Source organism: Pseudopodoces humilis, chromosome 10, assembly GCF_049639895.1.
Source record: "Pseudopodoces humilis isolate 2021_Gansu_Grassland_sample_001 chromosome 10, ASM4963989v1, whole genome shotgun sequence".
Taxonomy (NCBI): Eukaryota; Metazoa; Chordata; class Aves; order Passeriformes; family Paridae; genus Pseudopodoces; species Pseudopodoces humilis.
In genome coordinates this window covers 19,901,034-19,973,122 of record NC_142209.1, presented here as the reverse complement: position 1 = coordinate 19,973,122, position 72,089 = coordinate 19,901,034, and the positions used below count along the sequence as shown (strand labels likewise).

General features: G+C 38.2%; 1 protein-coding gene and 1 long non-coding RNA gene across 4 annotated transcripts; both read left to right on the top strand.

Moving 5' to 3' along the window:
* Positions 1-15,584: 15,584 nt before the first annotated feature.
* On the top strand, positions 15,585-39,570 carry PTGFR (prostaglandin F receptor). Of its 3 annotated transcripts, none has more exons than XM_088060677.1 (3): positions 15,585-15,629; positions 20,827-21,674; positions 37,369-39,570. In XM_088060677.1, the coding sequence occupies exons 2-3, from the start codon at positions 20,886-20,888 to the stop codon at positions 37,672-37,674; spliced, it is 1,095 nt and encodes a 364-aa protein (XP_087916803.1). In that variant the 5' UTR covers positions 15,585-15,629; positions 20,827-20,885; the 3' UTR covers positions 37,675-39,570. The 3 variants fall into 3 exon arrangements, with proteins under 3 accessions (XP_087916803.1, XP_014106438.1, XP_005521086.1); XM_014250963.2 differs by lacking the exon at positions 15,585-15,629 and adding an exon at positions 19,277-19,385 and having other exon boundaries at positions 20,827-21,353; XM_005521029.3 differs by lacking the exon at positions 15,585-15,629 and adding an exon at positions 19,277-19,385.
* Positions 39,571-58,347: 18,777 nt separating this feature from the next.
* On the top strand, positions 58,348-62,494 carry LOC148183692 (uncharacterized). The gene is made up of 4 exons (XR_015773393.1): positions 58,348-58,431; positions 61,246-61,380; positions 61,835-61,988; positions 62,351-62,494. It is a non-coding gene; the product is annotated as an uncharacterized LOC148183692 (long non-coding RNA).
* The last annotated feature ends 9,595 nt before the right edge of the window (positions 62,495-72,089 follow it).

The window sequence follows — 72,089 nt, the reverse complement described above, 5'->3', positions numbered from 1 at the left end:
GGAAATAATGTTATTAGAAACTGCCCAACACAAACAGGGTTTAGAGAGATGAACAAGAGCTTTGGCTGTATCTTGCTGCAGAAAGGAGTTTGAGGTGGAATTGAAGACTCATGCTGCCTCTACTGCAGAGCCAAGCACAGGCTGTGGTTTCTGCTGCATCTACGTCAGTAGCTTTTGACTCTCAGATGGAAAATTAGAATTAAAAAAATTCCATTCTTGTTTGTCCAAGTACAAATTAAATAACTGTAATTTTCTTTGTGTGCTGTGGCATTGGGGAAATGGGAATAGCTCACTTAGGTGCTGGCTATAAAGGCACTCTCCCTCTCTTCTTTCCCGTCCTCTTTCAAGTATATTGTTATTTCAAGCTGTCATCTGATACTTTGACCGCCAAATTAAACACGTACAACTACTGTTATTTTGCATTGTTGTCACAGGAACAATGTTAAAGCTGTTATCCAGTAAACACAGCTTTGATTAGGTGAAACAGCTGCCAAGAGTAGCTCATAAGAAGAATGTGAAGTAAACTTAGAAGATGATGTTTTGGGTACGATAGTTATGTAATTAGGGTCAATCCAGGTGTCACTTTTGGTAAATTAGCAATATTTTATTTATTTATTTATTTATTTATTTATTTATTTATTTATTTATTTTACTTGCTGCATATCTTTGAAAAGGCTAAACTGAAAAACTTAGTGGTCTCAATTATACTTTGGAAGAATTCCTGCCAGATCTCACTTATGTCTGTCTTCAAGTTCAGAGTGTCAGATCACACTGAGGTTTTATTAACAGCAATCAGGGCTTGGAATGTCACTGAAAGAAAACAAAAGCAAATTCTGTGGAAAATAGTGAATAAGTGAGTAGCTGCACTTTCTGGGAAAGCTTTCATAAATAAAAGAAGGAGAAACTAGACAGCTAAAAGAATCTTATGCTGTGAGGAAATGAAATTTCTCTAAGCAGGTGTGATGCTGATGATCAAATAGAAATGTTTGCAGGCACTGTTTGTGTCTGATGTGGCCCCAGCCCATGGGCACAGCACTGCCTGTGCTGATGGGTTTGCTAATCTGGGTGCAGAGCTAAGCTCTGGCAAGCCTTGGTTTCACAGCTCTAACTCTGGGTAGAGTTGCTTGGCTTGTAAGATAAGAGGTCCTGATGCAGCATTTTCCACTGTCCATCTGCCTTCCTATTCCCATAGTTTTGCTACAAAGTGGTGCTGTGACATTTACAGTGGAGGTGTGGCGAGAGGGAACTACAATTTTTTTCCTCCAAAACTGCCTGCAAAGTCGCCCACTTAATCTTTATATTATGAGCTACTTATTACAGAGAAAAGGTTGTCTTAGGAGCTTGAGTTGATAACTTTTCTCCAAGTTTTACTGTTATTGTTGCCTATAAACCCAGGTATACTAGAGAAAAAAAGAAAGCCTGGCTTACCAAATGTCACATTACCTCACTTTACATGTATTGTATATATTACTTTCTCTAACTCTGTGTAGATGAGATATCACTGTGTAAAAAGAATCAAGGAAAAGAAATGATGAGGAAGAAGTTGGGTCAGTTATTTGGTGAAGTTGTGATGTTTTCTCCCTCCTGTCAATAAATTGATCTTATAATGACAATGCCAACAAAATCTGGGATATAAGTGCAGCATAATGGCCTCCATTTGATTATTGCTCTCTGGTCATCAGTTGCCAATAATCTTCACTAGCATTAGTTTTACCTACACCTTTATTGTTCTTTTTACAGAAGATAGCAAGGATTGGACTGAGCTCCCTTCTCTATAGGTGATAAGATTAGGATTAGTATACATCAGCAAGGCAATGTAGTAACACCAATTTATTACCTCTTAGTTATGATTTCCTCAGTCCTACTTCTCAAACTTTCTATCCTCAAAGTAAACTACACAATTAGTTTATTTATTTTTTCCTAGAGTTATGCTTCTGTAACTCAATGAAGTCTATCAGTCTCTGCTTTATTTCCTATTTTCAGTGTTAGACAGAAGTGAAATCCTGATTTGGAGGCCAAACATGATACAGGAGGAATAAACATATGATATTTTTTCCAATGTATTTCCAGTGTCTTTTCTTTAACTGGTCCAATATTATTTTTCACAAAATGTCAAGAGAATAATGTAACTATTCTATCATAACTATTCTCTTGTAAGTAGATTTTTTCTCAGTGCATTTAATAGGAAAGAGTACAGATTTCTATCTTTCTATTTTGTCTAATTACCTGTTATCTAAACAAGGTAACAGCTTAAAGGGTAAGCAATATAAATAATTACCTAGGACTTTTAATTAAATTTGGATAGTTTATGATTTAACAGGACAGGGTGCTAGGCTATCTTGTCTACACTGTGTTTTTGCTACAAAAGGTTGGACCAGATGCTTCTTAAAATCCCTTCCAGCCTGGATTGGTCTGAGTCATCACTTTCCACTCTAATTGTGAAGTGACCCTATGTGCAGCCTTTGGTACATGGCTAACAGATTTAACAGACACAAAGACTTTGAAGCTGGGATTAGATATGTTAAAAACATCCCCAAAAACTCGTCATACATGGACATGGACCAACGTCTAGAATGGAATAAAATATGTGTCTCTCAAGATTGGGTTTCCATTATGGAGCAAATACACAAACTGGGCTGATAGACAGTGAGCTCTTTTCAGCTGTGTTTAATTGTCCTTCATCTGTTAACCAGGAAACAGGTATTATTATTATTTCATTTTATACAGGGGGATCAGAAGTAGAGAGAAATATATTTAAGGTCATTCAGGAAGTCTACAGCAGAACAGAGGAAATCAGGAATTTCTGAGCTCCAGACCAGGATGCTAAGCATGGGACAGCTCATTTCCTCTCTGTAGGAGACTCTGCTGCCAAATTGCATTAGATGACAACAAGTCCCTCTTGTTTACATTTCTTTAAAACAAACCTTCATTAGGACTGAATTCAATACATCACAAATACATTATCAAGGTTACCATGAACTGTTTATAAATCTCTAAATCCTAAGGATAGGATTGGGTCATGTAAATGAAAACGAGATCACAAGACTCAGGACAAAGGCAAATAAATTTTCTGAGAAGAGTAAGGTTATTTGCTGATGTAAGGCAAATGAGTTGAAAAAACTCAGAGAAGTTTTTCTGAATGGGGAAAACTTGTTTGTGTGATTGAATATGTCAGAATAATTTAAAACCTCATTTATTATGAAACCGAATCTGCTTGTTTGAATATTGCATCTAATCCCCCAAGGCTGTTTACATAAAAGCAAACAATCTGTTAATGTTAAAAAATATACTCACTTCCCTCATTTCCCAGTTCTTTCTTAAGAAAAAAGAAAAAAAAAAAGAAAAGAAAGAAACCCAGTTTTGTGCAACATTCTTAAACTTAGAGATTGTCCTTTTGCAAGAGCCAAGTGTCGCTGAGCTGCCATCATCTGCAAAAGACATTGCTCAAGTAAGTAATGGAAAAAAACCCTCTGCTTTAAAATCAAATCAAATTAAACTGTTTATGATTAGTGTTATCCTTACTGGATTATAAGTATTTAACACCTTGAATACACTATAGTGATACTCTTAATTTTTACAGTGACAGAGCATTCCACTTTGGCTCCTGGACATAAGTCAGGATATGTTTTCGGTACAGTCACTGTACAGACAAAATTTTTCTTCAATCTTCTTTTTTTTTTCCGATGTGCTTATATACTTCAGTTACCATCAGATTAATTCCACAATGAATTCTGTGTTTTTCCTCACTTTTCAATGAAAGTTTTCTAAGCTGCACTAAATTTGGGCCTACATCTTGCTGGCATTATTCCTTCCATGGCTCTGCTGTAGTGACAGACGTACAGACTGCTCTGTGTTTTGCCTGTGAGTGAACAGCCATTCATTTATTTGGCTGAGTGCAATCCTGCTGAAGTCAATGGAGGTTCTGTCTTTGATTTCCATGAGTCTTGACTTTCAGCCTGTGTCTGAAATGAGGGTCAGAAAGTTCCGAGGGACAGGAGCTAAAGCGATGGATTTGATTAAATCTGTCTGCAAAGCTGGTAACTCGACCAGCTCTGCTTATGGGATGAGACAGATAAATGTGTATTCTGGTGTCCAGTGGCAGCCACAGCCACATGTTCAACACAGGACTGCCCAAGAATTGACTGCAATGGAATAATCTTCATATAAACAATTTATATTTTTTTGTGTGTGTTTTTTTTTTGTGTTTTTTTTTTGGTTTTTTTTGTTTGTTTTGTTTTTGTTTTTTGGGTTATTCAACAGCTAAAATCTAGGCATAAATGAACAGTTTAAAGTACTTCACCTGGGCCCTTTTAGCTATTTCATAATCATGTAAACATGTGTCTTTAGAAATGTGTCTTAATAAAATGTCTGAATTTCTCTTGCTTACCAAAAGAACATTAAATGCTTGCTTAATGTCTGTCAGGTAAATACAGATATAAGACTTTTAGACTTGCATGCATTCCTTTCTATTCAACACTGGAGCATAGGGAAGAGTGAAGCTGGAGTAGGGCTCCCATAACAGCCTTCTTTATTGTCACCCACATCCCCCCCTTCCCAAACCTCTGTAACCTTCCTGATCTCTGTCACTCTTCAGTTAAACACCACCTTGCATCCCTCCTATCCTATTAATGTGGCCAGTTGTCCCTCACTCCCTCTTCTCTTTTCTTTGGGAATGATTTTCTTTTCTTTTTCAGGCTTATCACTTCATATAATTATTTTTTAAAAATATATTTCAACATAATACATCACAGGGGAAGAGCTTTATCCTGAAGTTATTCTCACAATTCCTTTAGGAAAGGTAGGATGATGTATTTGGCCAAGGGATATACTGTTTTGTCTTCTGGCAGGTGAGTGGTGATTATCCTAGGCTGGCTCTTTACCTTATTTCCTTATCAACAGTTTTGGTATCTACACAATTTATCTCTCCCAGCTCTTCAACAAAGCATAAGAATTCTTGGCATGCATCATTTATCTCCAAGACTAATATAGGCTCCAATACCAGAATATTATTTCTCATTTTTACCTACCATCTTGATTTATATGAATCTTGCAATAATTTATGGTGCTACTGCATCTGTCAAGATGAGTCTTCTGCTGCATTTAAAGGTGATATTTCTAATAATGCTTGAAAATGGTGTGCCTTTTTTGTTGGAAAAATATAATCCCCAAAGTTATGTCCGGTCTCCATAATTTTCTTTGATCAGATTTTTCTCTGTATTGTTGATATAGTAAAAACAGGAGCTCTTTGTAAAGATTAATTATCAACCAAGACACAGATGTTGTAATGCACGGTCTGTTTTCAGTTGTGGTAGGAAACCACAGCTCATACAAGGGCTCTGCTCTATGGAACCTGTAAAGCAACACTGGCTGGCTCCAAACAGGTTGGGCTGGAATCTGAAAGCTGCAATTTTTGTTGGCTAACAAAATCTTCCCACCAGTGACCTCCCTTGTGCTCCTCAGCCCGGTGAGCTCCCACACAGTGTACAGTGTCCTGACTTCTCAGAATTGGGAAAAGGCATAATGGGGCACAAGTTGCAAGATCTGTTTTGATAAATAAATAGGAATTTTCTCCCTAGAATAGGGTTATAAATTACTAGCTTTTTTTCCAAGTGTTTTAATGATTTCACTGTTTTATTGCTATCAACAATGATGAAATCCAGGTCCTTGGTTTACCTGACCCCTTTTGAAAATTTGACTACTTTCACTTTTTCTGGTAAGACTGCTTTGGAGATTTTGTATTTTTGCTTGGTCTTCTGGTGCTGATGGAGAACTGGAGATTCTGCTCAGGTATAGTAAAAGTAAGGTTGAGCTCATGCCTAATCTTTCAGAATATTGTGGTGTAATTTCAGTTAGATAGTCAATATATATAGTCAATAAATAGTCAGTTTAGATTATTTCCTTCTCAAAAAACTACATCAATAAATTAGGAATCTATAATAAGTGATTGCCACAGAAACTCACAATAAATCCACACCACAATATAGGCAGTTTGAAGATGATGTCTCAATAGCTGTGTATTCTTTTGGGCTCTAAAGAACCTTTGTGGGAAAAAAGGCTTCACTGAGGCTGTTATTAAGGATTTTATTCTCTCCTCCTTAAAGAAAATAAATTTCTTGGTCAGAAATAATTTCACAGAAGACAAAGTTCTCATCAGCTCTTAGCAGAATTAAGTATCACTTCTGGAGGCAGAAGAGTTAATGGAAGAATGAACTACATTCTAAGAAAGGCTGCTGTAGCTCTTACACGTGCCATTTCTCTCATCATCCAAGAAATTATGTAGATTTCATTAGAAAGAAGCTTTCATTTTTAGCTTTAGATAGGCAAACAATAAGAGACACACATCATTTTAGAGCAATAATTTAATTTCCAAAAGACTCAACCAGCTAGTCTAGAGTCAGTGGTGACACTGACGACTTCAGTAGGGAGGTGATGATCACAACCATTTAATATCCATTGAAATAAATACTGAGGTAGATTCAGGAGCACTTTCATGCCTCAACATTGATTGTTACTGTTATCCAGGGGAGAAAATTATAAAGAAAAAAAATCAGGTAAAGATGGATAGTGTGTCTACTACTGAACTATAACAAAGAAATGGAAAGGAATTTGTTAAGGAAGTGTTTGTTCTGAGGCTGTCTCAATGGCTGTGTCTGCAGGGATCACAAGGAGGCAATCTGGACATTTAAACAAAATAAAAATGGCTGAGTCAGATGATCCATGGGAACTGTTCGCTCTCTTATTAGTCTGTGGCCAAGGCAAATCATTGGATGTAACTTTTTTTTCCCTGCAGAAAGGACGAAACCAGACAAGTGTCTGATCCAGATGACCTGCATTTCCTTTGGCAGAAGCTCCAGAAGCAGGAGGTGAGCACTGTTTACATTTATTGATGAAGGGTCCCTGGTTTTCATGTGTCATGATAAAGTGTTTGAGACAGCAAAACCTCAGCCTGCTGAGCTGTGAACCCTCGTGGAGGCTGATTTTGTGGCCAACACAGGACACCAGTGAGAAGCACTCTGATATTTAATCAGAATTTCAGGGAAAAGGATGAGATGTAGACTACAGCTGCTCAAACCTGTTGGAATTACTCTTTTCCAAATGCAATCAGGCTCTCTGCTGTGGGTCTGATTCACAACATCTTCAATGTGATTCAAGTGTTTAGGGCCCTTGCTTTCTAAGGAGATTTTGTGCGAAGTACAAGAAAAGGAGCATGAAATATAAATGTCAGCTGTAACAGTGTCTGCTTGTAGAAAAATTAATGCTGTGTTAGAATTTTAATTCCTTCCTGAGTGAATTACTCAGTGAAATTCAGGCCCACTGGAAAAAAGAAGGCAGAAATTTAATTTCTGATGCAGATATGCTCCTGTCAACATTATACACATGGGAAAAATATGTAGTAGTATGAATTTGAGCTTTAATTAACTCTATTTCAGCATAATTGCAAATATGAACTGATTTAGGTATAATATTTCACAAAGAAATGCCCCTTAAAGTTTACTAAAGCAGGTAATATATTTCCAATCTCTATCTTTAGATCAGTTTTCTGAACAGGAGAGGGGTTGTGGTGTATTGCTTGGTATAAGTGATTTTTGGTGCTTTTGTTTTTGTTTTTTTTCCTAAATGTTCAAGCCTGAATTCCCATACAAAACAAAACCCGAATTGTTTCTGAATACCACAGTTTTCCCCACATTTGGTAACTTTTCTTTCTGCTGTGTCTAACTGGTCACCAGGAGAACTTGAGCACAGTCCTAGGTGGCTAAAAGTGCTTGACTTTAACACCCAGAGGAATGGATCTAGAGGCAGTTCTGGTTTATAGCTGAATGTAACCTCGCTGATCTGTGTGCTGAGCCTGCACAGAGCCCTGTTGCACTCCAGGCATTCAAATAAAGCAGCAAGGTGCAGTTCCCACACTTGTACCACTCCTGATTTTCTATTCCTGCACTCCTGACCCATTGCTAAGTATTATGCTGCAAAGCAGGTAATGGTTTTCTTTTTTTCTGATGCTAGAAGATTTCATCAACAAAAATTCTCTCAGTAAAAAATGAGAGTAAGACCTGGTGCTGGAAATGGTGGTGTTGAATGAGCACCATCAGAACTGGTGAGTGAAACCCACCCAGCACTGGGAGATGGATGTCAGCCCAGGGAAGAGGCAACTGAACTGCACAGCTGGAACACTTGGGAAAATCCTGGTCCTAAATCTAGCCAAAAAATGATATACTTCAGTCCTGTAGTTTAGTCACTAGTTCATAGCCACCTCATTGTGACTATGTATGAAAACATGAAAAAATGTAATGAAATACCCTGCTACAGAATTATCATTAGCCCACACCCATTAGCTTGGAATAGGATTTTTCTAGAGAATAGCTGATTAAGTTCTTGAACCATGTACAGAAATATGTAAAGCAGTTTTTTTTTCCTTTCAAAAATAAAATGAAATGGAGATCCTACGTGCCCATAATTTCTCATTTAAATTAATATGACCCATAAGCTTTAATATTTTTATTACTGATTCACTGCCTAAATTATCTGCTGTTAAAAAGATGTTGTTGATGTCCTGTTATTTCTGTAGGCCCCATTTTATTATCTATATCCACACCTGAAATTCAGCAGCATGGCTGACTTTGTGAGTATTTCAATGAAGCAAGTTTTAATTAGAGCTTCTCTCTTTTGCCTTCTGCACCAGCTTGGCTCTTGGGTACAGCTTGCCCCCAGAAACGTTCTAGGGAAATGCGACATGATTTTCCTCTGTTTTAGTGAGGGCTTAATTGTGCAATGGTAAATAACTTAATTGCTCGCTTAGCAAAGCCTAAATCAATGGTGGTGCTGCTGCATAGTTATATTCTGTGTTCCAATCTGTAACTCATTTTCCCTCTGACTCAGAAAACCACTAATTCTAAGGAAAATAGTTCTTCAATAGAATTTAGTATTTTTAATAGATTTTTTTTTTTATTAGGATGTCTAAAAGTGCAATGGCTAACCTGAAAACCTGACTCAGCTGTGTGACAGTGTGGCAGTTTGTGACAAGAGGGCTCTGCCAGATTGTCACCACGTGGTCCTGGCACAAATTCTGTGTGCAGTTAGGGGTTCTCTTTATGGAGAGTGCAGAATAATTTGCTGTTTGCTCAAGATGATGAGGCAGTGGCAGGACTATTTGTTTGGATCATTATGTTTTGGGTCATTACTGAATTTTTGAAAAGAAGATTGTCCCACAACCTATTACTATTAGGGTTTTGTTGTTTTAGGGTTTGGTTTTAGTTAGGTTTTTTGGGTCTTTTTTTGGTAATGTTGGCTCAGTTAGGAAAACTTTTCTCTCTTCGTGGGTTCAGCTACAATTTATCTGCTCCCAAAAATGATAACATACATTTTATGAAGGTATTAACAACTCACGGATATTGGTGGACTCCATTCACATGTGACGCTGAATATGGCTAAACTGCTACACAATGAATCAGGGCCTCAGCAGCTTACCTCCAGATTTTATTCTATTATCACTATGCCTCACCAAACGTAAGAACAGAGAACTTAAGCAAAACACTAAATATTACTTGCTGTAAAGAGCTGACAATGAATTTAATCAAAAGAGTAGGTTCTGGCAAACAAAGGACGCTGTACTCTGTGATCTGACCAACCTCTGAGTCACTTTGGCCTATTCTTTTTTAATACTGTATGTTGCTTATGGTGTGTGTTCCTCTCCCTGTGACATTCACTGTACTTGGCTTGCTGGAATATTCTGTTTTCACATTCAAATAATGAAAAAATCATTTTCAGAGTAAGACATGGAAACATGAGATTTGAAAACAGTAACTGGCCTTTGGTCATTGAAGATATCATGAAAGAGTCAGTAGTTTCATTCAGCCACAATTTCTCCATTTCTATTTATTTCATTCAAGTATGGAATTTTTAAAACAATTATTACTCATTGATCTGTATAAAGTATGATGTTTTCATGGGATGTGCAGTCCCAGATTAACTTGCGACTTAATAGTTCAGTAAAGTTAAAACCCCATAATTTCATTCATTATTATCAATCAATCAATCCATATGAAAAATACAGCTGCCAAGGAAATATATTTCACATAATATACTCAATGAACAACAAATAGCCAATTTTAAATTGATATGTTCTTAGAAAAAACAGAAGTTCTATAATCAGTCTAGAAGTGTAATATTGTTATGGGTGATTTCATATTCCTAATTTAGGATGTAGCTGTTACTATTTAAGAAGTAGATTTAAAAAAAATGATAGTGTTTATTTTCAGAAAGTGGGAAACATTAAATAAAAATATTTTCTCTTTTCAAGCATTGAAATTTCTTTTCTTGTTTTCATAGCTTGCTAGTATCTTCCCCAAAATGCCAGTGGCCTGTGTTACCACTATGAACTACGATGTCTTTCTATAAATGTTACCTTTACATTCTCATATGAAAACCAAATCTACTCATACGAATCTAGTCTGCCATGACTCATTAATTTTTCTTTTCCCTGGCCTTTAAGATGCAAAAAAAAGCAAAATAAAAAACCCCAACCGAACAACAAACCGCCTGTTCCAATGTAAAAAAAAATAAAAAAATTAATTAAATAAACTGAAAAAACGCTGAAATGACATTTGTGTGTTTGAACTGAGCTGTCAGGTTTGTCTCTCCTGCTCAGCATTGCATCAGCACCCTACCAGAGCATATCACAGCTGCCCACCTCTCATTTTACTACATTCTTCTGATATTTTTTATTGCTCAATCTAGTCCAGTTAGAACTTGTTTTTTCTCCTTGGGCTTCACCCTTAACATTTTCTTTCTTGTTTTTGGCATTTATGCTCATGTAGCATATAATTTCATTTCCCACTTAATTTCTGCTTAGTCAGGTTTGATAAATTTACAGCATTCCCTCAAAATTCACATTTTTCATTCCAAGCCCTTAATTCTTATCTATATTTAATTCTTTCCAAACTCTTGGTCATCTGTGCTAGCAAGGCAGAGCTATCTAAATTTTTCTAGATGTTAGGAAACAGTAACGTATTTTCCTAAATAATTCCTTTTTTATCAGAGATAATGGAAGATCTTCAGAAGACCTCAGAAGAGATCACATATTTAGCTGTGGAAGCTAAGAAAAAATATAGAAAAAACTGATCTTCTTGAAAAATAAATCAAAGTCTGGGAGCCATCCAAAGTGAAACATGGAGATTCACTGTCAGTTTTTACCCCCTGAGTACAGCTCAGGTGCACCAGGACCCAAAGCAGTAAGGGCTCAATGTTTACCCTTCATCCTAAGGGCTGAGTAACTGCCAGAAGGAAATAACTCTGATCTCATACTGGCAAATGAAAGTTAAAAAGGAAAGTAGAAGAAACAAAGCTATTACTCAGGATGGGATGAAATGTCCTCTTATAAAGGTCTTGATAGTTGATTACTTAGGCAAATTTCAGCAGAAATAGTACTTGTCCAGCAGCCTTACAGACTCATCCATTTTTCTGATCCAAATCAGGCTACTCAATGGCTGTCTTGTTTCCACTGCAGTGCTACACAGTGCTAGCATTATGGATTAATTTTGTCTCATTTTTCTTTTTACTTCTGGAAGAAAAATGTTTTTTACTGTTTTACTTCTACTAAGTAAACAGCCCTGCCTAGTCCACTTTCCCAAGCTAGAAAGTAGAAGTCTGATGCATAACTTCTTGGTTTACTATTAACTAGCTATGACCCCAGGCAATTAGAATGTCAAAATTCTATTAATTGTTTTGTTACTAATTAGAGATTAAAAAAAAAAAGCCTTTCTCATGTTTTTACAACCTGTAGTGTTATTCATGGACTCACAAACTGCTGAAGAAGGCCCAGTTACTAATTCTTTAAAAGTCAGAAGTCAGACTCTTTCTGTGCTTGCTGTCACTTATAACTATGTACAAGTACGTGTTGCTGGCCTCTAAGAACCTTTAGGACATTTTTTGTTCTGAGTACGTGAAGCTGGAGAGTGTGGTTGCAAATCTGTGACTCACAGATGTTTGTCTCTCTCCCTGCACCTTCAGAGGCACATGGGCCCTCCTGATTACTAAATCCTTGCATCTGAAATTTGCTTGGTCAATCTGGTCCTGTAGAGGTTCCTTACTGAACCTGAACACTTCCTTTGACCTAGAAATTCAGTCCTCTGCCCTTCAGAAAACAAAGCCAAAGAAAATCAGTGGGTTGACTGCATGTGAATTCCCCTTTGCTCTCTTCCTTCACAATAAGCTCTCAGGCTTTGACACTCTGGATCGTCTCCAAACACCTTCTTGTTCTCTCTTCTCCCCAGTTAAACTCCACTAATGCAATTACTGAAAATATCATTATCTTTCATTAGCGCTCTGCTTATCAAATCCTACTGTTTATCAAGAGTAACTGGCTTACTGAGATTTCATAGGTAATTTTTCTGCTTGGCTTAAGGCTGTATCTATGCAGATTGTATTAATTTAGTAAGAGCTGAATGGTTACATGACTGCCTATCACATTAATATATTCTAATTAAGGATATAAACTTGTTTACCAGCTTTCTTTAGCACAGATATTACTTGAGGTAAGCCAACACTGTGAGAACTACTTATACAAAAATTAGATCATTCTTAATTAAATCTTTCCACAGAGATACCTCTTCACATCATAAATAAGTGTTCTTTCTTTTCATTAATGTGAATTTATTTCTTCTTCAAAAAATTATTTTATGCCAGGAAATTCAAACACTTCCACTTAGTTGAAAGCCTTGAGGCTGAGTTCCTGCTTCTGGTTGTGGATTGTTGTTGAGTCTAAAGTTCCTACTATGCTTTAAGATAAGTATGAATCTAGGGAAAAAATAGTGTTCTGAAAACATGAAGCTTTTCCTAAAATTAGACTTGCTTGCCTAAGCTGTTGTTTTACTCTGATTTAATTTAGTTTACTTTGGTATATCACAAAAATTTATTTCTCCTCGCTTTTAGATGATAAGACATTCAGATAACTTTTTATTATTTATTTGGAGCAATCACATATTTTTGTGTCACTATCAACCTCTAGCTGTGGTGGCATAGCTCAGGGTGAGAACTGTTTATTTGAAATGTAATAATTGACTATTCTGGGGCTGCTTTTTCTCCTAATCAGATGGCATTTACTTTGTAGGCCAAAACCTCATGATGTTACTTAACATCTTCCTACTGCTTTTTAATGGACTTTGGATTTGTATTTTATGATACACTTAAAGAATAACACTGAAGTAGTTTTACTTTGAAATATGAAAAGTGATAAGAGGAGAATCAGAGGAAAAAAACACCAGAAAACCAAATGAACCGTCCTCCTTAGCAGGATATATCAGAATAGGATAGGATAGAATAGAATATTTCAATAGAATAGAACAGAATGGAACAGAAGGTGGAAGGGGCATAAAGTGATCATCTAGTCCAACTGCCTAATCACTTCAGGACTGACCAAGTTCAAGCATTTTTTAAGGATGTTTCCAAATGACTTAATTATTGACAAGCTTGGGGTATCAAGCATCAGTTGAAGAATAAATAAATAGAATAGGCTAGGATAATTTGAAGGAAATTATTTCTTTATTTAATTTGACTTAAGCAGACTGATAAAAAAAAAAATACTTGATGAAAGACTTCTTCTGGCTTGTTTCTGCATTGTCTCCATCCTGGAGAATGGAAGAAGAGAAAAGGAGCTACTATGAAGTTAAAAGGAGTTAATTTAATATAATTTTGTTAGGATGTTTGTTCTTATGTCTCCAAATACTAAAGAGGTGAGTCATAAAAGAGAACATTTTGTCCCATATATTTAAAATGAATGAAAATTACATTGATATTTTTATGTGCAGAACTGTATTTCCACTTCTGATTAAGTCCACTTACTACAAATTACCCCAGCCTGAACAGGAAAGATTCAGTCAGTAGTGGCAATATGTGTCTCCTCTGACCTTTTTAAAAATTGAGTCTACAGCAGCACAAAAAATGGATACAGTACATAATCATAAAGGAGGCAACCCTCGGTTCTGAAACGTCAAATGTAACTTAAAAAAATATGCTAAAAAAATGTTTAATCTGCTATTCATTAGTCAGATAAATGGGTACAGAACTGCTACATGAAGCATCCTATAAATTCTTGAAGGGAATGCTTTCAAACTCATAGGTTTATAGGAAGAACATCCTCAGTGATACACCTGCTCTATAATCACATTGCTTTTATTCTGTTCACCTTCCCTCATTTCTAAAGGCTGTACTTTACAAAGTAACACATAAAACTGCCCATAAAAAAGAATCAAACCACACTCAGAAGGATGCTGATCCTTTCCCATGTATGCCTTGTAGTGTCATACCAGAACAAAAAGGGTTCAAGAAAGTACCAAATACAAGGTTTACAAATGAGGAAGAAGGAGGATTATTGTCCTTCTTTTCTTTCTGATACAGCCAAATTAGTCACTATTTGTAGCAATCAGATAATTTTAGAGTAACAGTATGTGATTAAGATGAAAGTGTATCTCTAAGCAGGAATAAATGCAAATCAATACACTGATGTAATGAAAGGTTTCAGTAGCCACTTCTAATATTTAGCATTGCTTGTCATGATCCATTAGGGAATCATTTGACCAATATGAGGCATCTTAATTTTTATGCTTATGTAAACATTGCTCAGAACAAATGTGAATAAGGCAGTATAGAATAATTTGTTGTTATTGTTGTATTGAATATCCTGGCATATTGAAAATATTCTGACTTTGACTGGAAACGTCTGGGTAATTTTTTTCCATTTGGAAGTTTTGTCTGTTTCTTTGATAGCTGGATGATGGATACTTGAGCTCTCTCCTCCTCTGCTAACACAGTTTGGTAATGATGACTCAGTCAAATTCAGCTGTTTCAGAAGTTTAGCACTTTAGTTTTGGGTTTGCTTATCAAGGAATTGCTTTGCAGGTATCCCAGGAACAAAGTTTGCTTGGTACCAATAGTACCATCAATAGTACCATCAGCCATTTGATGATCAGTTCCTTGGCTAAAGGATTGCCTCTGAATGGACTTCTTGGACTCCTTTTGTGAGATCACACTAAACCAGAAAATCTGTCTTTGCTCTTTCTAGTGAAAAGAACTGCAATGCAAGGATGTATGTCACAAATGATAGCAAACCTCAGTAACCCCTCTCCCTCCTCCAAACCTCACCTGGGAAATTGAGAATATTTCCTGTTTTTTCTGTCTACAACTTTTACCTCATTTGCCAGGAGCTGTGTCTCATTATCAAGAAGCAAAGAATTTAGCTTCCTTGCTGATAGGGATATTTAGAAAATAAAGCACCATTATTCACAGCTGTACTTCCAGTAAGAGCAAACAGTCCCTTTTCAGATATCAGCAGGTGGAAATCTCAACAGAAAGATGCATGTTTGTTGTTATGATTCCTGATGACCTTTCTTGGTTTTATTTCACTCTGATACTGAATGCTCACTGGTGTGTTGGTGGTTTCAACCTCCTGAACTGATCTGGGGCTTGTTGCAAAACACCATTCATTTATATTTAACTACCTAGGAATTTCCTCCTTTAGCTGCATTGGCCAGTGTCCCAATTCAGGCAGTACTTAAGCCACAATTTGTGACTGTTTTACTGCTTCATGGTAAGGAATGAAGGTCAGAGTGGTGGTTATTGGAATGACAAAGCCATGGGTGAGTTGTCTGCATTCTGCTGAACCACACTTCTTTAAACTTGGTGAATTGTCTTAACATATTTTAAAATGCGTATTTAGAATATGACAGGATACAGCAAGTATTTTATCCTCCCTCCTCAAGAATCAAGCAAACCCAGGATCCTGAGACAGATCTTTAAGAAGACATATTCTGACTTCCATTACTTGCTTCAGATACCTGCATGGTCTAACTGCACACCAGTATGACCGTGCATGAGTTCTTACAAAATCTATTCCTAGCTTGGGCAGAAGCTTACTGTTTTGTCTTTACACTATCAAGCCAGGATCCTGAGGATACACAGCAGTCACACAGCACTTAGGAACAGTCACACAACCCTAAGGAAGCTTTATTTGCTAAATTTATGTGTCTTTGAAAGCCTACGAATTTGTAGGCTTTATTATTTTCCTTTATTTTGCACTTACTGCCATTTTATATGTACATGATCACCTTCCACATTACTGACCTAATTTTCTGATTGCATTTTCCAGACAGGAGGTATAATTAATTTCTCAAGCAAAATTAGCCTGTATTAGTCTTAACTGTTTAATGAAATGAGATTGCAAATTGTCCTTCACTACTATACAATTTAAAACCAGTCTCTTTGAAAACCTGCTGTAAAATCAAGTTAACAGCCTTAAAAAAACATGGAAATAATTCTTCATTTCATAAGGAGAATACTAAAAAACACCACTAAAAATCCAAGAAGAATTAGTAATGCTGGTGTTCTTAACAAGTGACTCAGATTTTCCAAGACTATAATTTTTTTATCTCTGTGTTTCTGCTGTCTGGCTATTGCTAACTTCAGAACAGAGCAAACCTCTGCCCAACCTCTCAGCATTTGTTATTGACCCTTCGAAACTCATCATTTGCATTAATCTTTTTTCTCAGCCATATAATCCTTAGAATGGTATATATGCCTCAAAATATGTACAATCTTTCTGATATAAGTTCCTCCTCGTCTAGAACTCCTTTTGTACCTTCATATGGATATCAGCTTTTTCATTTGAATAGTTGGACCTTTGATAGAAGCTGTTCTTTGGGGGTGGCAGGGCACTAATTCCAGAGGAGAAGGAAGTCCTGAAGGATTGCTAATTTTGAAGAAATGGAAGGCAGTAACTCTAACCTTCTGTGGGGATGGGTACTGTAGGACTCATTGTCAGTGTCTGTGGCCTCATAAATCTCTTTTGTCTCAAACAATTATGGGTTGAACAAGGTGGCATTTAACTGAAGGATTATTGCTGACAGCTTTATTTGACTGAGGTGCCCCAAATTTGGTCCTATATTCACAATTTCCCTCTATAGTTATTTTGATTTACAACTTTTGTCACTGAAATATAAAGGCTTTTATATCACTGCTATTTTACTAAATGGGAAGATGGCACTTACTGTTGTTGTGTATAAAATGGAAAAGGTTTCCAAAGTTTTGCAGCAAGAACTGTGAATATAATAAAAGTATATAGTAATTATCATTGAAGGCTGCACAAGAAATATATGAGTGGATGAAAAAGGAGGAAGAGATATTGTTTTTATTTGCATTCCTCTCCTTTCCCACAGCTCTCACCTAGGCTTTGACCTGTGAAAAGATTGCTGCCCTCTAAGAAAGCAATGGCTGCTCATTCAGAACCCACAGCAGAGGCTGTGATGGGACAGTTTTGGTCACTCCTGTTTTCATTAGCAGTAGGAGATTAAAGGAGCTGACCATTGCTCACTGTGAGAATCTCAGTTCTGCTGCTGTCACTGCCAGTTTTCACCCCTCCAACACCTTCTGAAATCTCCATCCTATTTAGCCATAATCCAACTAACCCACCCCATTCCAGAGAAGTCATTATTTAAGTTATTCCTGTATCAGGAGCTCACAGACATGTAGAGGGCTGAGCCCCAGACATATCTGTCCTGCCTATGCCAATGCTTTAACAGGCTGCTGTCTTGTTCACAGCACAAAGCTGGAATGTGGCACTTTGTGCTCTTAAAGCTGTGCAGATGCAGGAGCACTCTTCAATGCCTCCTGTCTGAAAAGCGAGATGGAAGCTTATATTTACTTTCCTAACACTATTTCTTGCTTTTTTGCTCCATCTCTGCCGCAACTGAAGCGCCACTCTCCCTCCTTCTGGCAGGCTGCTCTACAAGCTTTCATTTCCCTTGCTACACTTTTACAGCCACACTGAAACAGTTGTCTTGAGGTTTTTCTGTTCTTCCCTTGGTCTTGATCTACCTGATAAAGCTGTTTCAACTTCTACCACCCAGACTGCAGTCTTGAAGTATTAACTTCATTGCTTCTTTTCAAGCAAAATTGCCTGGGGGCAATTTCAGAATCTTTGGGTGAAGAAATCTGGGGGAGAAGGGCATGGAGCAAGCTGTTTGTAGTTTGAGATCTCCATCTCCATTTATCCCTGGGCAGGGGAACATAAAATAAACTCTTCTCCTCTGAACTTTAACAGGCAAAAATGTATTTTGAGATATTTTTATGTTTTACTGTTGTCTTAAAAAAGAACTTATGGGAATTTATAGGTCCCAATCAGACCAAATTTAATATTTCTGCTCATTATATGATAAAATGCCAAAATCTGACAAGCATTTTGAAGAAGGCCATTCATGTGGTGATTTTAACTGTTTATGGAAGTGACTTTAAATACTGTTTGAAGAAATAGATTTAGCTAGCTTGTATTTTCTCACTGGTGGATTACAGAAAGGCAACTTGTACTGTATTATTCAAGATATTAAGGTAAGCAAAAACTAGTGCATTTGAGAATTTAAATTTTTAAGTAATTGTCTTGTGGTGCCAGGAACAGTACCACTCAAGACTGTGTATCCATGAAAACGAATTTAGGTTGTTCATCATTGCAGCCTGTGATAAACTCTGCAATATTTTGTAGTTGTATTTCATAATTTGACATTGATTTTATATTTTGGCTTATTTCTATAGTAAGAGTTCTTAATAAAGTTCCCATTGAGGCCATTGATGGATTAAAGAACTTGAAAGTCATCTATAACTTCAGGTTGTAACAGTTTGAGTGCATGACGGGAAACAACCTTTGAATTTCCAGCCTTATCGTTCATATCATTAATGCCTCATCTAGATGTGCTCTCATCGTATTTCTCCAGTGGAGAAATGGTCCAAGGAGCGCTGTTAGTTCTCTTAGCTGACTCGGGAGGTGTCATGTGTCCAGGGATGTGCCCAGCCGCATCCCTGACGGTATTCCTGGGGGTACCCCTTCCCGAGCTCCCTGCGCGCTGCTGAAGTGCGCAGTTGGGAAGAAGCACGTGGAAAGTGAAGAAGAGGTGGCTGAGGACAGATGTGGCCCCTTGGCCGCCCCATAGCAGAGTTGCCACTGCTGTGGCTGCAGCCTGGCAGGCAGGAGCTCGCCCTGCCTGGCTGGGGTGGCCCTGTGGCCGTGATGTGACACGGCAGCCCGGCTCTCCTTGCTGGAGACACCGCCGCGGCACGGCCGGCCCCGCGCTGCCGCCGCGCTCCTGCCCAGGGCTGCGCCGAGCCCCGGGACACAGCCGGAGCCGGAGCCAGAGCCGGAGCCGGAGCGCGTCCCGGGGGCTGCGGGCGGGGAGGGCGGACGGGAGGCCGGGTGGGAAGGCGGAGGGAGGGCGGGAGCGGGCGGCGCGGGCAGGAGGGGGCTCGGCAGCGGCGGCGGCCGGCGGAGCTCCGCGCTGCGCTTCTCTCCGGCCCCGCGGGACGGAGCGAACGTGAGCGGCGGCGGGGCCGGGACCGACACCGAGACCGGGGTAGGGAAGGAGCGGCGGCGCGGCGGGGCTGGCCCGGTCGGCCGGGTCAGTGGTACTTGTGGTACTCGTACTTGTGCCCGGCCGGGTCCGTGGTACTTGTGGTACTCGTACTTGTGCCCGGCCGGGTCCGTGGTACTTGTGCCCGGCCGATCGGGCTCGCTCCGCCCCCGGCGGCGGCAGCGCTTAAGGGAGAACGGGGGGCGGGCGGGGGCGCCGCTCCTCCGGAACCGGGGCTGCCCACCTGTCCGTGCCCGTCTGTGTGTGTCAGTCTGTCCGTGCCCGTCTGTCCGTACCCACCTGTCCGTGCCCTTCTGTGTGTGCTCGGCTGTCCATGTCCACCTGTCCGTGCCCGCCTGTCCGTGCCCGCCTGTGTGTGCTCGTCTGTCCGTGCCCGTCTGTCCGTGTCCGTCTGTCCGTTCTTATCTGTCCGTACCCACCTGTCCGTGCCCGTCTGTCCGTGTCCGTCTGTCCGTGTCTGTCTGTCCGTGTCCGTCTGTCCGTGCCCGCGGAGCGCAGGGCTGGCGGGGGGAGCCGCTCCGGGACGCTGCTGTGCGCTGCTCCCTCTGAGGAGCTCCCCGGCCGCGCTCCTTTGAGCTCTGCCGAGCGGCAGCGTCTCCTCGGTGCGGCGTGCCCCGTTCCCGATGTAGCTCAGGAACCGAGAAGCTTCAGCTGCAGTTTGTAATACGGGCTATTACCGCCTGCTTCTTTCTTTTTTCCTTTTTTTTTTTTTTTTTTTTTTAAAAATATTTTTCCTCCCCTGCCTGGGAAAGTTTTGCCATTAGGAATGGCCTTGGAGTAGAGATGGGAGATAAAGTGTAAAGTAACTTGCAGAATTGGTTTCTGAGTTACGGTGCGTCTAAAAACCGCCTTTGTGCTCCAACAAGGGCACTGGGAACTTGAAGGCTTCAGGGCTGGCTAGGTTAAAGCTTTGAAACATGAATTTGTGGGAGCAGAATTGTTTAGAAGACGCTAAGACATTGTTTTGGAAATAAATGTTGATAAATGGAATGTGCTTATGATCTCAAAATGTTCTAGTTTCAGTATTTTTCTTTGACTGTGGCTGGGCTAGTTAAATTCTGTCATTCTTGGAGTTTTTTGCAAAAACGTTTGTTTAGCATAGCTTAACCACCAGAATTTTTTGTATTGTTTATCTTACTATATGTACACAACCATGATATATTTTATACATTATTTTGTATGTATTATGCATGCAGAGACTCTAAATTTCCTGTAGTCTATATTTGCATTGTGTAATGCATGTGGATAATTGTTTTACCCGGTGAGTGGTGAACTTAAAATGTGATGCCATATCATATCACTCAGAAAACTGGAAAATTAGATTTGTACCACAGACTAATATTAGGGAATTTCTGCTTCAAATGCCATTTGAACAGTGGTATGCCTTTTACAGCATTGTGTATATTTGTTTTTAATATTGCAGATGCTTTTTGACTGCAAGACTTCTGAAATGCTTTGAGGGCTGTGTCTCCTTTCCTAACCATGAACAGTACAAAATCATCAGGGCTGGCTGGATTTGGAGCCTTGAAAAACACAACGTGCCACACGGAGAAAAAGATTTCAGTTTTCTTTTCAATAATCTTCATGACGGCGGGAATTTTGTCCAACAGTCTTGCAATAGTAATTCTCATGAAGGCATACCAGAGATTCAGACAGAAATCAAAAGCCTCCTTTCTGCTTCTTGCCAGTGGTTTGGTTGTCACAGATCTCTTTGGTCACCTCATCAATGGAGCCATTGCAGTGTTTGTGTATGCATCAGATAAAGACTGGATTCGATTTAACCAGTCCAACATTCTGTGCAGTGTTTTTGGAATCTGCATGGTTTTCTTTGGTTTGTGCCCACTCTTCCTGGGCAGTGTGATGGCTGTTGAACGTTGCATTGGAGTCACTAAGCCAATATTTCACTCTACAAAAATGACTTCTAGACATGTGAAAATGATGTTGACTATGGTATGTCTGTTTGCTGTTCTTATAGCTTTGCTGCCTATTCTTAGGTTTAGAGCCTACCAAATTCAAGCATCGAGGACCTGGTGCTTCTATAAAACAGAACATGTTGAGGACTGGGAAGACAGATTTTATCTCTTACTTTTTTCTTGCCTTGGGTTCCTGGCTCTTGCTATTTCATTCCTGTGCAATGCTGTCACAGGAATTACCCTCTTAAGGGTCAAATTTAAAAGTCAACAAAGACAAGGCAGATCTCATCATTTTGAAATGATCATTCAGCTCTTGGCTATAATGTGTGTTTCTTGCATTTGCTGGAGCCCATTCCTGGTAAGAGCCTAATGTATTTGCCAATGTTTAATGCACATCACTGTATAAAAGTTGTACTTTTTTTGTCTCCAGGTTTTAAAGCACTTAAGTTGTGATAGCAGCTCCACCCACTCAGTGATATTAATTTTATAGCATATTGCCCATAATGTATATACCTATACATCTATAAAACGCTGGTAGTTATTCTCCACTTCTGATGAATAATACACTAAGTTAAATATAGTGATTGTGAAGACTATATTTCCAGTGCTGTGAAGCAGACAGTGGTAGAAGAACCATGGCTAGAATAATTCAGAGCAAATACTGAGCTCTTCCAAAAATTCAGTGAAATCTAGGATGAGGAAGTCCTTTTGCTCTGTGCAGTGTAAATAATTTTTTTTATTTATGGTGGTCTGTTTGCTGTTATTTCAACAGTTTGCTGCTACTTGTGAGCTTTGTTAGGGCAGATAACAGTTGGGAAGCAAAAAACTCTCCCCTCCATTATCAGGGTGTTAAGGGCTTTGCTTTAGGATGATATTGAAAAACAGTGGTTGGCAGTGGGTTGAAATCAACATTTGTTTAGACCTAAGCAAGCTGGGTTTGTAATGTGGACAGATGAGCAGCAGAGCTGCTGTGGGCAGGTGGTGTGGCACTGTCCCTGCTGTGGCTCCCAGAGGGTCAGTGCTGCTCTGTCAGTGAGCAGGCTCAAAGGAAGTGAGATTGTGACACGGGAATTTGACAGCTCCTGTTGTATCATGGCATTATAAAGTTGGTGTTAACTTTGTTTCCTTTTAGTGTAGCAAACTTGTCTGAGGAAACTTAGCCTTTTCTCGGGTCAGAGTCACAAATCACAAGTCATATGGAATCTTAATTTCTCCCCTAGAAACAGGGTCCTGTAGTTTTCCGGTGATAAAAATGAGGAGCAATTTTGGTCTGAGCTAACAAATACTGACTTAAGTCTGAGATCTGTATCAGATCCAGCTATATTTCATCTGCTCACTGCCTATGGTAGAGTCTGAAGTTACCTGAGTTAGTTAAAAATTAGATACTGACACTAGCCTACTTGCAGCAGTTTGGTTTATCTGGCAGGTAGCATTTAATTAATCCAGTATCACAGGATTCAAGGTGAAAGTCTAGGTATGAATGTCTGCAATCACTGAAATACACAAAACCTCTTTCACTTTTGTTCAAATCACAGAGAATTTTCTAGTCTTGCTCTGCAGCATAGTTTAAATTCATGCTGGCTTCTGTCAGTGCCATGGCTGTAGTGTGGAGCGTAAGCAAACTTGTCAGAGCAGCAGAGCAAGTTTTGTAGGGAACTACTTTATGGTTCCTTCAGACTCCATCTGAAGTTTGGGGCAAGCCACAGAATGGTTTTCAAAAAAAGCATTCCATATGATGACTTTACTTTCCATGAAAAAGCAGCATTATTATCCTGTGGTAACATTTATTTTAATTTAAAATAATTGTTCTTAAAAGCAGGGATTAATTTAGTTTTGAAAACCACTTGGGTGTTAGAAGAACTATCAACTTTCTTCATTGAAAAGAGATACTTCATTTATTCAACACATCAAGGAACACTAAACTGCAATTACTATGGTTGATTTTGTTATGCCATTCAATTTTAATTATGATATATATCAAATATATATAAAATTATAATTTTAGAATTTGTGGCAATCTAATGAAATCACAGCATTACTTTTGTTAAAATATTTAACTTCATCTAAGTTGTCATTGAAGATGGGTTATTGGTCTAGCAGGATTTTTTTTTCAGACCCTTTTTGGTGTTGGTCATTGCATCAGTTTATGATGCAGGCTAGTGAATGACTTCTTGCTTAATTTTGGGCTTGGTATTTTTCAGGATTGTGTTGCAGAGGAGAAATCCAGAAGGAATTCTGGTTCATTGGGTGGTAAAACTGCTGGTGCTTTCTGTGTGTGCTGGGCTTTTGATGCTTTGCCTCTCAACCTCTTTGAAAATGAGATGAGCCAAACTTAGGCCATAACCAGCCTGGCATTATGGAAAATAGTTCTGCAATGTGGACAAATTTAGGTTAGAAAGGAAGAGTTAAAAAAAAATAAAAAAATTAGGTATAGTGTGGGATTCTTGAAACAAAGTTTCAAGCAACTGAACAATGAGTGTTTTAGCCAGAGAGTTTCAGTGGGAAATGCAATGGGACAGGTTCCTTTGTGGGTATTTCCTTTCTTAGCTGTTAGGATCATAGTGTTTATATCAGTTAATTTGCTAATTTATTTACCCATTCCTGGTTTTGATAGCAGCAGAATACAAACAGAATTACAAGTGTGGTGTTAATTTAGCAAGATTTTTTGGCCTGCAGTTGAATAAAGTTGTGTCAGGAATGTACTGCTCAAGTGCTACATTAAAGTGATCCAGGGTTTATCAAGTTGTACGCTTTATGATTAATTGCTGACTCAAACCTACTTGTCTGATACATCTGAAAGGTCTTAGGGCTTTTAATTTGTGAAAAGAATGGTTTACATTCTCTAATATAATCAGCATATACCAAAATAAGTATTTCTTGACAGAAATAAGAGCAGGTGTTCATCGGTGAAATTATCTGGAAAAGGATGTTAATACATGCTCGTTCTGTGATCATTTACTTCTTTAGTTTTTCTTCTCCAAGCTAAATCTAAAAGTCAGAATTTGAAGTCTAGTCTTTGAATTGTGTATTCTACCTATGTACTCTGTCCCAAAGAGAATACAGAACAAAATGTTTCATGAGAACCAATTACCTCAAAGTAAACCAAAGTTATTAGAAACCAAATAAACTTCTGGGAGAGAAAGTGGAGGAAGGCAATGCACTGTATACCACATGTGGTTTGCAGATACAAGAGTTTGGATTAATTTGGTGTTATTCCCCATCTGATGGTGGGGGTGTGTGTGTTTAATTTATTTATTTCCCTTCTGTTTTCAATCTAGTCTGGTGTGTCCATTGACATATGTGTATGGCTAACAAGTCTGTCCTATACTGTAATCCAACTGCAGATTTACTTCACTATTAGATTTTAAATTATTTTTTTTTCCAAGTTGAGTTAATATTCAGGCATTGTCACTGTCCTGTGATAAAATAATTTTCAGATGTCATTAGAGTCACAAGACCCTGGATTGTTCTTTATGGTGTCTGGTGTGGAACTGAACTTCTGCATCTGCTCAGTGATAGTGAAGTTGTTTTGATGCCTATTTATGTATGTGTGTAAGTGCATATATAGCTAACATGTAATATTATAAATAAGAATATATAGTATTGTAATTAATCACGTCCTTAAGATTCCTGAAGATATGGATGGAGCATTTTTCAAAAGCAGAGCCCATGGCATGGCTCTTGTGGAGCTCTCCTGTGGTTCTTGGACAGGGACCTCCTTATGATTTCCTTTTTCTTCCTTTAGATTTCTTTCCCAGAGCTGCATCTCATCTGTTTTTCAAAAATAAGCAGCTTTTTGAAGTTTTCTGCCACTGCGAGAGAATCTTCTGTTAATGAAGTATGAGAATGAGAGGTGATTCCTGCTTCTTCCCCTATGGGCGAGCATTGATGCCCTTTGAGGAGATGAGAGCAGGAGAAAATTACCCAAAACAACCAAACAAGTGAAATTTATAATAATATATGTAGTCAGTGATTTGCAGAGGCACAGTCCAAATAATTTTGCTTTGTGACGGGTAATTCCAGGTAAATATGTTCTGAAGATAGTAACTCCAACTTCTGTGTTTAGTGTCAGCTTTCCTCACACTTGTAAGAGCCTTAGCCCTTTGCTAACACTATGCCAATTTTGCTGGATGAATTTGGTCCCTAGGGATTGGATTCCAAATGATTCCAAATAGTTGGGCAGGAGCATTTTGTGACAAGCGTCTCTGATGAAATACATTGTTACATAAAGCTGTTTTTTGGCTGTGATTTGACATCTGGCGTGTCATGAAACAGCTTGGTTTGGAGCTGTGTTTGTATGAGCAAATTCTGACATTGGTATGTCGTATTCTGTAGGGCTCAAGGGATAAACTTATTATAAAATTTGTTTTTTTGGAGCAGCAAAGAGAACTGCCTGTAACTATGGACAGGAGAGATTTATTTCAGAGTGAATTTATTTACAGGACCGAATTATGATATGGAGAAATTTCTAATCTTTTTCATGTGTGAAACACAGTCTGAGAAAAATACTTCTACATTCAAATTATTCCTGTTAAGATCTTTTTCCATGCAGTTAACTGATTAATTTCATTCCAGTTTTACCTCCCCTCTACTGCAGAAAATAGCTGTTCCTGTTTTTTTTTGGAAAGAGCTCAGTTTATTTCATATGAATAAATCAGCTGTCATTCAGTTGCTTTTTTAACTGCTTAGATTAATTTTTATCAGTCCCTTCTCATGTAATCTCTTCTCGTTCCAATTTGTTATGCTAATCATGTCTCCCTGAACTCTGATTTTTTCTTGTCCTCAGACTGTCTCATGCAGTGAGGTTTGATGACTGCTTTTCGTGCACTTAGGGCTGTGTTCAGCTTGTGATTTACTGAATCACTTCAACTCAGAAGCTGCTGGTGCTGCTCTGAGTGGTCCTTTCAGAGAATGTGTTCTGGAGCTGGAGAGAAGCTGATGTGCTAACAGGGAGGCTTTTGTTGGAATGCCCATACCCCATCCCACCCTGCTGGCTCCACTGCTGCTTTGGGTGCAGAGGCTGGTTGGTTGGTGTGTGCCGAAGGAGGTCAGTTTCCTGCAGGTTTTACACTAAGTAACTTCAGGGCCACGTCCTTGTGCACAGTATGAGGTAGTTGGATGTACAAGGCAATCCTGTACACCTTGTCTGAGTGTTTTTTCATGTGTAGCCATGTGACACTTTGTCAGGTGTTCGTACCTGTGTCGCTCTTGAAGTCTCTACCCCCATTCTTGTTTTCTGCCTTCTTTATTATGGTGGAAGTTTTACATTTCCGTTGCAATGCCTTATGCTTACATGGGCATGCTTATGCAATGGGCATCATATATATGAGCTTGTTGCTTTATTAATGCTGTTTGTAGGCCTTCACTGCCAGTTGTACTGTCCCTACAGCTAAAGAGTTACTAAAAAAATTTATCCCTTGTGCTTTTGTGACTGGTGATTTCTCATAATCATAAAGTGCAGCTGAGGAGAAGCAGGGAGATGCCCCAAGATGCAGGTCCATGCTCTGCCAGTGAGGACTCAGATCTCATGTGGGGCTGCTCTGCAGAAGCATGTTATTATCTTTGTGTTTATTAGTCAAAGCTGGAGCCACCGTTGTGCCTGCACAGGTGCTGTCAACAGGGAGAGTGCTCTTTTCTTTTGAAAAAGAATAAATTAAGCTTTCAATTTCCACAGGTGTGTTTCTGGTGAGTGAAGAAGGAGATACTCAAATATGTTCAGCTAACCTTGTAGCTTTGAATGCTGCTGTAAACTTTCAGAAGGGAAAATGACATTTACCTGTCCTTTTCAGGGCTCAGATTTTAAAGAAGATAGTCAGTGATAATTAGTATGTTTGTGCTGGCTTTTGTCACTGAGTTCTTGCTAGAACGTTTGTGTGCTGACACCACACAAGGACAGGGTGCACTGTCAGGTCAGCAGGAGTGGTTTATGTTTGGTCTGGGAACCCTTCACACCCTGCCCGCGGGAGGGAAGGTGACCCTGCAGGTCTCCCCTGGGAGAGCTCCTTGGACACTGTCAGAACATCTCTGAGGCAGGGTGCAAGCCCATGTTAGGAGCCCGCTGCTGTTACAATGGTTTTAATAAATGAGCCAGTTTCATGGGGAAGGGAAAAAGAGCTTCTTGCCAGCAGCAGACCTGCTAGATTACACCTCTATATCTCTAGTCAGCAGCATCGATGCAGTGATAGTCATGGTTGACTGCAGGTAGTTATTTCTCTTCCAGACCTTGCTGTGTCAGATGAGATCAGGAGTGTCAGTTTCAATGAATAAAATGCTCCCTAAGTTCCTCTGAAAAAAAAATTCTCGGGTTAGATTGTCTTTTTGAGCTACATTAGAGAAAGGGCTCTCACTCCTATCATGGTCATTTGATTGCTTGCTGAGTTCCTCAATACATCCATTAGCTCTGTGCAAATTAAATTACTGTTCTTGCTTGAGTTTCTTCTAGCATCTGATAACTCAAGGTTAAATTGCTGAAAGATTACTGTCTTTGCTAATATTATGTCCCAAAAGGTATTTTGAAATACATAAGTCATTTTACGGGTTAAGAAGAAAGAGAACACTTAGTTTGACTGAAGTTTTTGTTAGTCTCAAGACAGAATTTTCTTTCCAGGTTTGTTTCCCATGGAATAAGGTTTATTCAGCATCTCTGACAATTTGAGTGTGCTTTTGTTTGTTCCCATGAAAATACTTCTGAAAAGAATTTGCATATGTTGGCAGAGAGAGTAACAAAGTTTAATACAATGAGTTTAAAAGTCCAATTCACCTATTCAGATGTGTTTCTATGACGCTAGAAACGTTTGGATAAGATGTTCATACCTTTCTTAGTATTGGTTGCAGAGAACCTTCTTTAATTTTGTATTCTTAAGTGGCACAGCTGCCTAATTCCACCAGATTAGATGAGAACTGGAATGACATTAATTTTAGACTATACCTACCTAAAATTATACTGAATTTTACAGGTACAGTTTTGGTGTTAAGAATTGGACTGTTCCTATTTTCATCTTTTACAGTACATAGAGATCTTACAGGCCTTATCCTTACTGAGAAACATGAATGATTTTAATAAAAATGTTTATAAGCATGGGCCTGGGCACAGTTTATCATAGAGTGCTTAGAAACCCTATGGTAATTGTGGCTATATTTGTAATTCAAGTGTTTACCTCCCCCTCACAGAAGTTGGGGACCTGAAATATTCTCAGCAGGAAAGGCTGGAGAAGAAATGGGCAGTGGTAATGATATGAACCAGGGAAGGAAGGAGGGCTGAGATTGACATATTGCCCTTTACCAGAGTCTTCTGGGGAAGCATAAATATAGTTTTTGTTATCTATGTTTACTTGTGCTGTTTGGAAAAATTTGCGTAAAGCCTTTTCTAATGCAGTGCCATCAGAAAACAAAAACATTGTTTGTTTTAGAGAGAAAAAGTAGGGAAGGCAGGTTTCCTGTCATGTGAGAACATGGCACTTCAGAATAATGTGCTTCTGGTTTTCTTTCATAATTGTTCACTTCTTGATTTTTAAATTTAGATGTTATATACAGGATTAAACTATGAAACACAGTATTTTGTTTCAAATAGATGTCAGTGACTTTCACAGAAAATGTGTTTTTTTGTTTTTTTTTTTTTAATTTTGAGGTTGCCATCTCAAGAAATCAAATTCAGAAAACTTCAGCAAAATAAATTTGCCATTCATAACCTTTCCTTGTTTATTTCACTTGGTTAAGTTTTTGGAGTTTGTGTTTGATATTAAAAGGAAGTCAGTTTGACATTAGTTCCATTACTTGATATAAGAGAATTCTTCCTATTTCCTAGATATTACACTTATTCAGGCATTTCTAACTTGAAAATGTCATACACTGCATAACCATCTTTGGAAGATGTCATACATGGCATAACCATTTTTGGATGGTTATTTTAGGAAAGCTGTCTTTCCTGACTATCTAAACACTTTAAATGGTAAAGTTGCTGCTGAAAAATCTCAGGGAGTAACACACTCACATGGAAATACTCCAGAAAGTCCTTCATCCTCACCAGTTTTAATGACAGACATCAGGGTGTAATATACATTCATGTATTCTGTGAGAGAATATTTATTATTGTAATTATTATGGTGTTAATTCACAATCTGAAGTGTGGCATGGTGCTTTCCAGTACAAGTTACTTGTGTTTCTGGTGCTGTAGAATTGGTTAATGTTTGAGAGGAGTTGCTGAGCTGCAGTTTGGGTTGCAGGTTCCCCACGTGCCCAGCAGTGCAGAACCACTGCGTTCCATCGCAGCTTCTGCAGGTGTGCTGACAGAAACATCAGTGCTCAGGGAGCAGAACGCTGCAGAAAGGGTTTGCACCAGGGCTGACAGCAAAGTAATTGTGACTCATTCTCTGGGATTCATTTTCATATTGGGTGAGGTGAAATCAAGGAACAGTGGAATGAACTGGAGCTGCTTTGTAGGTAGGGTCCCATCTCCTGCTGCCCTGGACCTGTGCTGCCCCTCCCCAGGTTTGGGCTCCCGGAGTTACAGCAGTAGGATGGGCAGGATGGGAAGGATGTAGTGAGTCTGCTCAAGAGTAACCCTGTGACCCATGTGATGACTGACATCAGGACAAGAGTGTGTGGACATAAAGACTCTTGTGCTGGGAGGGATGTGACCAACTACATTCCCGTCTGCCTCACTGCATGGAATGAGAGAAAATGAAGCAGAAAGGAGTAAGTGGTAGCAATTTGTTTTAGGATTTATAATTCATTAGTGAATTGGAAATAAAATTGAATCCACCTTTTACCAGAGGTGTGCATTTGCAGAAATAATGAGAAATAAATCACTTATAAATGGACACATGATTTTTCTCTTCCATCCTCCTCCTGAAAGGTGATTGAGCTGCACAGCAGGCCCTTGAAATTTACTTACCAACATAAAAGAAAAAGGTAATTGCAAATTATATATTCCAACTTGATACATCTATTGTTTATTCATTAGTCTTGATTTTTATGATCATAGCTTTTTAGTTTACTCCTTCAGAATGATACATAGAAGAAGTCACTTTAACAAAGGTGATCTGAAAAGTGACACAAAAGCAATGTATCATGTCTTCTTTTGCCTCCAGTCAGATTTTTTCAAACACTGCAAATCAGATAGTACCAATAGTGATAGGTGACTCTGACTCCAGTCCATCTTCAACAAGGACAGGGTCACCAGTGGAGGTTTCAATAGAAATTAGGAAGACATATCTTCATTGAAAGGGTGATCAGGCATTGGAACAGGCTACCCAGGGACGTGCTGGAATCACCACGCCTGGAAGTGTTCAAAAGGCATGTGGATGTGGTGCTTGGGCATATGGAAAAGGTTTCGTGGTGAGCCTGGTGGTGATGGGTTAATGGTTGGACTTGATGATCGTAGAGGTCTCTTCCAACTTTTTCAGCCTCTTCTGTAGTTATGAACCTCTGCAGCTCCTCTTCCCCAGGCTGTCTGTGTATTGTTGCTTTTTTCTTCATTCAAACAGTTCTCTTCCTCCCCAGTATCATGTGTTATTTGTGATTCTTTCTTTGGATATGTAAGGCATTAGTGGGAAAGTTCTGTTGCTCCTAAATAAATTAGAATATTTTTCTAAGCATTAAAAATATGATTTTTTTTTTTCCAAATGAGTGTGAAAACCTGGAAAAGCAAAGCAACAATAGAGAAGTAATAGGCCATTTCTGGGGTTTAAAACTTTATCCGACTGACACTAATGGAAGAATAAATGAATCCCAAACACATATAGTCTTTGCCTTCCTAAATACTTAAGGATGGTCTTTATTATAGATATTAGACATACTCTATTGTTTTCTGGTTCTTAAAATTGACCTGTAAAGCTTCTCTAGCATTGCTGAGTAAAGAATATTTTAATTCTATCTATAAAATATTTTTTTTTTGTGCAAGTGGTTTTTTGTTATAGACCTTGTTCTTTGGCAGGAATACATTCCACACGCTGTGGAAACAGGCTTTCTTGTAACTTTGAAACATGTAGCTCAGGAAACAGGTTGTTTATTTGACTTTGGTATGGACACTATGTCTTTTCATTTTGAAGTGAGTCATCTACTGTTTCCAATGCTAGAATCTTTGCTATCCATATCCACGCTGCTTTCCTTTCAAATGAGTTATCAATTAAGCTGTGAGAGTAATTACATTGCTAGCTAGCTGAACTGAAGTATTTCTTATTTTGATGGCAAGGAAAGGAAATAAAGATAGAGGACTGTCAATCCAAGATAGAAATATTTGGATTATTTAGGAGAAACAAAGAGGTGACCTCGAATGCTTAATTCAAGCCCAACATGAATTTATTCTACTGCAAAACTGATGCAAAATAGGTAGTGTCTAAGGGGAAAGTTGAGAGATAATAAAAACTTCACTCTCAATGTTTGTGAGTTCATGCACACAGACCTGCCCCTGCCCTCTGGTTATGAGGCTTACTTCATAATTTCTTTCCTGTCAACTTCAGTGAGAAATTGCCTGGTCACAGATTAAGCTGTGTCTGAGAAAGGAATACGAGAAAATATTTTTAATTGCTTTGTGAAAAATTTTGTTGTTTTTCTGTTTTCTCTACGCTTTCTGGACTTTTCACACCTCTTTCACACCTCTGCAGCTTAACAATACCTTCAAAATGTTTATGCAATTCATTTTTAGGGGGGCAAATAGGGATCCACCCTTAATCTTTAGTGGCATTATTATTTTATCACAGAAATATACATGAGAGAAAAGGAGACTCCGTTATTCTGTTGCTGCTTCTCAAGAGCTGATCCTGCCAAATTGTACATAAGGAATTACTACATACACTCTTAAAAGTACCCTCTGGACTCTAATGTGGCAGAAAGCTGGCTCATATATTTTGTTGTCTACAATTCCTTTTTAAACTGACATTGTTTTATAAAATCACTATGCTCAGTTAAAACTTAATTGCTAAGCTAAGTGATCATCTGGTATATAAAAATTGAAGATATATTTGATGTTTTTCTTTTAGAAAGGGAAAGGAAAGCATTAAGGGAGAAACACGCAGATCTAGAACATAAAAAGCATTATGTGGCATAAGTAGAACAGTGTTTGTACAAATATTTTGATGGCAGAAGTGGTGCACTGCATATTGTTCTTGGAAGCTCTTGTTTTTAAACTGACCTGCAGAATCACATAAGAATAAAACGAAGCATACTCAGCTTTGCAAATGCTTGCCTTGTATACTGCAAGATCAATGGTGGTGCACGCAATTCGCTGTCAGTGTTTCTTTTTCAACAGCTCTTCTTGGGAGATATAAAATGGTGCATAAATTGTGAAGATAAATGCATTTTTATTTCTTCCTCATGCTATTTTGGAAATTAATTTTCTTAAGGTCTGTGTTTATAGAGTGCTACAGAATGTCTTTTTGTATGATCCCTTGCCTGTTAGACTGAAGCTGCTTTTGTAAAATGAAAAGTGAAAGTTCCAAAAATTCTAGAAATTCAAAGTGTATATTTTTTGTTTCAGTGGATTGGGATATAATCAGTAGAGTTCTGCCTTGAAACCTCTGTGGTTTAGAAGAAGGGGATTTGCACCTCAGGGTTTGACATAGGCAATAGTGACAAGATACAAGTGTTCAGCAAATACTGAAAAATCCATGGACTTCCCTCCATCAATGAAAATCCTCAGAACTGCTTGTAAGGAAATCCAAAGGAAGAGGAAGAGGCTTGGGAGGGTCTGCAAGGTTCTGACAGGGAAGTGGAGTCTGAAGGCCGAGCTGCAGAAGAGAAGAATTTCCGATATTTGTCTATTCTGCTTTCTGTGTCAATCTCGTGGTGACTGGGTTTTATCCAGTTTCCTGAAGTCAAAGATAGAGCCTGGATTTAGAGCCTGGATTTAGAGCCTGTGAGATGAAATGCATCAACGTCTCATTTTTGTCTTATTTCTTAACTAGCTCTAAAGTCAGCTGCTTGTTTTGACTGGCTGTCCTTGACTACTAATAGGAATGTGACTAAGCAGCACTGCCTTTGAGCCTATTGGTTGTTCTCATGCAGATCCAATTGGAAGGAAAATGAAATTAGTGCTGTTTATGTTTGATGAGTGGTGTGAAGCCTTGGAGCAGTTTTTTTGTTTATTGCTCTGGGCTTTATCCCTAAGGGAAATGGCAATTCTCTGATGCTGTCTGCTTGGTGCAGAATTGAAGAAGTCAACAATTTCAAAATGTTTAAAAAAAAATTCCATCAGACTTGCTGGATCTTGCAAAGTGAGCTTTGCTTTTAGTGAAGCTTAAGATTGGACAAAAAGTATGTAGAAGTTTAATGTATCATGTCAAGTCCTTCCTTGACACAGATCTGATTTCTTTCTATATATTTTTAGGGACACTGAATTCTCAGGTCCTTTCTTAAGCCAGCAAAGGCTAGTATGAGTCAGAGTAACTTTATATCTTTCAGGTAGGTACCCTTGGTTTAAAAAATAGCTTTTACAGTTATGCTTTCATAGTACCTTTTCTAAAGAAAGTTAGAATTGTCATAATTGCATCATGTGATACTTTTATCTTTTTGAAAACCAGGGAGACATACTACAGCTGTTTTCATATAAACAGTGTATAAATCAGCAGAGTGCTACTTGGATTCTTACATTTCTAAATATGTTAGAAAATGTCATGAGTTACGTTTATTATTTACCAGCTGAGGATTAATTTTTTGAGTCATGCTGCTGAATCTGCATGAATATTAACTTCAGTTGTGGAGATCAAAGGTGATTACATATGATGCAATAGTGCTGCCTCTTCCCCACTTGTGTACTGCTGCCTACAGAGAACAGAATTCCTTTGTCATACCAACCTGGTGAACCTGCAAGGAAAGGAAAAAAGGGTTTGAATTGATTCCCTGCCTTTGAACCAATTATTGACCACTAATACTCAAGTAATACTCTTTTTGTGCCCGTGGAGGTGTTCCCACTCTTAAAAATCCATTTGGCTCTGCACCAAGTTCTGGTGGCAATTTCTGAGCTGATGGCCATTTCAGTCATCATTTCGTGTCACCATTTCAGTGACACAAATTTCTCACACCCAGGGAGGAAATACAGACTGTCTGCATGTTTTGCTTCAATGGAATCCTTTATTGAACAGCTGGTTGTTTATTAGTCCTTTTTATAACTTACAGTTTCAAACTGACTTTGGAACAGTATTTTAAGAATTTAAATTTAAATAAAACAAATTGACTATGAAAATGAGATAGAAATAATAATTTAAATTAACTTCCATTCCACCCCTCTTCTGCTGAAGTTTAAGTCTTGTTTAGAAATCAGAAGATGATTTTAGAAAGGTTCCAGAATACAGTTTCCTCTTTGCACAGTTCTTCACAGTTTTCCTCGATGATTTTTCAGAAGATGTGAAGAGCCCCCAGTACAGGGCAGTCTCTTTGGAGGAGTGAGAAACTCTCTCACTTCATACTCAGAGTTATGGCAACATAATCTGCTGCTCTGCCACAAGTGTTTTAGGGTAAAAATGCTCATGCTTAGGGCTGCAATGAGATTCTCTGTCTTATTCCATTTCTATATGGAAATCTTGGCCTCTCAGAACTTCAAAAAGCTGGGACATTATTTTATGTTAGTTTTAGAGATAGAAGAAAGAAAATATTTTTTAATTTCTGCATAATACTCCCAAATAATGTTAGTACTATGGTTAGGAAAATCATATTTTATAAAACAAAATTTGTAGATAATTAGTTTTTATCTTATTATTTCAAATCCAGAGACCTATATGCTTAAACATGTGTCTGTGTATATAAGCTCTACTAGCTCTGTGTGAACTTAGATGTATTTTTTTTTTGGGTGTCCAATGTTCAGAAGAGGCAACAGAAATGTTCTGGATGAAGCTTCTCCAAGTGTCAGAATCCATAAATTATGTACCAGTTTTCCTTGTTGTCCTGATTTACTTCATGGAAATCCATAATCAAAGCAAAAGTAATTTATATTGAGCAGCAAGTGAATAGATTATTTTAGAGGTGATTACTTCTAAATGCAAATTACTTCTAAATTCGAACACTTCTCACAAGTGTCCTAGGTATCATGAGAAAATAAGTTTTAAAAAGTCTGGATAGAGCTACTTTTCCTTATTATCAACACATACTGCTTGTTTTTCTGGACGTGAAATTGCATTGGGTTTGGCATTTTTTAGCTCCAGAGAATGTGAGAGAGAAACAACAAATGAATTTTTAAGTACTTCTAGAGGCAGATGAGTAACCTGTATGTCTGTATTAAGTCAGACATGGTGTATGGGATAAGGACACTGGTCTGTGAGCTCTCTTGAGCTGTCATTTGCTGCCCAGTCCTATTTGCAGAGTGAGGAGTATTCTATCTGAGTTTGCCTTGTGGTATTGGACCTCTAATAAATAAAATGTAGACTGTCCTGATAAAATGTCCCATGTGAGGCCAAAGGAGCTGTTCAAGTTTGGGTGGGCTGCTGATGTCAGAGAGGAATGTGCCCAGTGGTTGTGGGGTGAAAAGCAGATTCAGAGAACTGGCTTGTGTTTGTGTTGGCTTGGTGCTCAGACATTCCTCCTCCTCCCCACACCAGCTCCCAGCTGTGCTCCTGCCAGTCCTGCCAGCTTCCTTAGCAATGTTCCTGGGGGCTTCCTTTGCTGCTCCCATAGAAGCCATACAGAAACACTCCATCAAATGCTTCATCAAACAAGCTCAGGGTCCTTTATGCATTCACTTTGTGCCATTCAAGTTTATACTCAGGTGTGGTGACCTGCAAGCTATAGGTAGGGCCTGGAAATACAGAGAAGCATTTAAAAAGGTTTGCTGGCATAGTGAGTTCTAGTTTTCTCTCTCCATTCATTATTTTTTTTCGGTTTTTCTGTTGAGGTTCTTTTCAGTGCATCTTTTTGAAACTACAACCCTGCACTTGGACAGCCTGACCCTACCTCTCATTGCCCAATAAATCAGTGTACTCCCAGCATCAGTTGTAAAATATCCCTTTTCTTAGTTAAATAACTGCAGTGCTTTAAAGGCTTTGGAACTAAAAGCCTTGTGGTGTTTCATCTTTCTACCAAAAAAGTCTTCATGTGGCTTTAACTTTAATAACAGGGAGAGATAATTTACCATCTTCTGGCAGATTCCTGGCTTGGCAGATCAGGCTTTCCTCACACAGGAACTTAGGTTACAAACGCCCAGTGGCAGCCAGCCTGAAAAGGAGGTATCTGCAGGGCAGGAGTCCCAGGGCCTGAGTTTCCCTGGGGCTGTCTCACAGCCCAGCTCACTGCTCTGCAGAGCAGGGGGCCAGAGCCACAGCTTGCTGGGCTGGTGGAGCCCTTGGGCACCCTCTGCCAGGTGCCACCCTGCCGAATTCCTGGTCTGGAATTCCACCATGTGGAATTGTTGGCTCTGGCAATGTTGTTGCTGGTGGGGGTCTGTGCATGTGTAGCGCTTCCAGAGGTGAATGAAACCCTCTGTGTCTCCAGTGACAAATGGCTTTTGTCACCATGGCTTAAATTTTCCTACAGACCTCTAAATCCTCTGGTGTCAATAAATTGTGTTCTGCTGCAGCGTAAAAAATGTCAATCTTCTTGTTGAAACCAAGGTCCTGTGTTCCTTATGCAGCCTTTAACTAGGAAAATGTGAAAAAATAAATAGCTGTTATAAAAACTTGCTGACCTACAAGTGGATTCTGTCCTTGAGAAAATCCATTTCTGGAACAGTCTTGGCTCACTTTGTTAGATCAAATTCTCGATTAAGTTTTTACTTGTTGCTTAGATCAATCCCTCATTTTAGAGGGTATTCCCTGGCTGGTTGCCATCCTCTGCTTGAAGTCCAGCAGAAGTAATTCAGCAGAGGCACATGTATTTCCTTTGTAAAACATTAGAGGGTTTCTAGGATGATAAATGTTGTACACCTGAAAGTATTCATATTGCAATTTGGGATGCACTGATGCTGTGAACGTGTAAGATTAGAGACAATGTTGAAACTATTTTTCTCATTTACATGTTCTCTTTGTATTTTTTTAATGTACAATTTTAAAATACTCGATTTTCAGATAATTTAAATGCTCTCTTGGTGTATTTTTTGATGCATAATTCTAAGATATTGCCCTTTTCAGGTGACAATGGCCAGAATTGGGATTAATGAAGGTCGCTCAAAGGAGACCTGTGAAACGATACTTTTCGCTCTCCGAATGGCCACGTGGAATCAGATTTTAGATCCCTGGGTGTACATTCTTCTCCGGAAAGCTGTTCTTAAAAACCTGTACAAGATCACAAGCGGATGTTGCGGCGTGCACGTCATGAACTTACACATGTGGGAACTCAGCTCCATCAAGAATTCTCTGAAGGTTGCAGCAATATCAGAGTCACCAGGAAGTTCCAAACAGATAAACCTCCAGCCTCTCAGCTCTATGGGACAATAAAGTTTAACTCAGCCTATGAAGAGATGATGGAGGCGACGCTCCTACCTGGGCAGTACCTTAAAATGGGTTCCAAGACTCAGTGGTTTGGCATTTGTTTTAAATTGTGAGTGGTTTGCTATTGTTGCTTACCAGTTTGATATTGCTACTCCAAAAGATGCCCTTGAATGTTTTAATTGACTTTAGAATACGTCCCTTACAAAACTGGTAGTGGAATGTTAAATCATCTATATTTTTCCCTTCCATGTACTACAGTGAAGAGGGCTCCTTATAACACTCCCCACCAAACCTTTCACCTTAACAGCCTTCTTACAAGTGCAGAAGTGATCTCCAGGGTGATTTTTAAAAGGAATAGATTTTTCTGCCAGAGATACCCTCAAATCCTTTGCAGAGTCACCGGTTTTTAGAATAAAGTCAAGTATCCTTTCCATAAGGGTATTCTGTGCTTCTAGGCATTGAATTTACCAACTGTACATATAAAAGACATTTTGCTTATGCCCAGTTCATTAAATGATCCACTGTGCTTGGTTCACTGACTTGACCTCTTGATTATTTACTGTTCCATGAATTTTTGGGAGAGCTGCAAACTCTGCATCAGTGTTAGTGTTCCTTTCAAATCACTGACAAAACCTGAGGTTCCCTGTGGGAACACAGAAGCAGATGAGCTCAGCTTCCTTACAGTTATGTTTTGAGGTGTATTGGTGAGCTTTTAGTCCTTTCAACAAATTTTGTTGAGAGTAACAGGCATAAAGCAGTGGTTATTCTGTGAAAACAGTAGTTTTCCCCTCCCTCCCAAACTGAAGGATGATTCTGGAAGCGTTCCCCTAGTGCATGTACTGAAATACTCTTGTGGTGCATCTGCTTCATTTGTAAGAGGTCACATGTGTGTTGTGAAAATGTATGTGACAAATGAGCACCTCTGCAGGGAACTGCTTTGGGAGCAGGGTTTTGTTTGTGAAAGCAAGCTGAATGCTCAGTTTTTGCAGGGGCTGTGTCTGAAGAGCTGAGAGCATTCAGTAACTTGAACGTACCAGACAATTTCCAGGACAGTTTCACACGGAAGGCCCTTCACCTTTAATGCTGCTAAAAGAAGCTTTGTTTTTTGTGACTGTATGCTGTTCAGAAGCCAAAAATGAGAGATATTGTTTTAAGATAGGTCTATGTTATTTTTACCTACTTAACTTCAAATAACTACATTAGTGAAGTGCTGGTGTATTTGAACAAAATAGTTAAAAACAGATTCACTAAGAAGGCAGTCTAAGGGACCAAAACTATTCATGAAGTACAAATTCATGTTGTATATGAGAATAGTTTGTAAGTCAGAAAATAAAAACCCAAAAGGTTTAAATTTTATTTTATTTTTTTTCAAGCTATTTCCTTTTTGTTTTAAAAAGGTTTAAAAATAAGTGGGTTAGATAAGCCATTTCATTACAGGGTTTATTTACCCTAAAGAATTTCTGTTTGTGGTTTTTTTTTTTCAGTCATAGGGCTGATAAATGGTGGACAGATTTGATGCTGGTATAAATTCTGCACTATTGATTCACGTGAGTTCTGCTGAAATCTGGAAGCATTCAGTCAGTGCTCAACTTGTCTTTTTCATTTTGTAGAATGTGATGTCAGTGTATCTGTTGACATAAATTATTTGTTCCTTATGGAAGATTGTTGTTTTAGCAGCTGCAAAATAATGTTGGTCCATAAATTGTTGAGATATTTGATTGGTGAATGAAGCTTGAAAATGTTCCATTTTGTTGTGTGAATAAATGTAGCTCATGTTGTTCATTCTGGTGGGCTTGTAAAACAACAAAGTAAAGTTTATATGTATATGTGATTTCTTATATTTTGTGTACTGATACACATTGAATGTAAATTACGAAGCCTCATTAAAGTTACCAAACAGTATCCTGAGAGTTAAGGCGTTTTTGTGTAACAAAAAAGATCCTAAATTCTTAAAAATAATCCTTGTGACAAAAACCATCACACTGGATTCAAGCCAACCACTGCTGTTCCCATGTGTGTGAAGGCACCAGTGAGAATTCAGGTAAGAGGTACCAGTGTTTGTACACGGCTGTCACATGAGCAGCCCAGGACACCTGGTGGTCTGAGGCAGACAAGGTCATGTTCTGACGACCCATGCTTAGAAAATGCAAATAAAAGTGGAACTGAGGTGGTTTGGTGCTTGGGATGAAAGTATGTTTATCCAAGAATCTGTTTCATGTACACTATAATTCTGAAAAAAAAGGGAGTTTTGCTGTTGATATTTTGCGTTGCTCAGTGATGTGACAGCCTGCAGAGGCAGCTCACGATACAGTCACCCAAGGACCTGTTAGCACTGAAAGTGATTGGATTATCATTTCATTTCATTTCATCTCAAAGAAGAACCAGCAACGTGCTGTGTTGTATGATTAGCAAGTTATGTGTTTTATGGAATATGAGATTATTAAAAAATCAGTGGGATGGCTTCACATTAGGATATGAGTATTGCCCAGGCAGGGAGCAAAGGACAGTCTGCTTAGCCTGTGCTGATGATCTCTTCGGAGGTTGGCTAACAATGTGAGCAGTCATGAGCTGCCAATTTACTGCTGGCAGTAATTAGTGCCTCCAGAGCAGGCAGGGGCAAAAAGTGCTCTGGTGGGAAGAAAGTGAATCTCATTTCTGACTAATGACTGAGCAAATCCTCAGGGTGGGAGAATATTTTAATCTAATTGGGATTTTAAGCAACAGCAGGCTATATCAGGAAACATTATCCTAAAATGAGGTCCTAGCCAGGGCTGAATCAAGGTGCTGAGGAAAGAAACCATCAGTAACCAGCTGCTCATCACAGGGATTATGCAAATACCTGTAGTTTGTTACCTGGATACAAAGATGGAGAACAAGGTTCAAGGCCTTTTAGGTATGATTCTTGAGAAAAAGGGTGCACCTTGTATGTTTGTTTTCAGATTTCTCTATATTGTTTCTATAAGTTTAGTCTGATATGTTAACAACTCTTTCAGGAGTAGCAATATGTACCAGTTCCACAGCCAAGGTGATCCTTTGGGACAAGATGTTGGGACCTTTCAGATGTGCCTTACCTGCCAAGGCACTGCTCCAGGATGTTACAGGTAACTCTCCACTGAATAACAGCATAGATGGGAATGAGATTTAATTTTCTTGGGAAGAGTGCTCAAGTGCCAAGGGAATTTACTATGCCTATGGTGACTTTTACTGCTTCCTTGAAAAACCCCAGATGCTTTTCAGTTTTAACTTCAATCTGCCACCATTAAAAATGGCAAAACTGGTCTTTCATTTCAGCAAACAATGACTTTCTATTAAGGATTGCTGCATTATATTGAGGGAAGTATTTACTGTTTAAACAGATGATGTTTTCTTGCTGAATATCAGTTAATTTTGATACTTACTACAAAATTTTTAAATACTAACAATGTAATGATATTTCAAAAGTGAGATAGAATAGAGGTTGTTTAAAATGCATTTTGTGCTCTTGAGATAACCCCAAGTTTACTATTATGGTAAGGAATAGCTGCAAGGAAAAAAAAACAAACATGAGTTCCAGTACCTCTTGTTTCATATTGAGGGTGTATCTCAGGTGGAAAATATTGCCCATTAAAGCTGTGTTGATTGGTTCAGTAGCAACATGCTTTGTATTCTCATAAAAATGACTTTTTAAAGGTGTGTTCCTCCTTACCAGTGGCTGCAGCAATGTGGAGAGTGATGGTGACAGGTATTGTGTGTCTCACAGGTTCTTCTCTTGGCCACTGGAGCTGGGCAAACAATGGGTAAAATATCATATTTGATTCTCTGCTTGGAACAGCCACTATCACAGCTTGCTTTCTGGTGACCAGAAACATCGAGTTGAATAATTTGGAGGGAGACCTTCTTATCTTCTAAACAGAACAATTCAGATTATCAAGTAAACTGCTCTCTCTACACCAGAATATTTCTTGTTGGTTTTACTCAGTTGTTTTGGGACCCCGTGCCCTTGGTGGGAGGAGGTCAGGCTGGTGAGCAGGACTTACACTTGCTTATCATTAGAGATCCTTAAATGTAACTCACAGATTCTTTAACTCATACTTTCTTCAGGCTTTGCAATCTTTCCTGCTTATTTAATTAGGTCTCAATTTTTTTTTGCTGAAGGCTGAAAGACAATGACAGTTGCAGGTCTTGATCATCTGTTACTGGTTTGTCCTTGGTAAGTAGTAATCCATACATTTTCTGGTTTTCAGTTCACTTTATAGTGTCTGGGAAATCAAAACAGATTTGTAGTCTGACCCTTTTGTAGCTGGTGCTCTGCTTTTGTGCAGATGGATGCAATACCCATGTGTGGTCCACAGATTCTAGCTCAAGTATCTTGAATGCTATCTCTGAGTACAAAGTTTGTGGGTTTTTAATTTTTTTTTGTTCCCTTAAGGGGTGCCATAGGAAAAAGTTCTATGTGTCTCCAGAGAAATGTAGTAGAGATTTATGTTTAGAAGAGGTAGGCAGTGCAATCGAGGAACAGATCTGCTGGCAGAAACAGGGATTTGAGCAGAGCCTGAAAATTGTGCAACCCCTGAACCATTAGGCCTCACTCTGTACAATTTATTAATAAGAAACAGAAAACAAACAAACATAATATTTTCAGCAAGTTACAGGAAGAATTAATAATACAAAAATGCCAAAGGTTGAGTCAATCACAACTGCTTGCTGTAATAGGTCTGACCCTCCTTGTGTGGGGAAAAGGCTTCCTGTAAACACTTCAGGAACTCCAAGTGATGATGCTTTAAGAACAAACCCATTTACTTCACTTGTCCCTTTCTTTTGCTTCTTGTAAACAAAATGATGTCTGAAGTGATTGGACAATGGTTGGATATTAAAAATATAATTTCCAATGTAATTAAAATGTTTATAATTAGGATAAGTTAAAGAGTGACATAGATACATGTCTATGAAAGACTTGGTTTCTTAGCAACACATTCATGAAGACTTTTTTTAAAGTCCTGTGGCTGCAGGAATATAAACATGTATCTATCTAGCTGTTTAATTTCAGCACCATGGTTGCAAAATAAATACTTTCTACAGAAGTTTACAAAAATAAATCCATTTCAGTTTTTTTTTTTAATTTATTTTAAAAAGCAACTTTACTTTCGGTAGGAGGTTAAGTTGAAATACTTGAGGCAAAAAATTCTTACAGTAAGACATCCCTAGGAAGCATCTACCCTTCCCAGCAATATTTATATGTGTGTATCTAGTTTCTTCTGAAGGCAGCAGCAGAAAAATACTTTGAATTCTGTTGTAAATTATAAATAAGATATTTGTAATCTGAAACAATTTCTTTGTTAGATTGCATCTTTCAATCCTATTTTCACTTCAGACATGCTGAAGGCAGAGCTGTGTGAAGTGAAGGCTCCAGCAGGGGAATGTAGAACAGTCCATGCCAAGCAACTTGGTAGCCTAGAGTGGAACTTTTGCAGTGACACTTGGACAAGTGAGAAAGTCTAAATTTAATTTTAGGATTCAAATTTTTTTTGAAAATTCCTGACAAGAAATGGCCAATAATTCCAATAATTTCTAGGATACCTTAATTTTTATGCATAAAGTTCCCCAAGTGCTTGAAACACCACGTGCTATCTGCTGCTCCTGGTCTATGTAATACAGGCACAGGAGAAAGATGAACACAGGACTTTAATCCATGATTGTCTGAAGCAATTCAACCTGCTTTCTAAAATGGTAATTTGACATTTTTTATCTCAGTTGAAGATATTCTGTTTTGTCTTTAAACTGAAAGACAGTAGATTTATATTAGATATTGGGAAGAAATTCTTTCCTGTGAGTGTGGTGAGGCACTGGCACAGGTTGCCCAGAGAAAATGTGGGTGCCCCATCCCTGAAAGTGTTCAAGATCAGATTGGATAGGGCTCTGAGCAACCTGGTGTAGTGGAAGATTATTTCATGTTTCTTGCATGAATTCTTAGCCGCGTGTACCAAATCAGATTTGTCATCAGTGCAGCTAATTCTGTTCTGTGTTTGTGGTTGATATAACAGGATTTATTGTTGCTGTGCTGACTTTTTGACACACTTGTGCCTTCTGACAAAATCTTTGGTGCACTCTATTTCTGATAAGCCTTTTGTGGTTACTCTTCCTGCAGCTGTGTTGCCTGCAGCCATGGGACTTCAGCTGTGATCCCCTTTAGATTCAAATTTGAGCAGTCCAAACCAAACAACCTCTTTGACTCCACATTCTGAAACATTTAATAGTGCACATAAACGTTGCTCCTTTATTGTTTTATGTCATCTCCTGGAAGAGAACGGTCACTTTTATGAGGATGTGAGGGCAGTATCAAATTTTACATGACATAAGATAAAATACTTCCTTCAGATTTATCTTCTCCAAATGCACCAATGTGTTACATGATTCTTTGCAAATACCTTTAACCTGGAGATACTTTTTATGGCTGTACTGCAGTCCATAGAATCAGAAACTCATTGACCCATAGCATATGGAAAAACAATGGTAAAACTTTTTTTGGGAAAAGCTGAAATGAAAATGCTGATTTTTCTTTCTGAGTAATTTAGAAAATAGTTTAAGGTGTCTGAATCTTACATATAGCACCTAACTGGTCTACTCTGCCTCCCTCATTTACAAGCAGCATGCAAGTACTTGTGTTGTCCTAGTAGTGAGGATTCTTGAGAAATGTAGCAAAATCTCCAAAAAAGGAACGCTGTCACTTTTAAAGTAAAATTACTTTGTTAAAAAAGAATTATAAACTGCATAAGGTTGATCACAGCTCATTGTTCTCTGCTGCTGTCTGTTTGAGGAGTGCCAAGTCAAAGCAGCCCTGGCGTGTGCTTGGTGTGGCAGAGCCACAGGGACCTGCTCTTGGGGGATCCCATCCAGTGGGTGTGAGTAGGAGCTAATGGCCAGAAGGAAGGAAAGTGGCCTGGATGAATTAACCTGAAAAGGCAGATAAACAGTTCTCATGTGTCTGGGAATTGTTTGTATTTTTGTACAGAAATATCAGTGTTTGTACATTAATCTTCTCTTCCAAGGAATCATTAATCTACTTGAGGGAGAGATAATGCTTGCTGTGGTGTTTTACTGGTACCATGGAAGCAATAAAACTATTTTAAAGTATTTGCAGTGTTTAGTATTACATTTTATGTGGTATGCTTACTGCAAACCTATTCCCCCTGTAACCACTGTCAGAGTTCACACTGACTTTGATGAAATGGTTTTCAGTTCTAAAAGATTTGACAGAGCTGCAGCAAAACTTACATTGCTTGAAGAAGTACTGATCTATTTTGAAATTACTTCCTTCCACAAAATAACTCACATCTTGACACAAGACGATTCTACAAAATATCACTCACTGCTTCATTTCACTCTCAAATAAATGTTCACATTTCACCATGTTTGGTTGTTGGGCTTCTGCTTCCATAAGTGTCATCTTGGAAAATACTTTATTTCCCAAGAAATAGTTTATATGCTTTCAACAATCTGAAGGGAATGGATTATATGATTTGCAAATACATAGAGAACAACCAGGTTTTTCCCTGGAGCCTTTTCAAGCTATTTCAAAAAGTTCTGATTACAAAGAAAGTAAAGAAAAAAATTGCCAAGTGAAAGTTAACATCATTCATACTTAAAAAGTTACTTTTGTTCTTAAAACACTTCAGTTCATCAAGCACAAACTCTACTTGGGTGGTTCTTCCAACTTGTATGCCCTTTCTTTATTAAGATTATCCAACTCGCTGAAACTAATTTTAGAAGATGACATTTTTATCAAGGGAAAATGCATTATTGTTGCAGGGGTATCCCATAATGAACGGTCATCTATTGTGTCAAAAAGCTGTACTCATTTTTGGTGAGCAGTTTGTGCTATGTATTGTCGTGATAGTGCTGAAATGTCAGCAGTTCATGATAAATGGTCTGAGTTTAGGGTGGTAATCCACAGAAAAATAACATCCTGAGTCAAAGCCTTGTTAAGGTTATATGTGAATGCTGGTGGCTCCTGCCAGTGAGTAATTAGTGTTGTAAGGTCATACATACCATGTTTTGCTTAGTTAATTTTCCTTTCTCAGATAGAAAAATTAGAAATGCCATTTTCATTTTATAGCTATGAATAACAGGAGACTCGGTCCAGGATGTATGTGTCTGTGTACCATGTGTTTTCCAAAGAAATACAGAACTTCAATAAATTTGTAGTGTAAAGGTTTAGCAATTAAATAGATTAGGAGTTGCCAGTGATATTCAAAGTTATTATTTGCATGCCATTTTTATTTTCTTACCTAGAAAAGGCTTAGGAAATGTAACCTGAATGACACAGTATTGAAAATACATGTCTAAGTCAGATCTCAGTGCTGGTGTCAGACTTGGACCCTGGATATGTTAGTTGTAAGTGAGATCACAGAACATCTGGAAAAATCCTGGATGACAAAACCAAGCCAATAAGACTTCATAAAATGTAAAAAAACTCTCAAGAGTGGTGTTGCCTGGTATGCTTGTTTTCTGAAAAATTATGCAAAGAACAGATGGAGAAAGTTACATCTGTAGCTGTCTTGGATTTCAAAACAGCTTTGGACAGAGTCTGGTGCCCTGGCCTGAACGGATGAGCTTAGTCTGCATCTTCATATCTTAACCCATATTCCAAACAAGGAAAAATCTTGGCTGGGGGCAAGGAAATCTGTTTAAAACAGGTTAAATGATAGTGTCACACACATGGGAGCTGAGCCCCAGCCAGAGGAGTCCCTGTTAGTGAGTGTGCCCTGCCATGAGCAGGCCATGGGGCAGCGTTTCCATGTTTCTTGCTGCAGGTTACTTCAGAGACCCCAGATAAACCCCACTTGCCAGCACTCCCTGTGGGCTCCCGAGTGGTGCTGCAGTGCTTCAGCAGTGGCAGGAGCTGAGGAAGCCCTTTTGGGGCAGGGAACACTGCCGAGCTTGGCTGCCCTGAGCCGTGAGCATCCTCGGGAGGCTGGCTGGGGCAGCAGAAAGCCCTGCCAGATACGCTCTGCAACTTCTGTGCTGGGTGAAATCTTATACTCAGCCTGCAGGGGAAACTTCCTAAAGTTTCAGCCTAAAGCTGGGATGGTGAGGTGATAGTGAAAAAGGAGGGGAAAAAGTCAGTTCAGTAGTAGATTTAAAAAAAAAATAGTAAAATGTTTTATTTTAAATACAGCTCTGTAAGAACCTGCTACCCAGAAGGCAGCACTAGTAATGTACTCATTCCTCAGGGAGACCAAGGCCACTTGAGAGTAATAACTAATTGTAAATGTTCCTACATACCTCAAGTCTTACTGACTATGTGCAGTTAGAACAGAGACATTTCTCAAACAAGCCTGTGTGGAAGGTAGAGACAGCCCTTGGGAGCAGATCAGGAATTCCTTATTTACTTGAGGCACTTGGTTTTCCTGCCCTCGATGACTTAATAAAATCATCCTGCAATGTGGTCCGTAATTTCTTGTCAAGGAGTTCACCTAGAGTGTAACAATGCTAGAGAGAGGTGAGTACACAAGAGTAAAAAGCCTACATAAATTCAGGGGACACTAACATTTTCTGTAGAAAGTACTACTGCTACTTTTGTGAATTTGAAGAGAAATTGGAGGAAGTCTGGGTGATTTTGTGATGGTGTTTCTCCTGTTATGTTCTACCTGATAGGGTAGAAATAATCTTTTTAATTTGTTATGAATATGGAAGCCATTTCTGAGGAGATCTCAGGTTCTATAAAACCACATGTAGTAACAATGCCCCTCCAAATTAAGATTTATTAACTGCAAACGTTGCACAATTGGGGCTGAATCAATTATTTGATTTATTTGAATAATCAGTTGTTATATTATGTGATATACTCACATGAAAAAACAGTGTATGGGTAATTATAGCCTTCTACAGAAGAAACTCCCACAGAAGCAATCCATTAGAAAGAGAAAAAGCTATTTCATTCAGCACTCCTATTGCCAAACTGTCTTATATTTTCTATTTTTAATCTTTCCTCTATTTTTATGCCTCTTCTCCATTTTAATTGCTTTGCATTTTCATTGTCACTGGTGGGGATTTATGGCAGGAGTAATGAGAATTGACCCTATTGCCCTTCTGGTACCTTTTTGTGTCCTAGTTCCTTCCCCCAGCTGTCCATTTCTGCTGCTTATCTTTGGGATGATGAAATGCTCTTCTTCACTGTTGTGCTCACAAGCAGCAGCAAAACCAATGTACGCTGTCTCTGAGAATGGGAAGCGATGTAAGAACACCGAGTTACATCTGAATAAACAAACAGAACGGCTGTCGGTCAAACGCACACGGCAGAGAAGTGCGCGTGACGGGGCACGGCGCTCTTTGCACTGCACGTTCACAGCTGCTGTCCTCTCAGCCTGCCTGCTGTGCAGGCCAAGCAGGACAGAGACAGCTGTAGTGACTGTCACCTTCTTGAGAATATTTCTGTTGGGAGGGCACATGCTGGACACGATAAAATCTGTCCTAGGAGGGGCACGAAAAGTGCCTGTAGTCCCATCCTCTCTCCAGGATGGTGAATCCCAACAGCTTTGCTGCATTTCCCCTGCATTTTCCACAGGGAACAACAGAGAGAACATGAGGGGAAATGAGGACTGTGCCATGGATTAATGGACTTTTATGAGCTCTATGTTCTAATTCTATTTTTTTCTTCCCCCCACTCCCACCCCCACTATTAACAAACATTTATTACTGCTTGCAGACAAATGAGAAATCATAATGGTCATGCTCTAAAAATGGACTCTCCAATGTCTTTTCAAACTGCCATAAACTCTGCTACCAGTTTAGAGTGGCTTGTTCTGATTTGGGGATGAGTTCTGTTTACTGTGATGGATTCCACTGCTACCAACCCACGATGATTCATATCACTGTCTTTGATGAGTGCCTCGTGTCCGCTCGCCTCACTTTAATGCCTTGGATAAACATGACAGTCCACAACTGCATAGCCTGCCTAAGATAAAAATAAATGTGTGACTAGGGTTAAAACAATGATGCTCTTGTGCTGAAGATAGTATGTTCAAGTTTTGCCATCCAGAGGAGAGGAGGGTCTGTGTGAGTTCCTCAATTATGGTTATGAGGGAAGTTTCTCCTTATCTGGGGAAGATGAGTGAGTAGATGCCCCATTCTCCCTAAATGTATTAATTTATGCTAAACTTGTTCAATACTTGCCAGTAGCTCTGTATGTTTGAGGCAACATGCCACTATTTTACTCTTCACCAAAAGAATTAGGGGGTTGCAGGAAAAAATGCAGTCACAGAACACAGACTCCACAGGTTTCTGGCTGTTCGTGCACCATTAAAAATGTACATTTTTACCCCCTTGTTTGACTCTCCTCAGTTTTTTTTACTTGTTAGAGTACAATTTATTTATATTTAAAATAATTTTTAATTAAAATTCCCTACAATGACAGAGATCTGACAAATATTTATCAAAATCTTTGCAATTATTCTATAATTATTAATTTCAGAATAAAATCCCGTACGCATTAAATGACTAATCTAATAGTTATCCTCTTGACACAACATGACAAAACATAAAAATAGATTCTTGGATCTTTAAAAATATCCCAAGGCTGTAAACGAGACTGTTAAAAGACTTTATTGTCTTTCATCCAACAACAAAACACAGGTGCCTTCTTCAGTGCCCAGACTGGATGTTGTTATGTCAACATCCAAATCTTCAGCCAGCTTCATTCCTCCAGACTGCATGTTTTCCTAATTTATTCAAAACTCTTTGCCTGATGATTGTAACTAACTTGAATCTTTCTAGTTAAAAGTGTTGTGGGACTCTAAGCAGAAGGAAAAAGCTGGGATTGTGGAGTGGATAGAAAAAGCAAGACAGAATGAAGGTTTTCTTTAGGCAGCTTTAAGAGATTTTGAAAAAGAATGGAAATTATTATAATGAAAATTATAATATTTTTATAAAAAAACCCAACTTTGTTTATTTTCAAAATATCAGTAATGAGCACAAATTGATATTAAGTCCCAGCTGAGTAGTATACAATAAGTATATAAAAAAGTTCACTAGTTCATTGAAAAATGCCATGTATTACTGTTTGTAATGGTCAAATAACCTGTTTGTTCTATCACTGTAGCACTTAGGGTAAAATGCCAAGTGTAAGATATTCCCTAACTATCCACATTATTTTTTACTTGTGGGATCTTGGGATTGTCAGTAAATGTATTATGAGACTCATGAGACATAGTGTTCTGAAGGCACTAGTGAGAAGTGAGAATTCCTTTTACTAATACCTAGTCATCTTTTTTTAAATTCTATTTTAATAGAAAAATGTGTCTTGAAATAACCTGAAAGCTGTGATACAGATTTATGTGAAGTGCAACTTCCCATTACACTTCAGAATTCAAAAATGGCTGTAACACAATGGATTTTACTTTTTTCACTTATTATTTGTGTGTGAAAATTCAAGTGCTGAACTGTGTGTTCATGCCATGTTTGTTTTTTTTTTCTCTTCTTTTTTTTTAATGTGCCAGGAAATGTGGCTTTTGATTCTCTTGAATGTTTAGGAGTATATTTGGGCACTCAAGCCATGGAGATATTTTTTTAATGATGGTCACCTTATCTTAATGTCATTATTCTCAGTGAGAAGATAAAGGTATTTCCTTTCAGTTATATGTCAGTAAATATAGAGATGCTTAATGATACAGCAGTCAAAGTAGGCAAAAAGGCTCAGGTGATTTTAATTTTAAAATATTATTCCAACTCAGCCATAAAAAGCCCTATGAGCTTTTATATTTGAAAAGCAAAACTCCCCAGGAAATGAAGGGCTGTATTTTTAAGTCTCCAAAGACTACAGAACTCTTTTCACATCCCTCTTCAATCAAAGTAAGCTGATCTCCTTGTTATCATCTCATGCTGTGGACACTGTGCTACACAGCAGGTATGTGTGGTGAGCACAGCAGTATTTATCTCTCATGCCTTGAAAGAAAAACAGTTTGAAATAATTAAAAAAACCCTTGAAAGTAAACTAAGGGAGACTTTGTCTCCATTGCTTAAGCTGTGTTTACTTGGGAGGGACAGCTGCATTTGTGTAAGAGCAGATTATAAAAGTTGAGTCCAAATTGTGAGAACAATGAGGAGCTAGAAATGAATCCCTTATCCGGATGCCATTAGTAAATTCTGACTGCTGCCAGCACTGTGCACATCTCAGCCCACTTTAGAAAGCTCCACTTTCTAAAGCATTGACTTGTACTTTTTTAACTGCCTTGGAGTAATTTGTTGAAGGCAAGAAATTACTTATTTGAGCTGGTACAATAAAGATAGGTATGTAAATAGGTATTAATATGCTTTTAAATAGCTATTAAAATGAGGGAGGCATGATTAAATTTGCAGAAAGAGTCAGTCTTGGATTTGATTCTGTTCTCCCAGTGATAGAAGTAAAAAGCATTTAATGGAAAAAGAAAACCACACTGTGCAATTTAAGGGTATGCTAACACTTCAAGCTCCATTGTGCAGCAGAGTGATACTTTATCTAAGTTCAAATAATGTAGCAGGAATAACATGAACAGTGCTCGTGCAGTACATAGCCTTGCAAGGCAGGCAGGCATTTTGTAATGGAATCCAAGAGATGGCCTTGAATTCATTCAGGAAATTGACTCATAATAAATGTACATGGTTCAAATGAACATGAAAGAAATTATTATACTGTAAAATCGACTAATTTGGTTCTATTAAAAATGAATTAAAATGATGGAGCTTATAGGTAATCTAAGTCATATCCTACAAATAGTGCACAATTATATTACTTAGCAGTAGATTTAATGATTATAAGAGAGATTTTCTTGCAAGTCCTTTTCATGTAATTTAATACAGACCCCTTGTTAGGTTGTGTTATACAGGGCAGGAATTCTGATCCTGTTACTAGCTCCAATGGCAGAAGAAACCTGCCTGTCTTTGGTTATTTCTTTGCTACAAATATGAAATAGCAGTATGATGTTGACTTGAACAGAAAGAGCAGAAATGTGGTTTATAAACAGTGGCAGCCAGGTTTGCTGAGCTCATACACATAGTCTGTCTTGAGAGCAAGCAGGAGACAGGACACTGGGACAGGTTGGCACGGCTGAGTGAGGATTCAGAGCAGAGGAGGCAGATCTCACAATGGGCAGGTGGCTCACAGTCATTCCAGGTGCTGCCATGAGCAGCTGCACGGAGCAGGCTCAGGCAGTGGGATCTCAGTCCTGAAGAGACTCTGGCCTGAGTGTAATGTCCCTAATCTCCTATCCCTGCACTTTCCTGCTCTGTGGATGGCAGGGGTGGCTGAGCTGGGCGAGGGCTGGGCCCCTGTGGCTGCTAAAGCATTCTGTGTCCCTGAATCCTCACGAGGGATGTTCATTGTCTACAAGTGTGCAAGGAGGTGGCAATGAACCATCTCTGGTACTCCCCAAGAACTCCAAATATAACCAGTTGCACTTGCTGAAGTTTGAAACGTAAACCTTTTGAAATAGTCGTGTTGGTTGGCTTCCTGAAGGGAGGTTTTTTGGGAAAAAAATCAACTAAAGCAGTTCAGCTGTCTGTGAAGACTGGACTGGGGAATGATATGTTATTTGGCTCACAGCCGGTGGGAAAAAAAGCTAAGGATTGTTTGTAGTGCATATGTACATGAACCATAAAACTTGGCTGCAAAGGCTGTCTAATTTCTGAGTGCTTAATTTTAAAGCCTTCATGCCTTTAACAAAGCTTTTTTTTGTTGTAAATGTGATAAAAAAGCTTGCCTTCATAAAAAAACTTAATTGAGATAAAACTCCATCAGAAATTAACCGAGGTGTTCACTAGGCAGAAAATAAACATTCTTTCTTTGGGCTGTATCCATTCTGAATTTCTCTGGAATTGCCATGTTCATGTCTTTCATGAAGGGAGCAATATATGAAGATCCCGTGATAGGAAGGGGTTGTAATAGGAAGCACAAAGGGTTGTGTGGGAAATGAGGAGGTTTGGAGCACAGGTTGAAGAGCAGCACAAAGGTCCTGGTCCTTGGAGTGCTGCTTGCTGGAAGCCTGAACTTCAGACATGGTGTAAAAATGGAGGCTGTGGTATAAAAACAGCTTTTCTTTCAACACTGAAAAATAACAGCTTTAACAGGAGAGCCTCCATCACTGAGTTACTCCACTGACATAGTTATGATGAAGAGGTAAATTGGTTTCTATATTTTAGGAGACAAAATTTTTAAGTCAAATTACAGCTTGTTTTTTGGAAATAAATCTTACTTCTGAGCACAAAAAACTTCTAGCAGGTTTTGCTGGAGAGGAAATGTTTTTTAGTTATTAAAAAATATACTTTCCAGCTCCCTCTGTTTTCTAGTTCTACAGAATAAAGTTTAATCAGATTATACATAGAGAAAAATTTAGGAATATATGTAAAACTTTGATTTTAGAAAAAAAATTGTTTCAAACTAACCTCTCCCCCCTAAATTTTATCTGCTTTCACATAAGGTACTGTTAGTCCCATAACTGCTAGCAGTCAACTAATCACATCTAATTATTTGTAAATGTTCATACTTTTATCACAGGGTTATATTCTTTGTTGGGTTAATACATCAAATGGTAAAGAACATGAAATGTTAAAAATTAATAGCAATGTTGAAGTAGTAAGAAACAAATTATTTAAACTTTTTTTTTTTTAAGAATGGAGTGTGTCTATGCATAAACAGATGTGCAGACACATGCACACAGATATGTATAACATGTCACAAAGGTTTTGTTTTAAAAAAATTGAAGAAAGCTCCAAGCCTTGCCCTTTCCTTTATTATTATTAAAATGGCTTGCATGTCAAGATAAGGAACATGTTCTGTGTGGAACAATTAATTATGTGAAAACAATCTGTGTAAATAAAATCATCAATATAAAAGTCAACTGGTACTTTTATTGCTGCAGAGGGAAGAACAAAACAATTCTGTCCCCTGTAAAAAGGATTCTTATTCGCATCATTTGAGCCTGACATATTATTATCTTTGTCTGAAATATTTTTATTACTTATGTTGTAAGTTCATCTTGGAAAGTTGTTTTGGCTCTGCACTGATTTCAATTTACCTAGTAAACAATTTCATTGTATGAAATTTTGACCATCTTTTTACTCAGTTATAATTAGGAAATCACATGGGAAATGTGAAACTTTGCCTGTAGCTGTGCAAGGCATTACATTTTTTCTAAGTCAGTTTTAAATACAGGGAAAGATGATGATGCATTTATTCTTTCCTGCAGTCTGATCTCTATTAATTTTTCTACTGTTATTTCTAAATTAAGTTGTTTGTTTTCCATTTTGCTGGTTATTATCAGAGAAAAAAGCCCCTGAACATTAAAATGCTGCAGCTAAAAACCCAAAGCCTTGATCTTCTAGGAATTTTGATGCATTTTACTGTGTATAATTCTGTAATTCCTTCAGCTAAATGTTGTTTTTCTGGTAAGCCCATACACAAATAACTTGGACCATGACCAGTAAGTTTGAATGTGTTTTGCCTCTTTTTGAGATAAAAGGGATGATGATTTCAGCTTTTCTTTTTTTTTTCCTGAAAACTATTTTTTTAAAAATATTTTTTTTTCTTCTTTTTGAATCAATATTTTAAATATGACAAATTTATAGCTACCTCTAACCAGATGGCATTGTTTTTCCTTTTAATGTTGTGAGAAATGGCTTCAGACAACAGGACCAATTAGCAAAGCACTGGTGTGTCCAGCTCTCTGTGGTATCCCGAAGGATCTCAAAGGGAGTGCACTTGCACTCAGGAGATTGTACAGATGAAAATCCCCACCCCAAACCCAAAACAACTGAGTGTAATTTGCTTTCCCATCTGCACTTACAATCCCAGCAGGATGAAGTTCATAGCAGAACAGATGGAGTCACTAGAAACTATCACTGTATCTGTTAGATTTTGAAATGATGACAGGGTGGTTAAAGGCCAGCTCTCAGCAAGACAGACAGACACAAGCACTTACAGAGGAAACCAGGGCCCGGTGGGTAACTCTGGTGATGCTTTGAGAGGCTACCTAGAACTGAGGCTAGACAGTGTTAAAGGAACAAAGTAGGTATTTATTAAAAAGTGGAGGCAATGGAAACTTGTTACCCATGAAGAAAGATGGAATCACAAATTGCTGCTCCTGCGGGACCATCAGTTCATCTTGTTCGTTTTGCATCAGTGATAAAATTCCTCAAGTGGAGAGGCACAGCTGAAGTCTGGGTGATGGCAGGAACAGCTGGAGATGTGCTCTGTGTCTCAGATATTTAAAAAGAGAGAATCAGCTTCTTTTTCTGTAGTTCTGAAAAGGTCTAGAGCTGAACAAGAAAACAAGCTGTTGGTCATACTTTCCATCTGATCAGCAGGTTTAATGTGTAAAACAGGAAAATTCCTCTTCGTAAAATTGTTCTCAAGCATGCCTTAAGCATATTGTGTCATTTTTAGGATGACTGAAAAATTCTGAATTAAAACCAACCAACCAAGCAATCAACCAACCACCAACATGTTTATGTAAAACAAAACAGAAAAAAATATTTAGGTCTTGTTAATGATCCAGAGTGTTTTACTGGAACCTGTATCAACAAATCAAATGAAGGGAGGTTTGGAAATTTGACATGGTATGTAAACAGAGCTGTACCAGGGCAGATGGTAAGAAAATACTTTCTTCATCATTTTTGAAAGAGAATGGGAAAATCCAGTGTGAAGTTACTTTAACCTAATTTTTATTTTGGTTTTCTTTTGCATTGCCTGGAAACGAAGATTCCAATATAACACTGTCTTTCCATAGTGTCTGTATGATAATGTTCCTGACAAATACAAACCAGGTAGGGCCTGGATGATCAGGTAAGATCTAAAACTTTACTGACTGTGTATGTCTTCAAGTTTTGCATTTTAGAAGATAACTCTAGTCACCAAGATTATTAACCAAATCTGACTGGGGGATGTCACATATTTTTCTTATTTTTACCTCTCTGATTTCTTGAATGTGTATGTTCGCTGTGGTATATGAAATATGGGTTTGTTGGTAGGCATTTGGAAATATTCTGCAGCTGAATTTTATATCTATAACAATTTGTGAAATAAATTACAAAGGGCTCCTTTTTGTAGCATATTTAGCTACCCCCTAATTGCTGCACAGGCAATGGCACATGGAACTTTTATCATCTGGAACTTTTATCAACTTTTATCACCTGCTTTATTTTTTTTCCACAAATTAGATAGCTTACATTTTTAAGGGTGAGTTTAAAGACCAAGGAGTATATTAGTGGGTGTATTTGAAAATACTACTTGCTTTTATATATCCATGACAGTAGCATTAGTTTTAAGTGCAGACGCCTATCATGTGGATTTTATTTTTGCATTCCTTTTCCTCTCTATTTGCATTTTCTCAAAAATGTGACCAGATGTCTCAAACAGCATATTTCTGTTTTGAGTTTTTAGTTAAATACAACTTAGTTACTGACATTATTTGCTTTGAGATAGAGCTTTGTAGTTTTTGCAGTTTGGAAAACATGAATAAAGATGATTCATCTACTTCTGTTGGAGAACTGGAGTAACACATTTGAAATGACACTGTGCTGAGAGCTGCTTAAATTCATGCCCACTGCATGACAGTACACTGTCAGATCTGGCAAGTACTTCTTTATAGCGTCTTCCAGATCCGACTCTATTTTTAACTGAGGCTTTAAGGTGCGTGAGAAAAAGCATCTGCTAGAATGAATTGGTGGACAACTTAATTGTTTATATTTATTGTGCAACACTATGATAAACTCCAGATAATGAGAAGAAGTAGAAATGTGCAAAGATCAGTTATGAGCTGGAAACTTTTTGGCGCTTTGGAGTACTCCTTTGGCTTGGCATCTGAGTCTGCTTACTGTGAAAACAAGAATAAATGCCTTTAAATTTAAATGTGTACTGCCTTTCAGACTGTAGTCAATTTGTCTTCTGTTATAATATTATTCACCAGTTACTGAAGAATTCCTTGGAGTTACTGTTACTCTGGCTATCCTTTCTGTTTATGCTGTGAAAACTCTGTTGATACTCCCAAATTCTTGCAAAGCGATAGAATCCTTTGAAGTTTTTGCATCTTCCCCCAAATACGGCAATTTGTTTAGTGATATTTTAACCTTCTGTTTTGTTTTTACAGTCTTGAAGATTGATGTTCAAATTTTTCTTTTTATCTCCCACATTATTTTGAATTCTTTCTTGTCCTTGGTGTCAAGATTCTATTCAGCCTTCAAACTTGACTAACTTTTGCTTGCCAGCGAATAATTCCTAAGATTTCTAGTCCTTCCGAATGTCCTGTGGTAGACCCAAATGTAATACAGTCTGAAAGGGCTCAGAGTCTTTACTTTTAAAATAGCCACAGTTTACTTCTATTTTATGCTTTGTAAAAAGATATCTTGTAAGTTGAAGTGTGGTAGGTGTCACATGGCAATACATAGTATTGCAGTTGTCTGTCTAACAAGACCTAGGCTGACAGAAAACAGTTTCAGAAATAGAAATACCCAGATATCAAACTACCCTCTCCTTGTCTGTTTTCTTTCTCACTCCCATTGCTTGCTCAAAGTCTCTGTTCCTGCTGCTCCCACATTTCATGTTACTTTAATGATGTTTGGACATTTTTTTAAAGAAAAGTCTTAGCTTGCTTTTGCCTACTGTGATATGTTTTTGCACAGTTTCACATGGTTTGATGTAGACTTGCTTCAAAGGATTTCTAAGTTGCTATGTCACTTGACACTTGCTCTTTCAGTCTTCTGCTTCTTGCTTTTGTTTTGTTTTCTGCCTGTGATTTTGTTTTTGCTCACCATGCACAGGAGATGGGGTGACATGGGTTGACATAAGGGGGGACAACTTGGCCTTTAAGACACAAATCTATACCAACCTCACCATCTGTGAGTGCTCCATGCAAAAAGGAGCAAACATTCACCCCAAGTACACAATTACCAGCACAAAGAATATGCTGTTGACAAGAGGAATATAATGGAACTAGAGGTGGTCAGACACATGTGTGAAAGTGTTTATGTGACAAAATAAATTAGAAAAACCATAACAAGGCAAGCCCAGCAGGAAATCAGAGTCTGTATTTACTTCATGTCTCCGTCTGGCGTTAGGGGAGGAAGGTGGCCTCTAACTGCTACAGAAAAGGCACAAAACTCAGATTACAAATTTGTGCCATATGTTTTCTGATGCTTGAATATAACATTTTAACAAATTTGGGTGTGGAGGTTTTACTGCTTAATGAAAGGCTGTCTGGAGATCATCAGGTTTCTAACAAAGCTGAATCACGAGGGCGTGATCAGCGAACTGATGAGTGGAACGCAGGTGTTTGGAACAATTGCCCTTTGCTTGATTTGCTTTGGTGATGTGATTTACATCTTGTGCAAGAACTTTCACAGATCTCTCTTGAGAGCTTCTCTATGCCAGCAGCTGCACTGAGTGCCTTTTCACAGTAGTTTAACCTGTTTGGTGTGGCTGGTTCAGTAAGCATATTTGCTCCTTTTTGTAAACTTTAAATCGTCTGCTCCTTCCAACCAGCTGTGAAGATCCTATCCTCAGCTAGCATCTCTCTTTTCTGTAGGGACCAAAAGGAAATGAAACTCCAATGAGAAAAATGTCAAGACAAACTATTTTTTCCTTCTGTTTGACATTCTCTCTTCTCTAAATCTGTCTTTTCTCCTGTTACTTATTCTGCCTTTCTTCCCTGCTTCATTTTAATTTCCTGTTCCTAGGTGTTACAGTAGAAGATATGACTGTATTCAGAACCAATGAACAGTGACAAAAAAGGAGGAAAAAGATGGTATAACTTTTGCATGGTATGTGTATATGTATATAAATATATATGTATAAAAATTTTTAATTTTAATTTTTCCTTTTTCTGAGCAGCAGAAAGAAAAAGGTAATTATATGTACTACATAGATAGAGAAGGCAGAGAGGGTTTTCAGTAGTTTGGTACTGTGTTTGTGTTTAATACACACAGAGACTGCTGGGATACTGTCTTCCTCATGATAAAGGTGGGGCTAGATGGCCAGTTCTCACTTTTGCTCTGCCCTGATTCAGATCCATGTTTCCCTGGGTTTTAGTGCACTCTCTGGGCTTTGGCATTCATTTTTTTATGCTATTTTGGCATAATTCCTATGTATTAAGTCTTAGAGCTAATAATATATTGATTATAATAATTACTTACTGGTGTATTTTTTATTTCTAGTGGACATAATGGATAGTTACATGGTAATGCTGTGGTAGAGAATATGAGGCAACATGGTGTTGTTTTGAAATAATGTCCTGAAACTGTGCAAACACCTGCTTCCTTCTAATTATGAAAAAAACATGAGTTATTTTGTTTTTTGAATCTTTGATTTCAATGCTCTCGCCTGGCAGTGGTTCAATATGTTAGAATAGATACTTCCAAAATGATTGGAAATTGCTTCAAAACATCTCCAGGTAACCTTTTCTCTTTGCTATGAATTAAAAAAAATTGGAACAAGTTCAATGTGTTCAACTTTAAAAAAAAAAACTTCAGAGATACTGTCTAGGACCCTTGGCAATCTGCTTGTGCTGCCAGAAATGTAAGTGGGGAGCAAATACAAAAAGTGAATTTGGATGTCTAATTGTTGTAGTAAGAAAAAAATGGAATAAAATATGAGGAGAAACCTATAGATTGCTGAGAATCAGTGAGCATCAAAGCACCCAGCACAAGTATAATTGTGTGGTTTTGCCGTGCTTGTTGCTAGTTCTGTCCTTACCAAAGATGAGTTGAGGCAGGGAAAGGTCTGGAGGAGAGAATTACAGCTGTGTCAGGGCTGTGTAGGAGGGCAAGAATTGAGAGAGCTCTGTCCTGTGGTGGTTCTGCACTGACTGACATGAGGAGGTGGGCATAGAAAAAACATCAGGAGGACCCAGTATTTATTTGGAATTCAAATTTATTTACTTTTCTCAGCCCTGGCTATAGTACACTCATTTGAGTATGTCCTGCTTGCTTGAGACTGAAGAAGCAGTTTCTATTTGTCATACACAAATCCCTGTATGAATAATCTCAGTCTGAACAGAAATTAATGATATTTCTTGTTCTTCAAAGTCTCAGACACACTGTATATCTTAATACTGTGAGTCATATCTGATATCCACTTAAAAATACAGAATAATTTCAGAAAGGATGTTCAGCTGAAGGATACCATTTTTCATGCTTTATATTCTCTTAGGATCAGAGCAGTTGTTTAAAATAATATTTTTGGGAAAAGGGCTATTAACTTATTGGTAAAATAACAGTTTCTGTACCTTGAGGTGTCTTCTATTACATGTTGTGGAGGAAATTCCTACATCCTTGCATAACATTGATTTAGGATCACTTATGCAGGAGGAAAATTTTAGACCAGTAGAGTTTCAGGAAGGATTCAGAGGACTCACAGTAAAGAAACTAGGCTCATTGACTGAATTTTATGCACTATTACTGGCATGAGAAGTGGAAGATAGGTTTTGTCATGGGTGGAGAAACCTCCACTCTCTCAGTGAATTAAGATAATGGTTTCACACATCTTGTCTCTGAAAGAACTAGCTGGATGCAGATTAAATTTGGCTTTCTAATACTTCAGACTGTATTCATAAAGCCTTACACACATGCTTTACATGCTGTAAGAAAACAGTTTGTGTATTATTCACTGATGGGGAAACTCATCTCATGGAAGTGCTCTATTCAATAAAGCCACCAGGGTAAACAAATTAACACATCAAGACCTAATGAGCAACAAGACCAAACCAATTATTATGTCATTAATTAGTAAGGATTAGACTAAGAGGTGATAAAGTGTTTTTCACCAGCTTATCATAAAGCTCTTTGGAAGTCAGTGTCCCTTTTCCTCAGAGAGACACTGGTGTGCTGAAGGTCAACCACATTAAATGGGAAACAGAGCATGGTTCTGCTGGGGCCCAGTCCTGTGCCCTGGGCAGATATAGCTCAATTACACTGACTGACCTTTTCTAGGAATATTGCTAAAACTAATATTATGGATTGCTGCTGAAAAACATTTTGACTTTATAAGTCAATTCCATTTCAAATTCTTTTTTCACAATCAATAATGTTTGGTTCCCAATTACCGTGAAATTACTTTTCAGCTTTGGTCAGAATATTCAGCAGTGGAAAAATGATCTTTCATTTATTTCAGAGGAGTTTCAAGATGTCACAAGTTGACATGGAAAATCCAGATGTTTTTAATTTTGAAAATTGAGAAACAGATTTTGAACAGGAAAGTTATCTTGTTTGGTGTGCATCCTCAGGAAGAAGGATAACAGAACATTCCCCAGTTCTCTGCCAGGCTGTCATTTATAGAAAAATATGAGCAGAAACAGTTTTGGGGCATCTGTGCAGAGCTTTAGGGAGATCTTGAAGAAATCAGAAGAAAACTATTAAACCCTCTGTCAGACCTCTCAGAATAAATCAGATAATTTGCATTTTTCATAACCTTTCTTAAATAGACATAAGAGGATCTACAGATATGACCTACCAAAATACAATCTCAAAAATACACACAGTAGTCAGGAAATGCTAATTTTAATTTCTGCAAGATGTATATTTTATTTATTTTTTATTTACCCCTCTCTGTGCTGTGACGTACTTGCATGCCACGCTCAGCAAACATTCTGGGATTTCGACACAAGTGTGGAGGAGAGCACTAAACCCTCAGCTTTGGTGGTAGCTGGCATAATGGTCCACTTGACATTTGAAGCAGAAAACTTCATTGGAGGACAGGCTGCATATTGCAACAAGGTATGTGATATTTCCCTCAAAAATTTGAGTGGGAATCTGCTATTTATGACTATGTAAGGATGTGGCAAAGGCTGTGAGGGACCAAGAGTAAACAAACATATTGCCATGAGCTCTGACCTTAGGATCCTGATGGAATGGTTTTAATCTGAATTTTATGTGTGCATATTCTCTCTTTTGGGGAATGTTGCCAACCTTGATCTTTAGAAAGAGTATATGTCATTTTCCTGCTTTCTAACATATGAATGTCTAGTAAAATTATAACCCAGTGTTGCTTGAGTAGGGAGTTTCCTTTTAACCTGAAAATATTTTTAGAAATCTGCTTGAAATGCATGATTAAAAGTGGTGGCAGTTTTATCAGATGAGAATATTATTTCATAATGATGTTTTATCTTTGGGTAAATCCTTTGTCCTTGGATTTCCTCCAGTGCTCTGTGGTTTTCTTTTCGTTCTGAAGGGCTCTAGAGACACATCAAAGCCATGACATATGACTGTGATTTGCTGTAATTAAGCAGGACTTTGGTATATTCAGTGGGCAAGTAGTTGGCATGATTGAGATGCTACCGTTCCTCTCTCGAAGAGAGCACGAGCTCTGGGCTACAATCTGGCATGTGAGTTAATCAGGGTAAGGCATGGGTGGGAGTGAGGGGAGAGAGGGAATTTTTTTGTCTGGCTGAAGGGAGAGATGCTTGCAAGGGGGCTGCAGAGGGGAGCAGCCAGCCCCCTCCCACAGTGAGTGTGGATCTGCTGGGAGGCTCTGTCCTGCCTCACATCACAAGTGTCCTTGTTTCTGTGTGTTTCATTTTCCATTCTGGTCACACAAGTCAAGAGTCATGGAGCTGCTCTTTCTCCCTTTTGGCTGTGACTGTTTCTGCTTGGTCTTGGGTGCAGCTGAGGCTTTTGCTGTGCCTGGTTCTGCTGCTCAGGTGCTTCACTTGTGGTTTCTTCACATCCCTTCTGGGCTCTGTTTCAGCAGCAATATGTGATGAGCTTCTAAAGATGGGTGTGAGCACCTGAACCCCAAACCTCAGTGAGACAGAATGGAGCACGGAAAAATCAACCAGTTTTAAACTTCTAATGAGCCAGGAAACTATGACACAAAAGAACAAAAGTAGTTTGCCAAAAATGAAAGGTGAGAGTTCTCTTTTTTATCTTATATTCTCAATGCAATTTTTTTTTTTTTTTGGTTGCAGAAGAGTAGCATTTCTGTAGAAAAATCCAATTTTCAGCCTATCTCTTTAATCAGAATGTCCGTAACACAATCTTATTTCCCAATTGCTGATGATTTTTTTCTTTCGGTTCACATCTAAGTCTTCAATAGATTTTTTTTTTCTCCATAAGTAAAAATTCTCACTGGCAATCCCTGAAAAAATATTGCTCTTATACTAACATGTAAATTATCCTTAACTATCTGCTCTAGTGCTCAATATTTCTTGTTGATAAATATTCCAGTGTTTTCCTGCTTTGAAACTTGTAGGCATTACCTTGTGAATAAGTGAATTTCACGTTACTGCTCTTTGTCGTGCTCATCAGTGGAAGTACCAAGACTGACATAGTTGAACCAGAAGTGTCCAGGCACTCTCCATACCATTCCCCTGTAAATTTTGAATTCTTAAACCAGTCCTGGAATTGTTGCACACATCCTAGTGCTCAGCTAAGAAAGGGTATTTAGTGTGTTCCAGTGTTTTCAACCCCACTTGAGTCCAAAGAATTTGTGATGTACCCTTTAGATGTTTTGCTGTTTCATTCAAACAAACAAATAAAAAAAAAGAAGAAGAAAAAGAAGTTAACTCAGATAACCTGGGCAGTCCTTTCTTCCATGTGTGTGGAAAGGGGAAAAAGTAGAACATCCAAATGTCTGTTTGAAAATGCTGGAGGAGGAGAGGAATTTACGTGTATATAGCCTGTGCTATCGTGTGCCTTGAAAAGCTCACTTGACCATTTTAAGTAACACTTGAGTAACACTTCAACAAAATATTTTCCAGCTGTTATTTCTGTCTCTTCACTTCAAAATGTTATTTCTAGCAATATTATTCAACAATTCCGTTGTATGCTGTGAAAACCTCTCATGTCTCATGTTCTGCTCCTGCAACTTTTCATTTTACCTACTGTTTTTGCTTTTTCTAGGGAATCAGGAAATAATGTAGGTAGGAAGAGACCTCAGGAAGTTGCTTAATCCAAACCATCAGTCTAAGTAGGTCTAACTTTAGATCTGGTTGTTTAGGGCCTCGCACAGTCAATTTCTGATTATCCTCAAGGATGGAAATTGTAACCTCTCTGTAAAATGCTCTTTGATTTCTGTGGTGCAGAGCTTTGGCTGAATGTCCTTTAGGAGAAAAGCCAGTCTAACACTCAGTGTTCATGTGGTTACCAAAGCTGGGATTTCTGTGGTGAATCACACCTTGGGAAAGACCTCAGTAAGAAGCTGGATTTTCAAAACTGTTGGCCTCAAATGGCATGTTGAAAAAGTAGTACTCAGGACTCAAGTGATGTTTTCCTGTAAAGAAACAATCAGTACTGAATAATTTAATCATTAATAACTATCTCATCAGTATTGCTGCTGTGTACTCCACTAGCACCAGACTATTCTGAAAAGCCAGTTTTTGTGTATGTCCCAGTAAAACTGTTCTAGTTCATGTTTGAACTTTGCAGACTTTGGTTTCAGTGGGATGTTGCTGTAATTTTGAAGAGCATTTTGATGTCTGTCTTTACTGACAGAAATTAACTTGAAAAATAAGGTTAAATGGATTGAATAGTAGGACAGTGCCCTATAATACTGTAAGGTTAAAGCACTAGGATGTGCTATTTTTTTTCCTTTATTTTTGGTAGGATGTATGCTGGTTGTACCCATCTGGAAAGATCTCAATGCAGTTATCCATTCAGGGTTTATTTCTACTGGCTACGTTTACGCATCTGAAATTGTTTTAACACATTTTAGCTCTATTAATACTGGTGTACTACGTGTATATAGGATATTTGATTTAATAAATCTACTTCTACAAAGTTACTGTAAATTTCCATTTACATATACAGCTCTCTTAAACTAAGCTATGATAATATATCTTTTACAGAAGAACTAAGGCAAATGATAACACATTGGAAATGGTGTTTTGCTTCTTCTATGCTGCCATAAAGCAAGAGATGGCAAAATTACTTCAGACACAGAATCTAATTTTAATAAAAGTTAATAATATATGTTTGGTGATATCTTTGCTCTTTGAAAATCACAGCATATATCTGAGATGATGTTTCAAAGGTAAAACACAAATTTTACTTTCTCATGTCTGTTTTGAAATTTGTTGTTTTCAGATGCTCTTTTTAGCATTGGACAGGGTTCTGTGGAAACAAACCTATTTCTTAACATTTTTCCTCCTGGGAGAGCTTTACATCATCAGGGTACCAGTGAGGGGTGGGACTGATCATCTAATGTCAGGAAACTCATTTAATTTTACTGTGACCTGTAGTGTGGGAAATGCGTAGTCATATTGTTTCCTGATTTCTCTGTCCTGTTGGCCTCCTCCCAAAACAGATTTAGGAAGAGCAGATTCATCTGGAAATGTACTTTTTCTCGTTGTTCTTGTTTTTGCCAAATTTTCAATTAAAAGTGTTCAGCAAGCCAAGAAACCTGCCTCCCTTCTACACTCCCTGCCTTTTTTTCTTAATATTTATAATGTTTTTGCTATTTGCAATATTTTTGTACTTATATAGCCTCACTTTATGCCTACACACATAAATATTTGAGAATATTTTCCATGTAAAAGCCTGATAGAAATAGTTCATAATTTTTAGAGAACAGAGAGAGATGCCAAAGGTCCTCTAATGGGGCAGCTATGGAGTTTATGCAAGAATGAGATTCCAGTCCTGAAGAGCAGAGCAGGCCTTTAAATGTGGATCTCTTCCATTCCATATGAACAAACTACCATGTGGAATGTATAAATCAGTCTTATCAGGAATCTCTCTCTTTTAGGAGAAGGGATTTGACATTAACAAATATCAAAACCCTAAAATCTATAGTGAATGATACTCTCTCCTTCTTCCCCCATAATTTTTTGGCCCTTCCTAGGAAAATGGGAAAGCTTCCTTGAGGTAATTCAGTTTCATAGCATTGTTAAGAGCACTGCTTTAAAACCCAAAGCATGTGATAACTGCCTCAGTTACAGCCTGGGACTGGTGACTTTCACTGTTAAATGAGCAGAGAAAAATGGATTTTTCACACACAAAAGAAAGCTGCATAAGTTAGACCCTATCTGGTGAAAGACTTGATTTGATCACTGAAAAGCTATTCAGGTATTCTCTGTTCATTTACTTGTTAGTTTTTGAGGCAGAATTAAGTCATGTGAGCCATTGTGCTTCCTGTAGGAACCAGAGCATTTCCAGAGAGGGACCTGAATGTGAATCTGACCTATGGCCCTTCTTGAGGTGTTTAAATGAGAAAAAAGAAACCATAATCCCCTCTGTCATCTTGAAAATGTTTAGAACTGAGATGTACTCATGAAGTCCTTTCCCTCTGCACCTTGAGGAGAAAGGGTGAATGGGCTCTTTGTGTTATCTCTGAGTGAGATCCTAATAGTATTTAATATAGTCGTAAAATGTATACTGAGCAGGGAGGAGGGATAATTTTTCTACCACGTGTGATGTGAGACACATTGGTTAACATCAGGGAACTTGCCACAAAAAGTACAACTAGAAAATTGAAAGTAAAAAGGAAAATGAGCTTGCTGGGACTGGCATTGTAACACTCACTGGCAAGTGCACAAAGGAAGAGTATTGCCTAAAACACCCCTTGGAAGTGAGGAATTGATGCTCTACTTGAACAGTCTTCCAAAAGATGGCTTATGTGAGGGGTTAGAGCAAAGTAAGTGGCTTTGACAAAATTTCAACTTACTGTTTTATGCAGAAATAATTAAAGAAGGGAATAAAACAAATACCATCCACCCAGAATTAGACAGAGTTTCATTGTAGAGAAAATAAGACTTTATTCTATAGATTAAACCTGTGAATTGCCTATGTAGCCAGATGAAAGACGCATATAGGATATTTGGGTTTAATAATTCTATTTCTAAGTTACTGTAGAGTTCCACTAATGCATACAGTTCTCCTAAACTAAGGTGTGATAATATATCTTTTATAAAAGAACTAAGGCAAATGAGAACACATTAGAAGTGTTGATATGCTGCTTTCACTAGAAAACCCACAGATCCTTGAGGAGGAACTGGATCCAAGACTGCAGTCTAGCTATTTTATAAAAAGCATTTTTTAGGGACGTTTGGGGAGTAAGAAAGGAATCTATGGAATTAACGTTTAGTGATATAAATGGAAGGACTGAGAAGACATTTTTAGAACTTAACAGTGTTCTGAAGCTCTTCATTCTGTAAGATATCTGGAAAGCATATTTTTGAAAGCAGTGATTGAACAGATGTAATGATGATCCTTCTTGAGCGGCCGTTTAGCTGTGAGGATTGGGACAGCATATACTCAAAAAGTGAGGCAGAGGCATGCGCTTCTCCAAATATTGACCCCAAAACATTTCACTTAAAACTGGTCTCTAGTTATAAGGAATCACAGCAACTGTGTGTTTCAAACTGTTGGATTTTCAAAGTAATTTTTTGTTTCTCTGGCACAATTAAGTCATATTTCTGAACAATCAAGAAGATCCCTTTTTGTAGGGAAGTCAGACATTAAAGTGCTGTACATTTGACTGTGAAGACTGGATCCCAGCAAAGTAAATCATTGCAGTACTGGGGTTTCCACTAAGCTTTCCAAACACAACTCACAGTATTATATCCTTTATTATTACAATAATTATTGTTATTACTAGTAGAGGTAGTAGTGTGCTGTGACTTTCTGATGCCTTGTTGAAGTTGTTTATTTCAGTCTTCTTGACTATAAACATATTGGACAGAACAAAAAGCAGTCTGAGACTGAACCTCATGTTTGGCAAGGGGAATATTATGTAGGTATAGATATTTCTCAGGCACCTCACACAGCCAGATCAAACAGACAACACTAGAAATGACTTTCACCATGGCTCAGCCTCACTCTTAGCCACACCAATTCAAAGTATCCAAGAAGACAATATGAGCCCACTTTTGACATGTTTGCTTCATGTCTGAAATTGGACTGGTTTATCTTTACTTCTCAGTACTGGCAATCCAAAAGGCACGGTGATGTGCAGGGATGGTTCCCTCAATTGCAATGATGAAATGTTTAGCATGCCCTAGGAACTCCTGCTGTGATGGAGTGGAGTGTGCTGTCCTTGGACTCTGAGCTCTGCTCTTGCCTTTCTCGAGGTTCTTGTCAAAGGAGATTGCCCAAGATTTGGTTGAATTGAACACTAACAAAAAATGATGCCTTTTCTCTAATCACTGTCAGACAGGCAGCTAAATAAGTTAATGTGAGAACACTGTGAAAAGAGAGTCTGGCAAGAGAGTAAGGACATTTATTGCAATTTAAGAAGGATAACTTTGAAACATTGAAACCAGAGAGATCCCTGTCTATCATATTTGATCCACATTAAAGGACCATTTCAATTTCAAATGTGTTTCAGAGATCTATTAAAATGATGTGCCAGGAACTAAAGACAAAATCTTGAGTACATAAATGGAAAGACCTTTTTTTTTTCCTGTAACTGCCAGCCTAGCAAATTAATTTTTGGCCCTGGAAGTCAAACCATGTTCTTTATTTCTATTTCATTACCAGTTATAAGTGGTTAGAAGATCAAATTATGCTCCCACAAAACTGTGTAACCTTTTCTCATGGTCTGGTAGCATCAAAGCAGAAGAAAAACTGGGCTGTTACCAGGCAGCACCTCTAATAGCACTGCAGAATAATAGATACCCTGGAGGAGCAAAAGACTGGTACTCAGTGGAATTGGAAATGGCCTTAGGGCTACAGTGAAGTTGTGGGACTATTTTAAGGCAAAGATTAGGGAAATAGCTGGTGACTGTAATGCTGCAAGAATACTGAAAAATAAGCTACTTTTCATAGAGAGATATTTGTATCTCCAAGATTTTATATTTTGCCCTTCACATGCACACTTACATGTAACACCTGGTATAGGCTTCTTCACACTTCTACTGTTAATGTGATAGTCAAGGGCTCCAGGCTGCAGCTCAAAGCGATGGCTGTCTCAAAAGGACATTTCTTCCAGAGGGTGCTCTGTACCCTTCCCTTTCTAGCACGTTTCCCTCTGCTCTCCCCCAAGAACCACCTTTCTGGGGCTTTAGTGGAGCAAGTTGTTTCAACAAGTACCCAGATCTGTCCCCAGCTTTGTTTAAAACCCTCAAATCTGAGTCTAAATACCCCAGCAGTGCCTAAGCTCTGCTTGCCTGTACTAGAGGTGTTGAAGAGGCTCTAGAGTGTAAATGGTGCAACTGCTCCAGCAGTCAGCTGCTTCCCACAGCTGTGCCAGGTGCAGGGACACAGGAACTGGGAGCTGCTGCTGCTTTATTTGTTCCCAGCCTCAAGAAGGATTTCTGTGATGGATGTTGCTGGAACGAATGTAATTGTTTATATCCGTGGACACAAGCCACAAAAGACCATCATACACCACCAGAGCATGAGGATATTTATAGAAATATATATTATATATATAAGAAATATTTATATATAATATATGAATATATTATATTAATATATAAAATATTTATATAAATATGTATACACATGTGAGTATGGATACATGTGTTTAAAAGGCAGACTGTAGTTTTAATATGTTCCAGTGTTTCTGAAAAGCTGTGCTAGTTTTTTACAAGAAAGCAGAATAATCACAGCAGAACAAAGTAATAGTAATTGATATTATACAATATTTTGTCAGGCTGATCTTCACTGAAGACTCAGTCAAGCTGTTCATCTTTCATTCTGATTTTCACCAACTTATGCTGATTTCTTGGTAGAGTACTTATTAATTTTTGGGGCATTACTCTTGATTTGTACTAAGGAGAGATAGTGCATTACGAGTAGCAGGTTAGCCAAGAAGACTTTTCATTTAATTTTTAAATTTTTAATTTTGTTTTTTTTAATTTTAGTTTTTTTCATTTAATGTTGATCAAAGATCAGAGTACTACACTGTACCATGGTACTCTGGTGCCAGGTGTGCATTCAGGGTGTTCTCCAGCTTCCTTCCTCTCAGATGCAACCTTGTGCTGTTGCTCTCTGTTGGTGTGGAAAGTCTCTGTTGACAGATATTATTCTCTCAATGGAAGACCTATGATAAAAACATCATTAAGAGAAATGGTCTGCAAAATATTGGTGTGTATATATGATATAAAGCCTTGTATCATTCAAGACATTACGAAAAGGAATTCGTTTCAATAGTTTCAACAAAATGTTAGTTCTAACTGCCAGTGTTAGACAGTCATTTTGGATAACTCATGGTCTTGTTTCTGCAGCAGAAGAGAGCTCTGGGAGCTGGAATCATGAAAGCTGCTGGTGATGGAAAAGGTTGTCTTGGAAATTTCTGGGATTTTTTTTCCAATTAAAGTTTCTGGAAATGGAATTTAGTTTGTGGTTGAAACATGTCTCAAACGGGTAGAAAACAATGTAATAGGTTCTCTAAACAAGTTCTTTCAGGTCATCTAACTTTCCCATTGAAAATTGAAACTCTCTTCAGAGCTACCTGAAATTGAAAGTATTTTTTCCCTTTCAAAGAAAAAAGTAATGGTTTTTAAATAACAGGTGTTTAAATCCTGTTACTGGTACCTTTATGGATATTATCCTCAAGAAAAGCCTGAAGTGATTTAATCACATCTTTTCCTTCTGAAGTGCAAAAATTACATAGTGTCATTTCAATGTTTATTTTATACTTCTCTGAAACTACCTTTGGTTTGTGGTCTAGTTTGGACAGCACAGTTCACAGAGATAGCCAGACAGACTCATGGTTATTTCACATTTGATGAAATAATTTTATATAAAATATAATGTATATATTTTATATAAAATTATTTTTCCATCCTTACTGCTTAACTTTGCCATTGATTTTATTATATTTAATCAATTTATATTGATTTAATTTTGCAATTAATTTTGCAGAGACTAACATAATTTATTTTGCCTCTTAGCAGATGGCTGGGAACTAATGCAGAGCATTTAAAGCCAAAGTTCTGTCTCTAATACACCTTCCTCCACAGCCAAGCAGCAGAGAAAGCACAGTGACATAAATCTGGATATATTTCAGTGACTTACTGTGCACCAGACTGGTGGAGAAGCGGGCAGCAGGCAGATGTTACTTTCAGTGACATCTAGGCTTCTCTTCTGTTTTATGGAGATTGCAATGTTGCTTCACTGGCAGAGAAAAACCAACCCCAAATCCCTTTGATTTCTGCATCCAGTCTATCAATGGTTTGAAGAGCAGAAGTCTTTTTCCCTTGGAGATTTTCATGCTTTTCCCTCTGATTTCTTTGGTCCCACTCTGGGCAGAAGACATACAATCTCATTGTTTTTTCTCCAATGAAAGACCTGTCAACCGAATTTTTCAGCATGATGGATAGTTTCCAGGAAAAGCTTCTACACATTAATTTCTTTCAGGAGGAAGAAAGAATTAGTGACTCTTAAAGCTGCTGGGCTTTACCTCTTTCTCCACCTGTCCCACGTGGGTTACCAGAAGCCATGTGGCCATTTCTGCCCAGCTGCTTCACAGCCTCTTGGCTCCCTGGTGTGTTACTGTGCAAGGGCTCCTCTTGCTGTTCATACCTAAAGCTTTTTCTTTTTTTTCTGTGATACCTGTTTTCAAGATTACATAAATTCCATCACCAAAGAGTTTTCTTAGCAGTTAGTTACAGAGAAATCAGATGGAGGGCAGTATTAAAAGTATTGTTTTACATATCCATATCTGCAAATTGCAAAAATCCCAGAGGACTCGCAGTAAGGAAAACTTCAATTTCTCAAGAGGGTGAAGGAAGAGTAAGTGGGAGACAACTTTAGAGAAAAAGTAATTTAGAGAGGAGAAACAGAATGGTGCATAAGATATAGAAAAAGGAGGATTTCAGGGGGAAGTGAGAAAATATCAATAAATTTTCTTTGCAATAGTGAATGATCCTGGTTCAGATCTAGATCCAGGTGAATTTTGCTGACCTTGGAATGAATCAATGAAGCACAGCTTCTGTGGAGGTTTGCTGATTTTTTTAGCTTTGAATTTCTCCCTCTCCATGATTTACATTCAGAGTGACCTGAAGCTCAAACTCAGACTCTAACAAACTGAAGACATGAAGCTGGGTTACTGATTGTAAGCATATGAGGGTGCTGCATGTAGAAAGGAAAACAATGAAAAAAAAACCCAGGGCTAATTTTCAGATTTGCCATGAAATCAAGGAAAATTTCTTTGAGACTTAGATTTCCTAGGAGACTTGCACTTTATAGAGCATCCTGTGCTTAGGACTGTAGAAGCTTCCTACTGATGTCTGTGTGAATTAATCCTGCTGAGAGGAATGTGCAGCCTTTAGGTTTGAATTTAGTACTGCTCAAGTTCAGCAGGCCCAGTAGCAGCATTAACAGTGCCCGGAGAGCCCTGCAGGGGAAGATGTTTCCTCCCTTCTTCTACCCTTTGTTGGATAGTCACTAACTCAAGAGAGAATACAGAGCTGAATTGACTTTGGTCTAATATTTGCACATTTAATGCTTGTGCTTTTCTTGGTATTACAAGCTCTTTTACAGGTCAGAAATTTAAGAGCTGATATGCCATGAAAATATCATAACTTGGTTCCTCAAAGCTGTAT

Coding starts and splice junctions, on each gene's coding strand:
- PTGFR (XM_088060677.1), top strand. CDS start 20,886: ATGAACAGTACAAAATCATCAGGGCTGGCTGGATTTGGAGCCTTGAAA. Junction 21,675..37,368: donor TTTGCTGGAGCCCATTCCTG/GTAAGAGCCTAA, acceptor TGCCCTTTTCAG/GTGACAATGGCCAGAATTGG.